The sequence below is a fragment of the Castanea sativa genome, chromosome 5 (genome assembly GCF_040712315.1).
Source record: "Castanea sativa cultivar Marrone di Chiusa Pesio chromosome 5, ASM4071231v1".
In the NCBI taxonomy this organism is placed as follows: Eukaryota; Viridiplantae; Streptophyta; class Magnoliopsida; order Fagales; family Fagaceae; genus Castanea; species Castanea sativa.
This window is the reverse complement of record NC_134017.1, coordinates 73326142-73398230: the sequence shown is the minus strand read 5'-3', so window position 1 is coordinate 73398230 and position 72089 is coordinate 73326142. Positions and strand designations below refer to the sequence as shown.

Here is a 72089-nt window from a genome sequence, read left to right as displayed (position 1 = left end):
AATTTGACTCTCTACAACCACTCTAAAAACTGGCCCATGTGGTATGATGTCAAAAGCCACAAAAGATTTGAGTGTCTTCTTCATCATCAATTGGTTTTGAGGTGGAATGAGGCAGCTCACGGTTTGACAAATGGTATCAGAGCCAAGGTCATGGGTTCGAGTCATGAGAGTGTCATTGTGAGGGAGGGATTGTTGGGGGAACCACAATTTGAATCTCTATAAACACTCTAAAAATAGGCCCACATGATATGATATCGAAAGCCATAAAAGATTTGAGTGTGTCTTCCTCATCATCAATTGGTTTTGAGGTGAAATGACACAGTTCACAATTCGACAATATCTCTTTGTTAAATAAGGTTTAGCAACTATAACAACACATATAGATGTAACATAGGTAATTCTTGCAACAGTCTTATGTTGATATAATAAATTTAAGCTACTATTACAACAAAAAACAATCTAGAAATGCAATACTACATATATTACCTTTATATATTTTTGTCGCAATAATACCTGTTATGACATGTTTTTCTTTGTGTAGTGTAATCATGGAAAAAGCTGGAGTTTTGGCCATTATAGAAGATGGAAATATAGAAATTTTTGATGGAAAGAAGAAAGAAATCTAGTCAACTAATATGGAGATTTCATTAGCTTTTCTTTCCAAATACTAAGATTTGGTTATGTACAACAACAACAACGAAGAATCAGTCTTGTGGCATAGCTTCTTTCATCCAACATATACATTTATGGCTTACATGAGTGTGAAAGTCAAAATGGGTGAGAATTGTGCTATCACTTCATGGAAGTCTCCCAATGATCCATCACCAGGAAATTACACCATGGGGATTGATAATCAAGCCTCATTATAGCTGGTGATATGGGAGGCAAAGCATATGAGGCTGGAGAAACAGGCATTGGGATGAAAATGCATTTACTAGTGCTCCAAGTTTGATACCTAACTATAAGTATCGATTTAGAATTACTCTACATAATGGAAAAAAATATTTTGTTTATACATAATTCAATGCATTGGAGATGTCCAAGTTTCGGATTAGTTGGGATGGGTATCTAAAGCACTAATGAGGAATCAATTTTGGAAATAAGTCTTTGCCAGCAGAAGAATGTGACATCTACAATAAGTGTGAAAAATTTTGATTTTGCAATTCATCCAACTCATCTATCTACCATTGCATGGATGGCTTTGTTCCAATAAACCTTGGCCAATGGTCTAAGGGCAACTGGGCAAGTTGGTGTCAAAGAAGAGTTGAACTAAATTTTCAAAGGAATTAATACCATAATTTGATACAAGAAATTAATCAAAATGATGTGTTTCTTGACTTAAGGGTGTGAACCTGCTCGATTTTGTGGAATTAAAGGTGGGTAAGTTACTGCATCAATAATAATTAGATCTGATAATCTTATTTTTATTTTTTATTGCAATATATGACTTATGACCTTACTGTACTAGAAAATTTTGTTACAATAACTCAAAACAAAGAAATCATTGTAATAAATTGATACTAATTATTTTTTGCAATTTATTGCCACAAAATTTTGAAGTGATAACCTATTGCAACAAAGATTTCATTGCAATAACCTAATAGCAATTTATTACAATGACAAACATGAAGCAATAAACAATTACAACATGGATATTATTGCAATAACTTGACTCAAATTATTTTTGTCAATTATTTGTAATATATTGCAATATTTTTTTGTTGATCAATAATATATTATATTATAATAAATATAATATAATCTATTGTAATAATAGATGTGAAACAATATCCTATTGTCACGAGATTACAAAATAATTGACAAAAGTATTTGCAATAGATTACAATTAGGCCTTATATATATATTTATTTATTTATTGATCTTTCCTTACGAAGTTTATCATAATCATTCCTTGAGAAATGTCAATGATGATATTGAAATTTGGAGATAGTGTTTTGACGTGATATATTTTGCATTTTGATTGGTTAGGAGTTCGTATTTAAATCTATATTTAAATCTATATCTATATCTATATCTATATAATAACTAATAGCCGAACCATTTGACTTTTTGTTGACCACTCCTCATTGTGCCACATGACTACATAAATTAATGTCACGCCTACCATTAAAAACACTGAACAATGTATCTTTTCAATTGGTGCTTATATAAACCATTTCAGTACAATTTTTTGCTATGTTGGTGTTCAGTTGCATTGTTCCAGCGGGTAGTTATAAATTTGACACATTTCCTAATAAATTTCAGTTTATATTTCTTGAGACAAAACTCAAAAACTTCAAGTTTAGTCTGATTCTTTAGCCTCTCTCTCTATGTATGGTGGAGAACCTTTGGTTTTCACAAATATTTTTTTGGCAGGTTTTAATGCTATATTCCATTCTAGGTTTCTTGGTTTCACTATTTGGGTTTTAAAATCTTCCTCCACAAACCCTAAAGGTAGGTGCTCCACAAACCCTAAACGCATGCAACATAATAATGTCCTCTCCTTTGTCTCCAATACACTTTCTTCTTCAGGGCAAAGGTCTATGATTTTGTGAAATAGTTCATCTCTCTCTATTTGAGATTCAATTTATAGTGTGTTCTTTTCTTTTTCCTCTTCAGAAGGTAGTGGCAGTGCAATTCTTAAGTCTCCAAGGATGTGCATCCCGGCTCCAACATCCACTACAAAACATGCGAGCTATAGCCGCGTTTGAAAAAATGCGGCTACAGGCGGGCTATAGCCACGTTTTTAGAAAATGCAGCTTAAAGTATTGAATAGTACCCTATAGTCGCGTTTAAGAAATGCGGTTAGAGTATGTCCTATAGCCGCGTTTATAAAAATGCGGCCATTGGTCCTGGCCTATAGCCGCATTTGTAAAAACATGGGCATTGGTCTTGGCCTATAGTCGCGTTTGTAAAAATGAGATTATAGACCCCTTAGGTCTATGGTTATAGGGTTTAGGCCACAGCTGGAAAAGCGGCTAAAAAAAAAAACGCAACTATAGGCCAAATTGTCCTATAGCCACATTTTTAGGAGCTATAGCCGCGTTTTAAAAACGCAGCTATATGATTTTTTTTTGTAGTGATCCTGAGCTCATTGGTACAATGTGTTAACAAGTCCCTTACATTTTTTATTTCAGTTATAGTTTTGTTTTGATTTTGGTTGTAAATTGGGATCAACTTGTTAGGTTTAGTGTTTTGTATGGACTATAATTTGTTAGTTTTCAGATCTTTTGATATCTTAGAAAATGTTAAATTGATTTTTCTTCTTCTTTTCTTTTTTCAATTGGGTTTCTATGCGTGGCATATGGGAGATACTTTGTAACCATTCTGATTGGATATTTTTATCGTAAAAAGTTAGATGGTGATAGGCTTAAATATGTGAATTTGACCTTATAAGAGAGGTTTGTATATTTCATGGTTTTCTGAAGTTCTATGGATTATATAATGTTTATTTTGTTTTAAATATTGTATGGAAAGGAAAGATGTTCCTTATAATACCTGAAAGAGGTCTTGAAAAAAAGTCTTCAACTCCTTGCTACAAGAAATACAAGCACGAAGATGATGCTATAAAAATTCGATTAGCCCTCTCTTTTGAAAATATTTTAATTTTTCCCTGTTTTTTCTATTTTGATGCTTCTTATAAGGTTTATAATTGTTTCTAATTTAATTTCTATTCTTATATATGTTTGAATCATATTATGAAGGTTTAGTGTAAATTGTTGTTGAGGATATTTTATGGTTCTTGGTACTCTTATTGGGGACACTGTTAACAAATCTTGTAAAGAAGATTTCAAAATTTTTTTTTTTTTTCATTTGTGTATTATGTTTTTGTAGCAAAGATTTGATTCTCAGCTGGACATTATAATTTGTGGACATTTAATGCTCTATTTGTCTACAAAAATTTTCAGTGCTATTCTATTAATTGAAATGCTACTTTCTTATGATGTAGGAATCATTCCCAGAGTAGAGTAACATACAAATAAAGTGGTGTTGTTGTTGTTGTGGACCAATTCACATGGTCCTATTCTTTGATCGGGTTTGCAATTGAGGTACACTGTTAACAAATCTTGTTTGTGGAAGATTTAAAATTTTTTTTTTCATTTGCATATCATGTTTTAGTAGGACTCCTAAGTTGAGCAAAGAAATATGTAGATACAACATTTTTGCTACTATTAAGGATTCAATTAATCACCCGTTAAAATTAAATTATACCCAACTTTTGATTGATGGGTAATTTTTCAATGCCGTATCAATTAAAACTTCCCAACATTCGTGGAATTAATTAGTAATGCCAATGAATTCTTACTCAAATTGTACTTCCTCCTTCCATATGAATGGTAGGTAAACCTACTATTTAAAACTAAGTGAAGTATTGAATCCATATATATTTTCACTATATTTATAACTACATTTTTTCTAGACAATGTCAAAGTTTTATATATATATATATATATATATATATATATATATATATATATATATGGCTATTTGATGTTGGATCTTAGGACAGGGGAAGTGATTGCTCATGATCTTAAAGGTGATATTGAAGATATAAATTGAGCAGTTGCTACTTGCTACTTAAAATTACATGTTTGGGATAATTATGCTAGAGACATTATGTTAATCATTATGTTATAAACATAAAATTGATTGATATTTCATAATGGCTTACTAAAAGTTGAAGCGTAACATTTAATGTTGCTACCATGGTTTTGAAAATTAGTATGGTGAAAGAAACGGAAAAGGAGCTAATGTTTGACTGATGGTCGAACCAGTAACGTCATAAATAATTAAATCATTATTTATTTAAATTATATAAATAATTAATAATTTTTAATATACTAAAACTAACAAACCAATAGTAATAAATATGCTTCCTTTAAAAAAAAAAATACAAGTATATAAGTATATAACATCTTTTTAAAGAATTTAACATAATAACATTACAAAACAATCATCCTTAACATAATAATTTTTAACAAACCCAAATAAATAAGTTCATTAGTCATAACATTTACATCCAAATGGCAAATAACAAATAAGTTCATTACATTCAAATAGCAAATAAGTTTTAAAGTTTTAAACAAACAACTACTAAGTTTTAAGACCCAAGCCTCGTTTGTTTTGAAGAAAATTGATATCAATATCATCATGTGAACCAAATGCTCCACCACTAGCATCATTATCATCATCCTCATCCTCATCCTCATCTTCAACATGAATAGGATGATTTTTATCTCTAAATCTGGGAGGAGCATCATCTTCATTACCAAATGATTTCAAATTGATGTCATCATCATTCTCAATCACTTCATTGTCCATATCTATACAAATTCCAAAACCAAAGAACAATAAATGAAATAACGATTCTAATAATCATTTCTCATAAATCATAAATAGTCTAATTAAAATATGCAACTAGGCAAAGAATTGTTATAAGCTAACCTCTTTGTACATGGTGAGAAGACCATTTTTCGATTGGATAGGCTCCCTCTTCATATAATGCATTCTCTATCTCCTCATGATCCAAAAATGGAGGTTCATCATCTTCCACTACCCAAAACTCAGTTTTATTGATACTTGCATAATCAATAGGATCAAAATTGAACTTCTTCCTTTTGACTCTATATCATAAAATGAACATAATGAATAATTGATAACCCAATCACTTATATTTCACAAGCACAAAGAACCCACTTGACCAAATCAGTGAATCACTTATATTTTCCCACAAAAACATTAAAACAAAGAGATTATATGATATATACCTTTCTTTCAATCGATAGTTATAATGAACATACATAAGATGATTAATTCTTTGATGCTCCAATCTATTTCTTCTTTTGGTATGTATTTGTTCAAAAACAATCCAATAAGGCAGCTATTTGGCCAAGGATCCAAACTTTTGTAAGGTTGGAGCACAAGATCCAAACAACTTCACCACTCATCTAAGTTCCATATACAACACAAAACAAAGATACAATGAATCAATAAACACAGCTATACTTATCCCAAAAATAAAAAAAGAGCTATGATCTTTAAAACATATTTTCATTTTATTATTAGCTAAAGTAAACAATATCTTACCCGGCTGAGATGTTTTGGCTGATTCTTGAGCAAGTTGGGTTCCAAAAGTTTGTTCACACTTTCGAAAATAGCCTTAATTCCTCTACTAACTTCAATCGACCAACTGAAACTTCTGATTTAAGAACATGTGTCACAACAGATTGTGTCTCTAGCTTCTTATTAAGAGTGGATGAGTCATATTGGAATGTAGGATTCAACCAATAAGCAAAAACATGAATATCTCAATAGAATTGATTATCCCAACGATCCTTAATAATATTAACATAAGGCTCCTATAGTCTCTTCCTGTCTTTGATTTTTTTTTTATTCCATCAATTACTCTATACATGCCTTCATATAAATAACCCATAGCTGGTTTTTCATCAGAATTAACAATGCATAATAAATGAATCAATGGTGACATAATATGCACAATTACATGACAATCATTCCCAAATTGATTGTCAAGAATGATTTTCACCACTGCCTTTGCTTTCTTATCTTTTGCATATCTTGATTCAACTTAAAATTTGCTAGTCACCAATGCTTGTTAGTCATGCTTATGTTCCTTAAGACTCCCTAAGGCAATGAAAGTAGTAGCAAACCTAGTTGGCCCTGGATGCATCCAATTTTTTCTAGTCCTCAACCAAGCTTGCAAAGCCACATGATTATAGATGAATACTGTGATCTTGGATGCACGCTTTGCAAGTTTAGCTACATGATCCATCTTTCCAATCTCCTTAAAAATAAGGTTTAGGCAATGTGCTGCACAAGGTGACCAACTAATATTCCTATATTTTCCATACAAAATTCTTCCAGCAGCTACATAATTTGCAGCATTGTCAGTGGCCAAATGTATTATATTTGCAGGACCAACCCAATTAACAATTTCATCAAATAAGTTACTCAAACTAATAGCATCCTTAACCAATTCAGAAGCATCTACAGAACGTATAAAAATAATTCCTTTAGGACAATAGGCAGGGAAATTAATCAATGTTCTATGCCTAGTATCAGTCCACCCATCAGCCATTATAGTACAAGCAGTGTCAGCCCAATATGAACGATGAGAATCAACAATCAATTGGACTTCTCTTTTTGCCTCTCTCAACAAATCCACTCGAAGGGCATGATAATTTGGGCCTATATATCCAGGACCATAAGAAGTTACAATATTGAACATAGGTTAATTATAACTAGAATTCATAGCATTAATTGGAATGCAAGTATCATACATCCATCTTGCTACAGCCATATCAACCCTCCACTTCTTTTCTTTGCTAGCAAACACACTTTTAATAGAAGGTTCAGTTCCCGGTGTTGTTCTAGGAGCGAAGTAATTACCAATGTCACCAACCTTTCTCTTGCCAAGATTGGATCTTGGTGGAAAACTACTAGGACTACTTCTATCTCCCCTATCTAACCCCCTACCTCTAGGAGTAATTTCTTGGACATCTTCAAATTCTGGTGAGTCCTCCAATGGCGAATAATTAGATGCTTCTTGATTATTTTTTGTTTTTTCTTTAGATTTAGAAATTTCCTTCAAATTCTCAACCATTTGAAACCTAACATCATAAGGTACACCTATACATGCAGCCACATCACCTTTAATTCCAGCTAGATGTCTTTTCATCCTATTGATGCCCCCTCCTTTATAAATTTTCCTACAATGTGTACATCTATAACTACTTTTTCCGTCTTTCAATTCTTCAATTACATGATTCCATGCGGAATCACATTTCGCTCTCATAGATGAAGAATTAGCATTAGACCCAGTTGTAGAAGCATGTTCATTAGATGGTATAGAGGTGAACTCCATTTCACTCAACGTCAACAATTTCAGACTGGCAGCAACCATTTTATCAACAAATAAATCCATCAACACAACATACACAAACAATAGTATAATACTCTGTAAACAATATTTCACAAACAATAATGCTCTGTAAATCAAATCCACAACATACACAAAATCCACAATATACTCTGTAAAATACTCTATAAATTATATTTTACAAACAATAATGCTTTGTAAATCAAATCCACAACATCCACAAAATCCACAACATATTCTGTAAACTAATAATTGAAAGATAGAAGTTACCACTTACCAGTGAAGTCACGGAGCGGAGAACCTGAGATGAAGTCGAGAACATGAATGGAGAATCTGAGATGAAGCCAAGAGAAATGAAAAAAAAAAAGATCTGAGAAAAGAAAATGATCAAAATCAAAAGAAAAGAATGTTACCTAATGAAGCCGAGAAGTAGAGAGCAGAGCACTTCAGAGGGCAAGAACGAGAAGGAAAAAGCAACAAAGAGGGCAGAGCACGATCACAACCATACCAAGTAAATTGCAACCTTTGGCTTTAAGGTCTAGAAATTTCTCCTACAAACAACAAAGAGAATTGAAGCACGGGGTTTCAATTGAAATTTCTCCTGTAAATTGAGCTTAAATTCAACACTTCATGCACGAATTGAAGCATGGAAATGAGAAATTGAAGTGAAAAAAGAAAAGAAAGGGAATACAATAATACCTTGATCGGGTGAAGAGATGATCGTGAGCGGAGTGAGAAGACATTGGCATCGTTATGCTTGAGGGTGTGATTGTGGGCGTGGCGTGTGTGCGTGGAGGCAGAGAGGCGTGACTCACGTGAGAGGGTGAGGCAGAGAGGTCGAGGCGTGCGACGGTGAGACTTAAGAGTTGAGAGGCATGAGAGAAGAGAACACTGAGAGTGAGACTGAGAAGTGAGAAGAACTAAGCTCAGATGAGAGTGTTAGGGTTAGTTTTTAGGGTTAACACTTAAACGACGTAGTTTTAGGTGGGAAAAGACAAACCGGTTAGTAACCAGTTCGACTACACTGGTTTTCGGTTCTTAGGTTGAACTAGTCGGTTTTTACTATTTACCGGTTTTTAGGCCATTTTCGATTTTATGCCATAACCAGACTGGATTAAAGACCGGTTTTCGGTTGAACTAGTCAGACCGGCCGGTCCAATTTTTAAAACTATGGTTGCTACGCTCACATTGAACCACATCAGCAGCCACGTCATAATTTTTTCTTTATATATTTTTTAAAAAGTTTTCTCATTTGTGGTGACTTAATTATTTAAAAGTTAAAATATCTTTTAACCATTATTTTTATTATTAATTTTCCAAAACTCTCATTTCCTTTTATCTCTTCATCTCCCCACTATTTTCTACCTTAATATCATTCTTTCTATACCTTTTTATCTTCCTTTATTTTGACTCTTCTTATTCTCAACATTTTACTATAAATTTGACATTTTGTTTTTCATTCTATGCATAGTTTTCTCACACAAAAAAGGTTACCTCTCTCTCTCTCTCTCTCTCTCTCTCTCTCTCTCAATTTGTTTTCATTTTTTGTTTGATTTTGATTTTTATTGCATCAATTCTTTAGGTTGATGAATTTTTGTGTTAATTAGAATTCTACTTTGGGTTGATGTAATTTAGTTTTGTGTTTTAAGTTGTTATCTTTTATATTCTCATTGATTAAATATTATCCTATTGCATTATACATTTAGTATATAATAATATAATGTTATTTTATTACATAGAATGACTTGGATAATTTGATATTTATTGCTATATATTTTATTTTTACTCTTTTTACCTCTCATATTATTTTATTCAACAATGAAATCCAATCAAATCCTCCATACTATTAAATTATGTAGCACAAATCAAGAAAATGGCTAGACACAAACCTACCTTCCTTTACCATACATTAGGGGAATCAAAATATTTGTGTGATAAAGGGTCATATAATTTATAATTTAGATAGCACCCTTTGAATGTGTCTAGGCCCATAGATTAAGCAATTTGTAGACTTAAAAAGCTATTGAGAATGAACTTTTTGAATCAAGTCTAAAAAAAATATGAACTACTATATATCATTTAGATTAAAACTTTTATCATAGATACATTAAAATTTTTTTGCCACAAATTTAAATCACGCAAACTTATATTATGTGTTAGCATCGTCTCTGCTTCTTCTCCTTCTTCTCAAAAATACTATGTATCATCTTTAAAGGATGCCAACAACATTGATTTTATGGGAAAAGTTACATAAAATATTGAGAAAAAAAATGTTTTATATTACAATCTACTAAAAAATGTTTTTGAAATATTTAACCTTTCTACTTTTTATATCACTGACATGTTTTACAACTACCACATCTGTTAACTTAAGTCTTTATATTCTTAAGTTGTTTTGGCAAAAAGAATAAAAAAGTTGTCACAAAAGAGGATTTCATGTAAAGTTTTTTGCAAAATGAAATATTTGTTTTGTAAGGCTACCAAACTTGATAATTTGCAAATGTGGACCCATTCGCTACAATATTTGCATAGTTATATAGTTCCAGCTAAAGCAATTGTGTATACTTTTAGTCTTAAAAAAACACACACATTTTTTGATGGTTAAATGTTCATCCTGGGTAGTTTTAACCTTTTATATAATTTTACCTTTACATATTCATCTGTTTTCATTTAGATTTTTTATTTAAAAAAAAAACTTTAATTTAGATATTTATAAGGAAACAATGAAATAATGATTCATGAATAAAAAAAAAAATTATCTATACATATTTATCTTGTGCGGTTGTAATTTTACATATAATTTTGCATTTATATATTCATTTACTTTAATTTATATGTTTATAACTTAATAACGAAATCTATAAACAAGGTAAGTAAAACAATCATATTTTTTACAATTTAAAAAGTCACATTTTTTTTTGACAAAGAACTTTTACATTTCCTTGGAATTAATTTAAATTTTTTTTTTTATAAAACCTTTGACATACCACTAACCTAACCACTTCATACATTAAAAATATTTAAGGGTCATTATTACTTCCGTTAATATATTATGGATATCTTAATTGATTGAGACCAAACTAGATAAATGCCTTTCATATTTCCTTGAAAATTCAAGAGGAAAAAAAAAACTTTAAAATACCACTAATGTAACTATATCTATAACTACATAAGCCATTCATGATATCTATTTTTTATTGATAACCATAAAATTTACAACTAGCAAGGGAACATACAAAGTAATAAAGAATAAATGAAGGAAGAAAAAAAAGAAATGAAATCAAACGTCAATTAATAACCGTTATTTGGAAAATAAAAATGTGGTCAAGAGAAATAAGAAATAAAATAGAGATGGCTATACGGAAGACCTTGAAAACTTTATAGTGCAATAAAATCAACCATTACATTCACTTAATTAAATCAATAACCAACAATTAAATATAATAATACAAAATTTAAACTTAAAACTAATCAAACTCTAACTAGGGAAATTATATATATATAATCATAATCTTCATACACAATGAATAGTTTTACCTCTCATTTAATGTCTATGTTATGCAAATCATCAACCAATAAATATATGATAATGAAAGAAATGTTATAGGCAAGATTATGAAAAATATGATAATTTTTTTTAACTCTTTATAAAGTTTAGGGACTAAGATAGTATTTTATCTAAAAAATTATCACGCACAATACGCGAATCTGCGACTAGTCGGAAATAAAAACCATGCCCATATTATTTTAAATGTGTTTTGATGCAACAAATTGGTGTCTATTTTAGTTGAAGTACCAAATGATGTCGTTTATTTTAGTAAGAAGAATTAAGAGAATAAAAAATGGCACCGTATTGCTTTAGTAGGAAGAATAAGAAACTAGAAGAAACAACACGGTATTGTTTAGTGGACACACAGACTCAACACGTGCAAGGCTTAGTGTTCTCCTGGTCACCAAAAATCTTAAGGGGGGATCACAATTAATCATTAAATTTTTTTCATTTAATCTTGTTTGTCTACCTATTTCATTTTGGAATGTCAAAATAAAAAAAATAAAAAAAACATGTATTGAAAATTTAATAGACAAATTTTTCTTCGATTGCAAGGGAAAAATGGCCGAGTAGTACTATTATAACAGGAATACAAATCCTCTGTAGTTTCTAGAAGTATAAATTGTGTCATGACTCTTGCCACTTCTCTGCATTTGTAATAAACAGAGCCATATGTTGTCTATTGCTTCTAGTCAATTCTACTTGTCAATGTGAACCAAAGGAAAGAAGCAAAACTCCTTACCCAACAAAGACCAGTTGAACAATATTGGGTTAAAGAATGATAATTTGGAACCAAATGTTCCCAGGAAGACATCACAAATAGGAAAGATGATTCAAGAGAAAGGCTAACAAGGAAAATGCAAAATAACATACTATGTATTGAGGAAAGGAGATTGAGATGAGAACACGCTATGTAATGAGGAAAATCAACTAGTAAGAAAATATTATCAAATCATGGAATTAAAATATGACATCTTTGAGGCCATCACTTAATAATTATGTAAAAACCATACAATTGCAGCTACATTTTTCATTCATGCTTTAGTTTGGTCACCCACAAAGACAAGGACTATATAACAACCTTGAACGCATGAGCTTTGATGACGTTTCTTATTTCTCTTGTGAATTCATTCTAGTTATGTGTCAGCCATAAAGAGCCATGGGACTCAATATTATGACAGAAGACTACAAAGATCCTCAAAGATTTAATTATGTAGCCCATTTGTAGAGTGATACAAAGCCTCAAAGTTTGATTTAGATGGCCAAAAAAATTTTAGTCTAATGTTCTGTCAGCATCATTGCTTGCTCAGCCAGTCAAACAAAAAATTAAACTCAGCGCCAGATATCTTTGGTCTCATAAATATTTTATAAGATAGGCTCCAACAAGTTTTCTGTTTAATGCGCCCCAGAAGTAAAATCCCTCATGTACACAAATGTCATGGAGAGAACTCCATTGGTCATAACCACTCCAAAGATTTATGAACCAATACTTAATAGTGTTCCCATTACTGCTAGAAGAAGGAACCCGTGTTCACCGACTGTACAAACCATTGACTTCAAGGTCAATACAGGCGGCTTGTGTTTACATAATGAGCTCCTCTCAACTTCTTTGTTTTTTTCCTCATAGAAAATTCTTAGATATATCAAGAAGACAGTTTTCTGAGCCATATCTGATTCCTGTTGTTTAACCAATTGATCAGACCTACAAAATCTTTGAGTAAAATTGTAATTGAGGTTTAGCCCATGAAGCTCTTTCTTTCCATTTTCGTCTGCTTCATTTCTATCTCCTTTTCCAAAACCTCCCTTGGATTAGACACCTTAGCTTCAAACCAAAATCTCAGAGACAACCAAACTCTGGTTTCCACAGGCGAAGCATTCATATTAGGCTTCTTTAGTCCAGGGAATTCCAGCAATCGTTATGTGGGAATATGGTACAACAATATCCAACAAACAGTTGTTTGGGTTGCCAACAAAAACAGCCCCATCATAGACTTTTCCGGTGTTATAACCCTCACCCCAACTGGAAACATAGTTATCGCCAACAATCAATCTGTTATTACCATCTGGTCATCGAATTCAATGGCAAATAATCCAGTCTTGCAGCTCTTAAACACAGGAAACCTTGTGCTTAAAGATAGTAATGATAAAAGCTATGCTTATGCATGGCAGAGCTTTGATTATCCATGTGATACATTGTTACCGGGCATGAAGCTTGGATGGAACCTAACGTCTAAACAAAACTGGTTCCTGACTTCATGGAAGAGTCTTCAAGATCCATCCACTGGGGACTTCACGTACAAAGTAGACCCTCGTGGGCTTCCACAGTTGGTTCTTCGCAAGGGTACTAAGATAGAATTTCGAAGCGGGCCTTGGGATGGTATTCGCTTTGGTGGGGATCCTCAGCTTGAAGGAACCCCGGTGCTTAATCAAATCTTTGTTTACAACACAAGCTATATGTACTATACCTTTGAAAACAGTGATAGTTCAATAATCTTAAGGTTTGTGGTGAATCAGTCCGGCTCTATAGATTTCCTCAAATGGAACCTGCAGCGTGGTGAGTGGTTGAATATATATACCATCCAGAGAGATGAATGTGATATGTATGGACACTGTGGTCCTAATGGCATTTGCGACATGAACAAGTCCCCAGTTTGCCAGTGCCCAACTGGGTTTACTCCAAAAACACAAGCAGATTGGAACTTGATGGAATGGTCTGGTGGGTGTATAAGAAAAATGCCTTTGAATTGTAGTACCAAAGTGGGGTTTAGGAAGTTTTCTGGGTTGAAGTTGCCCGATACTTCGGAGCTTTTTGTTAATAGTACGATGATGAGCTTGAAGGATTGTGAGGCAGCTTGTTTGAGGAACTGTTCGTGTACAGCTTTTGCCAACACTGAGGCTAGTGGTTGTGTGGCTTGGTTCGGGAACTTGCTTGATATTAGAGTGCACAATGGAGTCGGGGAAGATTTGTATATTCGAATGGCTGCTTCTGGACTTGGTAAGTCACTCTTTGCTATGAATCTAAGTACTTTGCTCTGGTGAAATGCAGAAATATGGCACATTTTTCTTCTTTCATTGGGCTAATGGCTAATGACAAAATACAAACAAGTAATCCAAAGATAAATCATCAACAAGATTACATAACAAGATCAAGTTTATTTAGATGAAAAAATAAGAAGAGATATAGCAATTCAAATGTGTAATTTTCACTCTATTTTCCTCTTTGGTTCAGCCCATGTACTTGTATTTGACATCAAACACTTAGGTGCTTACCTACATAATGATTTTAGCTTAATCACTTTGAATTTTTACAAACATTTTAGCATTCATTTTGAATTGAGTATAAGGTATTAGATTATTACAGCATGAGATTGAGATCATTATGATAATTACATTCGTTGAGATTTGTAGGCCCAGAGTGGATGAATCCCTGTATAGGCCTATAAAGTCCAACCCAAGGCTGTAGTCTTTGGACAACCCTTTAAAAAAATTTCAAGATTAAGACCACTAGGCTGACCTAGATCTCGAACGCTTCCCTTTGATTAGGATGATAAGCCATGACCAATCAAAGCCTAGAAGTGGCTGAACCTAAGACCAACCACTCCCTTTCAAGATTAAGAACGCACTAGAGGGAAGCAACCACTTCCTGTGGCTTGATGGTGGGAGTCTTCTCCTTACTTTACTTGGTGAGCAGTTTAAGTGATATATGTGCTTGTAGCTAATACTGTCATGTAACGTGAGATCAACGAGTCCATACCGACGATAATATTTCAACCTGTCAACAAAAAGAAGTACAGAGAAGCTTAAGAAAGGATTATTTGAGGAGACTAATGACAAAATAGATCATGTTTCATAGACAAAGAAACTAATTCTTCTCTCTCTTCTCCCTGTGATTTTATTTTTTGGGGGGAGAGTGGAGACATTGCACTAGGTCATTGTAAACTATATAAAATTACGGAAAATCTGGGACATTTATTTTCTTGGGGTATAGCTTACATACTGCTAGCTTTTAACTTTTTTTGACTTTGAGTTTTGACAGTGAACCATATTTGTCTCGTATGGGATACGCAATATGCATATTATAAATTCAGCCCCCTTGTTTTGTTTTTGTTGTGAGGGGGTGAGGCTGCTTGTCGTTGTAGCTTGAGTTTCTTAAAATAAAATTTTTTGGCCATCAAAAAAAAAGAAAAAGAGAGCATATTATTCACTATCTTATGGCTTTATTGTCAAAATCAAGTCCAGAAACGATCAATTTAGAAATTCTTGTTCTGCTATAAATGTTTAATCAATATCAAAAATATAAATTTATAATCAATAGTTTTGAATGGTATATGCACTGAACACATAGCTCAGCTTTCAGTTTTTATTGAAACTTAATTTGTATTGGAAGCATTATCACTTGACTGGGTTGCGTTGAATCTTGAATGCTTTTATATATTTAATTATTACCAAACCCCAAAGTCTAGAGAGAGTCCAAATTTTCTTTGCTGCTGATGTTCTTTCTATCAAAGTAAGGAGGCATTGTAAGGAAAGTCCTACACTCATGAGATTTAGAAATTGTTTAGGAATGGAGTGGGATTAGGTGTAGAAAATGGACTGCCTTTTCTCATTAATTTATTTGATTTATGAACAATTTTTTAAACTTTACATATTTTACAATTATATATTTCTAACTTAATTGTTAAGTCAAATAAATCTATGAAAATAAGTTATCTAAATCCAGTGGACACGTCTGGACAAGTATGCTAGCCCAATAAAAATACATTAATTAATTATTTAATGCTATTAAAAATTATTATTGTTTTATAATTTTGGTTTGTGGATGGTTATAGAATCGAAGAACAAGGACCAAAGAACCGTGGTGATCATATCAGTATCAGTAGTTTTTGGGGTTCTTCTGTTCGTATCAATCAGCTGGTTATTGATTTGGAAAAGAACCTTCCACAGAAGCAAAGGTAAGTACATGAACACTTCTTTTATTCTTTATGTCCTCTAATTGTTTAATAAAACATCTAGGTTTTTTTTTAAATTTTTTTTGGTGCTAATAAAATATCTAGTTATTTATTGATATTGTTTTTTTTTCTTATAATATTTATTTATATGGTTTAAAAAGTTTTTTGGTTGACAAAACTGATGGCATTTCACACCAACTACTATGGTTTTTTATTACTTTTATATGAATGTGCCACTATCATAGATAGATAGATAGACTTGAATTGTTCCATATTGCACCCAAACAAAAGTCATTCCAAAATTTTTGAACACCTTTTGGGTCCCTGCAATCATATTGGAAATGTTAGAAGAAAAGTTCTTTTTCTTTATCATGCTTCTTTGATTACTTTTTATAATTCGGTGAATCATTGGATTTCGAAAACAAGAGCTTTATTAAAGATTTAGGTAGCACTGAACTGGTGGGTAACATTTGTTATATTGTTATTTGATTCTGTCCCTGTCATGTGGTCCATCATGACCGTATAAATTTGCCGATCGAGAGAGATGCTCATACGATTCAAGGACAAAAGAATAGCATACACGCTAGTGACATTAGAGCATTCTCATCAAAGAGGGTAAATAATTTAGCATTTATACTTTCAAAACCTATATTTATAATATATAACACACCACTTTACCATACAACCTATATCAGAACTTCTATTTTTTTACAATTTCATTTAAATATTATTTTTTTATTATTTTTCAATAATTTTTTATTTGTCTTCTCTCTCTCCTCTATCTCTTTCTTTCTCACAGCTCTTAGGGTTGATCATAGAGTTTTTATTATTTTATGTCACTGTAATATGTAGCACCCTCTCAGTCTCTCACACAGTGTGGGTGTTACCTATCAATTATATTTATAAATATATATATATATATATATATAGAGAGAGAGAGAGAGAGAGAGAGAGAGAGAGAGAGAGAGAGTTACCATTTACCACCCTAAATTATACCCCATTTTACACTTACCACCGTAAACGAAGACAACCTAACACTTTGCACACCACTATCCATTTTCCAGTTAAGATAATGTTTGGATTCAAATGAACGCGTCCACGTTTTGTCAAAAAGTGTTTCAGTTTTTTTTTCCTGGACAGTGCGTCTTGCACTGTTCATTGTCCTTGAACAGTGCAAGAGGCTTATGAACAGTGTCAAGCTGGCGTTTCACGTCCCTCTTTTTTTTTTTAGCCATGATTGATGACTTTTTTGCACACCAGTGCATCCCATGCACTGTTTACGGAACCTACAAATCTCATTTTTCAACAACTTTTTCATTAAAAATGGGTCCTATGGCACTATTCACACATTAAAAATTATTTTGCTACAGTATTTTCATTTTCAGTTTTTAGCTGCATCCAAATGGACCTAAGTTTGACAGAAAACCAATTCAAAGACCAAAATACCCCTCTTTCAAAGACCAAAACACCCCTGTCGTTCTCAGTCAAACATGATGCTCGTTTGTCTCTCCCACTCTGTTTCACCGATTAAAAAAACATAAACCAGGTTTTGCCAAAACATGTTTCAGTTTTTTTTTTCTTGGACAGCGCCTCTTGCATTGTTCATTGTCCATGAACAATGCAAGAGGCTTATGAACAGTGCCAAGCTGGCCTTTCACGCCTCTTTTTTTTTTTTTTTTTAACCGGGATTGTTGACTTTTTTGCACATGAGTGGATCCCGTGCATTATTCATGGGACCTACAAACCTCACTTTTCAATAACTTTTTCATTAAAAATGGGTCTTATGACACTATTCACACATTTAAAAATTATTTTGCTATGGTGTTTTCATTTTCATTTTTAGTTTTTAGTTGTATCCAAATGGACCTAAATTTGACAGAAAACCAAGTCAAAGACCAAAATACCCCTTTTTCAAAGACCAAAACACCCCTGTCATTCTCAGTCAAACATGACGCTTTTTTGTCCCTCCCACTCTGTTTCACCAATTAAAAAAACAAAAACCAACTAAAGAAGATAAGAAAATCCAAACAAAAATTTGAAACAATCAAATCTTGTAAATAATTCAGAACCATTTGATGAGATGCATAGAATCTAAAAATTAGAGTCTAGCAAAAAATTTGCAAGGACCCACCATCTTCACCATTTCCTTAAGGTCCTATGGCACCAGAAAAAAAAAAAGAAAAAAAGAAAAGAAAACTTAAACCCATAAATTGAGATGAATAACAAACCCAGAAATTTACATGAAATCCAAAAAATGAAGTGAACATCAAACCCATAAATCAATATCAAACAACAAACCCAGAAAAATTACATCAAACTTGCAAATTTACAACCCAGAAATAAACATATAGAGAGAGATCAAGCAACAAACCCACTGAGATGAACAACCCAGAAACCATAAGCAGCTCCTTATTTTAGTCATCAACAAACCCAGACCCCACAATCTTTGCTTCGGTCATCCATTTCATCCATGGCCATATTTGAAACATCACACCGAGTTTAATCCCCCCCATTCTTTTAGACCCCTCCACTAGTGTTAATACCCTTTCTCTCACCACCTAGTCACTGAATTACAAGGCCAACAATGATGAGGCGATTGTGCATTCTCATAGTTTAGGGGGCAAGAGTGTATTTTCATAGTTTAAGGTCATAAGTGTAACATGAAGTATAGTTTATGTGGTAATATATATATGATTTTGTTAATGTGTGCGCTAAGGGCACACAATAATTAATTATTTTTGTAAATATTTTTTTGGGAATTGAAAAAGTATTGACAGCTTTTTCAATTCTCAAGAAAATGTTTCTAAAAATAAATGGCTTTGCTTAATATGTGCCAATATATATATATATATATATATATATATATAAACTGAAGCGTAACATTGATTGTTACTACGCTTTTGTTGATGAGCTACATCAACGCGGGCCACATCACCCATTTATTTCCATCAATTTCTCTCTTTTTTTCTTTTTTCTTTTTTTTTTTTAAATTCTTCTTCTTCTTATTAATTTTGTACTTTACTGTTACATTTCTTTATTCCTTTCACTTTTTTTTATTTTTCCATTACTGAACCTAATGTCGCTTTTTTTTTTTTATGCATTCCTCTTACTTTTATTTTGATTCTTCTTATCTTTATTCTCTTAATATATTTGAAACTTAAAAAGTGTAATCCTAAAAAATATTTAGGAAAAAATATAATGTATCATAACATAATTTAGAAAAATATAGACCACCTCAAAAAGGAATAATATTAATTAAACACACCCAAGATAATTAAAATAATATATTTGTAGAGATAGATAGATAAAAAATAATTTTAGAAAATTTTTAAGTTTTAGGAAGAACAAATTATCTTCCACAAAATTTAAATAAAAATTATACATTATATCACAATTACAAAGTGCGACTAGTTTTACTAAAATCGAAACACATATCAGCTCCCCTTATGGATTGTCAAGTCTTATTGGATTCATTAAGGCAGCTGGTGTGGCCGAAAAACACATTACGCATGTTCCATCTACTTTCCAGTAGGGACTAGAACTACAATGAATTTTAAACATAAACCATCGAGGGTCAAATATCTGATTTTTGGCATGGAATAATTAAACTTTTCCAAACATAAAGAAAACATTTTACCTTCGGCCCACTTACTCGTTTCTGTGTTGTGACAACTGACAAGGCACATAGCGCATTATGTACCAAAAAAAAAAAAAAAAAAAGCGCAGTCCAATTGCTTGTTCCTTGTTACAACATAATTCTGGAAAATAAAACTCAAAAGAGAAATCGCCACAACCTTTCTAGTTTGTGCAAAATAGGAGACAACAGCATCTAAACTTAAGGATGATGCATAAAGACTAAAGAGGTTGGTTCTTGTCTTGTCTTGTGTATTTAAGGCTCTCAATTCTCTGTCTTGTCTTGTATTTTCAATATATATATATATATATATATATATATATATTGAAAAAAGAATGGATGTCAAACTAAATAGGGGGAAAAAAAAAGACTGCTGATTTTGTTCGTTATCTTGTCAAACAAAATAAGGGAAAAAAAGACGGTTTATTTGTTTGTTATTTTGTCCTGCCTTATTTTGATGTATTTGTTTAGAAGATAGGGAAATAACTCTTATACACATTGTACACATAGGCTTGGTTTTAACTAAAATCATGATTCATGAAGTCACGATTTTAGTTAAAAATGAAGAAAAAACCTAACATTTCTGTAAGGTGTACTTTATACTATAGTCTCTTTTTATCATGTCAATAGGATAGACAAAATTTTAATTACAAGGTTTTTGCGCATGTGTTAGGCACATGGCATATTCACATGCATTGTGCTTTTTAACATGTTATCTACTGCTGAATTTGAACTAGACTGAAACTGTTAGTCCTAAGAATTTATTAATTTAATCGAGAAAGAGGAATGTGTTTACTTATGAAAGCCAATATGGTTGTTCTATGATGGAGATTTAGTTGATCTCTGTGCATAGTAACGGGCAATGTCAGATTCAAGGGTTGATTTCTGATGTAATTTAGTCAAGTTATAGGGTGTAAAAGCCTGTCAAAATGCTGCTATAAAAATCTGTAGACTAGCACATTTGCTCAAGCACAGTTAAAGATTGCTAGAAGGGGGATTCCTACTTTGTGCACGTATGTAAATCACATTTTGCATGACTTTTTGATCCAAGGAAAAGTGCCATACCAAAGCTAAACAACTCCAAATTTGATCCCTTCTTTCTCTTAATCCAAAGAGAAAATACCTTGATGTATCTACTCTTCTTGTGATCCTAAAGAGAGTTATAGTGTGATTTGTTTGAAACCACACAGATCTTGCCAATGGGTTCATTTCAGCAAATCTTTGAAGAGTTCCCTGCGGTGCCAGGAGTTTTAGTTCCTGTGAATAAGGTTCATTCGTGGAGAAGATCTATATATAGAAGGATTTCAGAGATTGCTCCAAGAGTTTTGTAAATATAGACTATTGTAACTATTCCTCTATAGTGGCTTTTCTTACAAGATTGGATCCGTGGTATTTTTTTGTTGTTGATTTTCCACTTTGTTATCAATTATGTGTGTTGTTAATTAGATTCGGCAGTATAACAGCTGTTGATATAATTGCTTGTGAGATCTGTGTGCAATCAATCCAATAAATCTGCTGTGTAAGTAGTTAGGGGTCTAAATAAGATTTTTCAGGCAACATAAAGAAACTTTTCCACGATATACTGCTGCTGTAATCTGATCAAATAAAACTGTTGCATGTGTAATCAAACATCTCATTTGGCTTGTCACCCTTGAACTTGTATGTGCTAGAGAACCTTTGTCTGCGTGTATTTTCGCTTAATGATTTCTTAATTTGACAGCTCGGAGGCAGAGAGTAAATAACCCAAATCAAGATGACAAGCCTAGTGTAGTTGAGGAAGAGGAAGACCTACAGCTTCCTCTATTTGACACTTATACTATTGCAACTGCTACCAACAACTTCTCTTTCTCAAATAAAATTGGTGAAGGTGGTTTTGGTCCTGTTTACAAGGTAATTTCACATTACATTTATGAACTCATTGTAAAAAAAAAAAGAAGCTACTCAATGCTTTCGAACTGTTCCTTTTAGTCATGATGAACTGCACATGTCTATCTCTTGTCAGCTAAAATATAGTATTGATTAACACAGGGTGAACTCCCAAGTGGAGAACAAATAGCAGTCAAGAGGCTCTCCAGATATTCAGGACAAGGCCTCAAAGAGTTCAAGAATGAGGTTATCTTGATTGCAAAACTTCAGCACCGAAATCTTGTAAAGCTATTGGGATGTTGTATTCATGCAGAAGATAGAATGCTGATATATGAGTTCATGTCTAACAGAAGTTTAGAGTTATATATATTCAGTAAGCCACCCACAACCTTTTAAAATCTGTTTTATCTCCTTCATTAACAATGCTATTTGTTTTACTTGATTCATATTGGCCCAGATCAAACAAGAGGTACTGCACTTGATTGGCAAAAGCGTTTTGACATCATAGTAGGGATCGCTCGAGGACTTCTTTATCTTCATCGAGATTCAAGATTGAGAATCATACATAGGGATCTTAAAGCTAGTAATATTCTCCTAGATGGTGAGATGAATCCCAAAATATCAGACTTTGGATTGGCAAGAACATTTGGAGGTGACCAAACTGAAGTGAATACGAGTAGGATCATTGGAACATAGTATGTATGACAATGGTGTCTCTCTCTCTCTCTCTCTCCTAATTGCATGTAGTCATATGCCACTGATGTATGTTTTTGTTCATTGCCTGTAGTGGTTATATGTCTCCGGAGTATGCAATAGATGGGCTCTTTTCTGTGAAGTCTGATGTCTTTAGCTTTGGTGTATTGGTTTTAGAGATAGTGAGTGGAAAGAAGAATAGAGGATTTTATCATCCTGATCATGATTTCAACCTTTTAGGACATGTGAGTTTGAATCAGAAGATTTTCTTTCTTTGGATTGTTAAACCAATTATTTTCTTGTATCTTTTTACCTTCTATATGTTACTGTTTTAATTAATTTGGAATTTTTTTAGGCATGGAAATTATGGAACGAAAACAGGGCCATGGAACTGATGGATGCTTTGATGGAAAAGCGGATACCAGAACCAGAAGTCTTACGATGTATACAAGTCAGTCTATTGTGTGTGCAACAACACCCTGAAGACAGGCCCCCAATCGCTTCTGTTCTTTTGATGTTGGATAGTGAGAATTCTTCACTACCTCAACCAAAACAGCCTGGATTTTACACAGAAAGGTCTATTACAGAGACTGATTCGTCATCATCAGGGAAAACCCCATATACTGCAACTGAATTAACCATTACAATGTTACAGGGTAGGTAGCATGGTGATTAGAACGCTGTATATGTTCTTCACAAAGAATATGTAGCTTTGTATATTCAATTTATTATATTCCAAAATCTAAAATGTACAAGGGTTAGGAAGATATATATTCTTTGGTTATTTCTATGTAATAGTTAAATCTTATTTTGTTAAAAATGAAGCAATTTGGGATTGATCACAATATACTTGTGAAGATGTGAACCACTACCAAGCCAGTCAAAGCCTCCAAATACACATTCTGTGATTAGTAGGCCTAGCACATCACTGACATAAAGAACAAAATCAAAGGAAAATTTCAATGCGACCTAACAGTTTTTATCTTTTCATATGAATTTGATTTTTTCCTCTGAAATTGCACCTTCAGTGCAGTAGTTTACCATAAAGGACAGTGAAGATAATGAAGCCTTTTCAACCTATTATTTTTCTGTGCAGATTGCAATATTCATTCCCACTGATCACAGAATAAGTATACAAAACTAAAAATCTTTAATTTCTTGTAACTCATATCTTTGACAAGAGCTATAGACATTGGCAGCTCTAGGAATTTTGTTCAAGGTGTTCCTTAAGAAACATAAATTACACAATCTTATTTCATTTTAGCCTTTAGGTAATTAAGTTTGATTCAATGTTATTAATTTCATTCCGTTGAATGATCGGAAATTACCATTCTGGTTAACAAACCAGAATAGTAACTCATCCTATTTCACTTTGAAAAAATTTCGGGTGTTTCAAGAAGTTTCGGTAAATATTGGCCGAAATTCAAGATTTGGCCGGCATGAATTTTGTGTTTAAAAAAAATTGTTTTTAAAACCAAAACAAATTTGCATTCTATACACCGAAAAACCTCAAAAGGAAAAAAAAAAAAAAATGAACAAAGGTACCTGTACAGCTAAAAAAAAATCGTATTGAGAACTTTGAAACTCAAAACTTGAGAAGAAACACTGCCGCACTGGTATTGATAGAAGACACAAAAGTTACGAATAAGGAGGAAGACAAAACATAAATGTACAAGTGTAAATGAAGATGTAATAAAATTTAAAATGTAGATGTAAAAGTGTCTGGGAACCGCTTATTTTGCTAAAATTGAAAATTTTTTACTAAAAATACTGTAGATAAAGGTAAATGTTAACTGAAATAGTACAATTGGGTCCATGAATAGTACTAAAAAGTACAGTAAGCTCATAAATAGTACAAAAAATAAGCTGAATAGTAAAATAAATTGGCTAAAAATAATATATTAAAACACACACGAAGTGTAGAAATCGAGGAGACAGAAGACAAGTGTGGTTAAGATAAACAAGAGAAAAAAATTAAAAATGACAAGTAATATATGTCTAGTGAGGAAAAATAATAATAAAAGATTAGAAATTGTGTTGTATTGGATAGTATGCTCAATCAAGGAATCAAGCTACTGCCCAATCTTTATTAGTTTTATTATTATTATTTTTTTCAAATTTTAGTCCAATATTTTTTTTTAGTTTTTCCTTTTTGCTTGAAAAACCCCAATATATTGCTAAGTTGCTCCAATTATGTACCAAAATTTAATTTTATTAGCTTAAAAAAAATTAGGGCTATCCCAAATTTTTTTTAAAAAATAAATAAATATAAAATTTTAAATTATTATATATAAGGTGGCGCTGCCACAGGTTATAGAAAGATCTAGTCAACCCGTGTTTCTTGTTTTGAGCAATTGTCAATTTTGTCACCTTGTAGTTTATTGTCAACAAGGTTGAAAACTCTGAAAGAAATTATAAGGATCATGTATCAAAAGTCGAAATTTGGTGATAAAGTATAAAGGTTTTTAAAGATTTAAACTCACATTTTAGAATGTCTGAATTCAAAATCTTAATCAAGTTTATTTAAAACACCACATTATGCATTTAAAATCAGGAAAGCAAGACTACACCTTTCTTTTTCCAAAGCCATGAAAGGAAAATAATATGACTTTAGGTCTCATCTATATCTATATATTACTAAAAGCTGAAGCATAGCATTTAATATTGCTATGCTCACGTTAAGCCAGGTCAATAGCCATGTCGTTATCAATTTTTTTTCCAATTTTTTATACAATTTTTAAACATTTAAAGTGAATTAAATACTCTATTATATTACAATCAAAATATCATATTTAATCTATCTTATTATTAACTATTCTTATTTATTATTAAATTTTCAATTCCATTTTAGCTTTTCGTATCTCCACTACTCTCTACCTTAACTTTCTTCAACTTTTCTCATTCCATTTTAACTTTTCATATCCCCACTACTCTCAATATTACTATTATTCTATCTTTCTATCTTCCTTTATTTTTGACTTTTCTTATTCTTATCCTCATACTATAAAATTGTCATTCCCTCTCTTATTCCATGCATAATTTCTATATTTCCACACACAAAAGCCTCTCTCTCTCTCTCTCTCTCTCTCTCTCTCTCTCTCTCTCTCTCTCTCTCTCTCTCTCTCTCTCTCTCTCTCTCTCTCTCTCTCTATATATATATATATATATATATATTTATATATATTCTTCAGTTTTGGGTATATATATATTTTTATTCTAGTGTAACAGGTTGACCATCAAAACATATTGATGCGATATTGAAAGCTTCACCAAATGGATCACAGAAATCAGCCTTAAACTACTAGAAGTTGGTCAGTTTGCTAAAATTGGAATTGACCGGTAATCCAGCTTGATACGATTTAGTTTTGTGTTTTATGTTATTATTTTTTTTATTCTCATTGGTTTTTAAATGTTATATTATTGCATTATAAAGATAGTATATAAAAAGATAATATTATTTTATTACATAGCATAACTAAAATGATATGGTGTTTATTGCTATACATTTCATTTCTACTATTTTTCTTCTCATCTTATTTTATTCAACATTTAACTTTAGCAACATCCTCCATATCATAATTATTTATAATCTGTCTCATTTTTTTTTTAAATTAAACATATACTATTTTTAAAAAATTCAATAAATAAAAATTGTTCTTATAATGTCTTCCCCTGAAATGTTACAATGCATCAATGGAAAAATGAAATACAAAACAAATATCAATTTAGAAACACTTAATTAAAAAAAATAGAATAAATTTTTTTCTTATAAAGTAGTCCCATAAAACCTTACAATGCATCGATAGAAAAAGAGAATACAAAACACATGCGGTTAGAAACTGAAAAAAGGATATGGATAGATACCTAAAGTGGGCATGTCCTTCTGTATACCCCATCCAAGAGTTATGGAGTAATGGTTTGGATTGTTACTCTACCCCACTAAGTCCACTATCCCACTCCATATTAATTGAGTGGTGTGTATATAAACACCAAGAGTGGTATCCGTTGTACATGAAAAACGAATTCTCCATTTCTCATAGTGTTTATAGAGTGTTGTGAGGCTCTTAGGTTGTGGGTTATGTTTGCATCACTCTAGTAGTGTGTAATACCGTCGAAGAAATGTTTTTTGTTCATGGGTTACACAAACTGGAATTGAAAACATGTTTGGATAGCTAGTCGGTGTGGAGGCTAACTCTAGACAGCATAGAATAATCTCAAAACTCCTGTGTGATCATCGGTTTAGGCCAAGAGAGGTATGCTAAAAAACTGATTACTTATATTCCGTTACAAATCTCTATTTCTTACATTGGTATTAGAGTCAGGTTGTTCTCAATGTCGTAGGCATATATGATTAGTTCTTAATGTGTTTTATGCTTCTGTGATATGCTATGAATTTCTATGCACCTTACATGGCCTTCAATGGCAAGTTTTGATTCTGAGCATTTCGTGCCTTGAAATTAATATATGTTTTTTATATTACATGTATTAATATCTTTCTTAAGTTTCGTAACAAATCTTTAAATGTGTCATGAGATATAGTTTAACAAAACTTAGAACACCGAAATTTTAAGAACAAAACTACTCTTATATGATTTCTGTTTACAAAATATGATTTCATATTGTGAATCTATATGTTATAAGCTTTAAATCGGCGTACGTTAAAAATGGATTTGAAATAAAGAAGATATGAAACTTTGAAATTCAGGTCTGAAACGTGTTATTTTTTTGCTAAAAGAAACTGAGAGGAACGGATGAAGGTAGAAGACAAGACGAAGGTAGAAGACAATTTTTTTTAGGCATCACGTGTCTGCCACTCTCCAAAAAGGGCTAGACAGCCACTGACATAATAATAAAAAATAAAAAATAAAAGGTCAAAAGGAGGAGGTCCCACAAATATTTTATTAGCATGACACGTGAATGGTGTTTGCTTACTTCTTAAACACCTCTTTTTTTTTTTTTTTTGCACATGTGCTCCATCCGTTTCACCATTATTTAAATAATAATAAATAATAAAAAAGGGTCCCACGAATAGTTTATTAGCATGACACGTGAATAGTGTTTAATATCATGACGACTCATTCTTCTGAAATTCAAAGGACTGTTACAATTCACTATTGTTGATACGGTTCTTTATTGGTGGTGTATATTTTCTTAAGAAATATTTAATGATATGGAACTGATTGACTCTTTTAATTATTTTCTGTTATTATTTCTTAACGAAATATGGTATTAAAAATATTTATACTGTGTTAAATATAATATTTAATGCGACAAATCAATAATTATTTCTTAGTGAAATAATGAGATGCCTATATGAATTGTTCTCATGAGTTTAAATTATGATAGCATGTTTGACTTAATAGTTAATTGATAAAATTGGTGAATTGTTTTTAATACATATTTTTTGTAAATATGAAATTGTGGGAGTATGGTTGAGTTGCATTGTCTTCCATACATAATTTTGCATGAATAGATTAAAATTAAGCTTAGTAATAAACACTAGTGACACAAGAGATGATTAAGAAGCTTAGCGAATTTTCGATCTTGCGACATGTGTTGATTATCCAAGTTTATTTTAGATTGAATGTCAAATTGTTTTGAAATGTGTGTGTAATGTCCCATTTGTGAAATTTTAGAGTGAAATGGCTTCCAAAGGTATAGTTGCTGATCTTAATAAGGGAGAGAAACTAGATGAAAATTACAATATTCGGCACCGCAAAATCCAATATGTGCTGAATAAGCAAGAAGTCCTAGAGACTCTAACTCATTCGTTGAGTAAACCCGATGAAGGAAGCACTGAGCAACACCAACGTGATCTTGCTGCCTATGAAAATTGGCGCAAAAAGGATTTGTGTGCGCGCTTTACAACGCTGAGCAGCATGCACAATGAGATGATTAAGAAGCTTAGCGAATTTTCGATCTTGCGACATGTGTTGATTATCCAAGTTTATTTAGATTGAACATCAAAATTTTTTGAAATGTGTGTGTAATGTCCCATTTGTGAAATTTTAGAGTGAAATGGCTTCCAAAGGTATAGTTGCTGATCTGAATAAGGGAGAGAAACTGGATGGTGAAAATTACAATATTTGGCACCGCAAAATCCAGTATGTGCTGAATGAGCAAGAAGTCCCAGAGACTCTAACTCATTCGTTGAGTAAACCCAATAAGGGACGCACTGAGCCACACCAACGTGATCTTGCTGCCTATGAAAATTGGCGCAAAAAGGATTTGTGCGCGCGCTTTACAACGCTGAGCAGCATGCACAATGACTTGATTGGTGAATTTGAGCAGTATACAACTGCACAAGACATGTGGAAAGCTTTAAAGCTAAGATATGGAAGGACATCAGCCACTAGACTGCGTGGCTTAACAATGAAATTTGATTCATATAAGATGCGCTCTGAACATACGATGAAGCAGCATCTTAGGGCAATGTCCTCCATGATTCGAGAGCTCAAATCAGCTGGAAACAATCTTACTGACGAACAACAAGTCCAGGCAGTGATTCAGTCACTACCAAGTTCATGGGAGATGATGTGTCAAAACTTGACACATAATGAGAAAATCAAAACATTTGATGATGTGGCTCGTCACTTGGAACTTGAAGCTGAGCGTCTTGAAGCAGTCAAGCCGATTAGTTTTGTGCACATGGCTAAGACTAGCTCGCGTAAGGCATCTAGGCCTAAACACAAGCAACCTGATTATGCTTCTGGACAAGAGAGACCTAATGGGCCACCGCCTAAGAAGGCTAAGTTTGTCAAGCGCAATGCTAGAGGAAAGCGTGCAAAGAAGGACAAGTCTAAATTGACTTGTTATGATTGCGGAAAGAAAGGAAATTTTGCTTGTGATTGCACTGAGCCAAAAAAGACTCAGTAGCAACAGAACATGTAGCGAGAGATAGAGTGGGATTTGTGGAGTACTGCCAGATTCCTGTTGGGAGTAAAGACATCAAAGTGGGAAACGGAGCTAGCGTGGAGGTACTTGGAATTGGTACTTACAAGCTAGAGTTGCGAGGTGGTTGCACTTTATTACTCCATGACGTATTGTATGCTCTAAAGATCCAGAGGAACTTACTTTCCGTAGTTACTTTGTTAAGACTTGGTTTTCGGTTTTTTATTTTTTAGAATAATTATGTTTTGTTGCATTTGGGAACAGTTTATTATGGTCGTGGTTTTATTTCAAATAGTTTTTTAATTTTGGATATTGAATATTATAATAATGATAGTTCAGTTTTTTTGACTTCATCTTATAATGCTTCTGATAATTCAATTATATGGCATGCTAGGCTTGGCCATATAGGGCAAGAGAGGATGACTAGGTTAGCTAGAGAAGGCCTTATGGGCAATCTTGCTAAGGTCACTTTGTCCACATGTGAACATTTTCTTATGGGAAAGTAAAAAAGAAAACTGTTTGGAAAAGCCACAAGGGCATCTTTTCCATTGCAACTAATCCACTCTAATATATGTGGTCCAATGAATGTGAGGACAAGGCATAGAGGTTTCTACTTCATCACATTTATAGATGACTATACACGTTACGGTCATGTCCATTTGATTTCTCATAAGTTTGAGGCTTTAGATTGCTTTAGACGATACATAAGATTGGTTGAAAATCAATTAGACAAGAGCATTAAGGCTCTTAGAACTGATCGTGGGCGTGAGTATCTATTTGAACAATTTAAGGAGCTTTGTGATGAAAAAGGAATTGAAAGGCAGTTAACGATGCCTTATACACCGTAACAAAATGCTATGGCAGAAAGGAGAAATCAAACACTGCTAGAGATGGTTAGGTCAATGATGGCGCAAGCAAACTTACCGATTTCGTATTGGGGGGATGCACTTTTGACTGCAGCCTGTATATTTAACCGAGTGCCCTCTAAATCAGTATCTTCCACACCTTATAAACTATGGACCAGCAAGAAGCCTGACTTGAATAACTTGTGGCCATGGAGTTCAACAGGTTATGTTCACAATACTTCTCATAGATATGGGAAGTTAGGGCCTAGAGGAAAGAAGTGTATCTTTATAAGATATTCTGAGCATTCCAAAGGCTATGTGTTGATAGGTGAACAACCTAATGAAAGTGTGACTGAATTAGAGTCACGTGATGTTGATTTCATTGAAAATGAATTCCCTAACATAGGTAAGGTTGAAAAGAACTTGATTTTTTATGAAATGATGGATCAAGAGGTAGGTGCCCCAAGTAGACTAGTAGAGGACAATGAAGAAATTCCTGAAACTCCTAGAGATAGTGGGAGGAACTCACAACCTAGTGGGAGCACACCACTAGAAGTTGATCCACAACAGCCACGTAGAAGCAACCGTGGAAATGTTTCTCGTCATCATTTTGAGATTGAGGGGGAAGCTTTCATGATTGCTTCACAGGATGATGATGAGCCAAAAACTGTGCAAGAGGCTCTCTCATCTTCTGTTAGTGATGAGTGGATGAAAGCAATGAATAATGAAATGGAGTCTATGAGGACTAATCAGGTTTGGGATCTAGTAGACCTACCGTTAGGGCGTAAAAGCAATTGGGAACAAATGGGTTCTTAAAATCAAACGCAAGGCGGATGGGTCAATAGAAAGGTATAAAGCTCGATTAGTGGCAAAAGGATACACTCAAAAGGAGGGTGTTGACTATGAGGAAACCTTTTCTCCGGTTGTGAGGTTTGCCTCGGTTCGACTCATTCTGGCCATTGTTGCAAACTTGAATTTGAAATTATACCAAATGAACATTAAGATAGCTTTTCTCAATGGAGAACTAGATGAAGAAATCTATATGGATCAACCTATTGGCTTTGTGACCAAAGGTCAAGAGCACAAAGTGTGCAAACTTAAGCGATCCATATATGGTTTAAAGCAGTCATCTAGACAATGGTATCTAAGATTTCATCGAGCCGTTCTATCGAATGGGTTTACGATGATTGAAGAAGATCACTGTGTCTACATAAAACGATCTAAGGGAAGTTTCATTATTTTTTCATTGTATGTCGATGACATATTATTTGCCGATAATGACATGGAGATGATTATCGCCACAAAAGGGTGGTTGTCCTCTAACTTTGAGATGAAGGACATGGGTGAGACAGATTATATTCTGGGGGTTAAAATCCTCAGGGATCGCTCAAAGAAACTTTTAGGTTTATCACAACAAACCTACATTAAGAAAGTTCTTGAGCGTTTCCAAATGCATAATTGCAAACCCATAGATACTCCAATTGCAAAGAATGAGAGCTTAAGCCTTGATATGTGTCCTAAGACTCAAGATGAAAAAGAAAAGATGGCTCGTGTTCCTTATGCTAATGCAGTTGGAAGCTTGATGTATGCAATGATGTGTACTCGGCTTGATATATGTTATGCTGTTGGATTAGTCAGTAGATTTGAGTCTAATCCAGGACTTGCTCATTGGAAAGTTGTCAAGAGGATATTGAGGTATCTTAAAGGGACAGCAGACTACATCCTTTGTTATTAGGGTTCAGATTTGCGTATGATTGGCTATAGTGATGCTGATTGGGGTAGTGACCTAGATGAACAAAAATCTACATTTGGATATGCTTTCTTGCTAAATAATGGTGCCATCACTTGGAGTAGCAAGAAACAACCCTGTGTAGCATTATCAACTATGGAAGCAGAGTATGTAGCATGTTCAGCAGCTGTTCAAGAAGCAGCTTGGTTGAGGATGTTCTTTCAGAATCTTGAGGTTGTCAAGGATGCCTCAGATCCCGTTACGGTACATTGTGATAGCATGACAGCACTTGTCTATGCTAAAGACTCTAAGTATCATGGTAGAACCAAACATATTGATATATGATATTACTACATTCGAGACATGGTACGTTGCTCACAATGAAGTGGTTCTAAAACACATTTCTACAAGCCTCATGATTGCTGATCCTCTTACAAAGCCTATAGGAAGGGATGTCTTTCAGGCTCATGTTAGGAGTTTAGGGCTACGTAGAATATGATGATATGTTGTTACCATTTATTGTACTCTTTTGGGATATTTTTGTTTTAAATGCATATGATGTTATTTAGTTAATAATATGTATGTTTACATGAGTTTTGTGGTATGAAAGGTATGTCGGCAGGCTTAGGTCGGCTCACTCACACGAGCGATCGCCTCTGGCACTTGAGTAGTGAGCAGAGATGAGACATTGTGTCATTTAATGCTTATTTAGCATATATAGATGGTTGACACAAACAGATATTGCCTTAGTTAGAACTAAGTTGAGGTCTATAATATATTTATCTTAATTAGACCGTACATGGATAGCCCATGATCCATGTAGCCTGTGGTTAACCAGATGCGAGACCTTATTTGATGCCTGAGTTGGCAAGCGAATGAAGGACTCGAATTAAGAGCTTGAGTAGCGACTAGACTAAGATTTGTACGGTGTATTGAGTTGAGACATACACTCTTACTTAAGAGAACTCCACCGTAGCATGTATTTCATACTACATGTGCTTACTCGGCCAAAAGCGGAGGTGAAAGAATAAATCCCTGCTTCTTCACCGTGTGAGTCCCATGGATCTTTCATTAAGATCCTACTTATGCCCTTGTTACTTTTGACTATGTCACGAAGCTGAGGTTTTGATGCCTGCTACTTTGGCATGTTACCTATGGCCATGTTAGATTCGGTCTAAAGAGACATTGCTGGGAAAGCGATTGGACCAAAGTTAAAGGACATGAGTGCAAAGGGAAGACTATTTTTGTAACACATCCTTATATTTGTACTCATTGTCGACAAGTTATAGCACTTATGGTAGCGAAATAATCGTGAGTACATCTAAATAGTTATGATGGATCAAGCATAAGTCTAAGTATTAAACTCAAGAGGGGTTAGAGATGCTTGATTTGATGTGTTAATATATGTCTAGGGCATAACGAGACACTTTAAGGATGTTGCTATGCTGGTCTTGGTATAAGATTTAGTATAGTGCTCCCAAATATGTTTTTCAAGTGTGCTCGACGGTCGCACAACCTATTTGCCAGTATGAATGCACTGAAAAATACATTGAGAGATGGATAATAGGGCCATGTCCACAGTGGATGAGTGGGAGATGTTAGAAACTGAAAAAGGATATGGATGAAGATCTAAAGTGGGCATGTCCTTCTATATACCCCATCCAAGAGTTATGGAGTAATGGTTTGTACCGTTACTCTACCCCACTAAGTCCACTATCCCACTCAATATTAATTGAGTGGTGTATATATAAACATCAAGAGTGGTATCCATTGTACATGAAAAACGAATTCTCTATTTCTCATAGTGTTTATAGAGTGTTGTGAGGCTCTTAGGTTGTGGGTTATGTTTGCATCACTATAGTAGTGTGCAACACCGTCGGAGGAACGTTTTTTGTTCGTGGGTTACACCAGTTGGAATTGAAAATGTGTTTGGATAGCTAGTCGGCGTGGAGGCTGGCTCTAGGTAGCGTAGAGCAATCTCAAAGCTCCTGTGTGATCATTGGTTTAGGCCAAGAGAGGTATGCTGAAAAACCGATTACTTATATTCCGCTGCAAATCTCTATTTCTTACACATGCTATTTTAGAAACACTAATTTTTATAATAATAATAATAATAATAATAATAATAATAATAATAATAATAATAATAATAATATCAAACCAAACATATCATAAAATAAACTAATAGTTATGGATATACTAACTTCATGGCAGCAAAATGGAATAAAATAAAAATAAAAATAAAAATAAACATTACAATATGCATATTTAGTACATTAGAATTATCATCAAATTTGGGAAATAATAGGATGTTAATGAAGAGAGAGAGAGAGAGAGAGAGAGAGAGAGAGAGAGAGATTAGCAAAAGAAATCAAACGTCAATTAAATAAATTAATTAGAAACCGTTAATTAGAAAACAAAGGGGCTAATGGCTAAAAGAGTAAAAAATTAATTAAAGATGAACTTATGAATGTTATTAAAAACTTTACAATGCAAATAAATAAATCTTTAAATTCACTTAATTAAATCATATAATCAAAAATTAATTACAATCGTACAAAATTTAAACTTGAAACTAATCAAATTCTAATCTAGAAAATCATATTTATTATCAAAACTAAAAGGAAGACGTTCTTCAGTAATAATAGAAATATATGAGAAATAAATATGAAAATTTTTGAATTCCTTTTTTTGACATTTCATTTAACATTATCTATAAATAATAAAATATTAAAAAAAATCCTTAAATGCTTATATTCTTCACACACCACAACTTTTTTTTTAATACAAGATAAAATTCTACTCTATCCTAATCTAAGTATATGTGTGTATGAAATGAGATCATGAAAAAACTAATTAGCCACTATTATTATGGAATAACTGTCTTTTTTTTGCATCTAAGAAAATGAAATGTATAGAGTTTACTTATTAAGGTATATGTAAAGATTCACGTTAAAAAAATTTTTAACGGTTTTTTTGAAAAAAAAAGTATATGTAAGGTTTTTATTAACTTAAAAGACAATGAAAAACCAAATTTAATTACTACACCGATCACTACTTTTTGAATTACACACAACACTATATTGAATTACATAAACTACAGAGTTAGGCTATTTTAGATATACCCTACCAGAATCAACTTATAAATTACAACCCAAATCAATCATAAAATTACACAATCAAAGCCTGAACATGTAACATGAATTACCTTCTAAATTATTGCTTGGAATTTTTACAATTATTGAAAGAAAATTGCCAAATTTAATTTTTAAAAAACATCAAGACAAGGTGAATTTTAATTTTTTTAACTTCCATAGAAAAAAAATATTACCCACATTATTTCAACTCTTATGGAAAAGAAGGTTTACATGTAGCATGGAAAATGTGTTTAATTGACTTAGAGATGTAAAAATTAGTCGATCGACTATGGTAGAATTAAGGTTTCAAATTTTAAATAAAACAATTCTACAGTAATAAAAAATTATCTTGTGATAAATATGATTATGAAATACATTACTTTTCATTAAATTAGTTCAAATTACATAATAATAATAATAATAATAATAATAATAATGAGACCACCTTAAAGAATAATCATGCGCAACGCGCAGGTCCGCGACTAGTATTACTAAAAGCTGAAGCGTGACATTTATTGCTACTGAGCTCTTGTTGAGCTCCTGTTGCACCACCTCACTACCACGACATTTACTACATAATTATTATTTATTATTTATTCCTATTTTTTTACAAATATATATATATAAATAGATTATTGGCTTTATATATTTATTTTTGTCGGTTTTAACATCTAAATATATTTCTTTTTTATTTTCAATTTTCCTATAATTTTTTTTTACATTCACTTATTTATTTTTTAAATATTTACACTTTCTTCCCTTATCTTTCAATCTCCCCACTACCCTCTACTTTAATATTACCATTCATCTTTACCTTCATATTCTTTTATTTGTCTCTTCTTATCCCTTTCCTTTTACTATAAATTTATCACTTTTTTTCATTTTTTGCATAGTTTTCTTTCACAAAAAAGTTCTCTCTCTCTCTCTCTCTCTCTCTCTCTCTCTCTCTCTCTCTCTCTCTCTCTCTCTCTCTCTCTCTCTCTCTCTCTCTCAATGTTTTGGCGGATTTATGTTTTTTATTGCATCTCCGCTTTAGGTTAACAATTTTTTGCGTTTCTAAAAACTCTAATTTAGGTTGATACGATTTAGTTTTGTGTTTTAAGTTATTATTATTATTATTATTATTATTATTATTATTATTATTTTGCTCTTTCACTGTTAAATTTTATTTGATTACATCATAAACAATTAAAGACAGTAGATAAAAATAAAATAGTATTCCATTACATAGCATAATTTGGATAATTTAGTTTTTATTGTTATATTTTTTTAATTTTTTTTTCTCTTCTATTTTACTCAATATTGAAATTCAACCACATCTTCCTTATTATTAAATTATTTTTATTTTCTCTCTCTTTTTGTTTTAAAAAATAAAAAAAATGTAATATTTTACTTAAATTCAAATAAAAGAAAATTGTGCTTATCAAATTGTACTCATTTTTTTTCACATTTACACTTTCTCCAACCTTTCTCATTCTCTTTACCTTTTCATCTCCCCAAACATTCTACCTAGATATCACTCTTCCTCTTTCCTTTTATCTTCCTTTATTTTGTTCCTTTTTATTATTATCCTCTTAGTATAAATTTGTCATTCACTCTTCCATTCTTTACATAATTTTCTCTCACAAAAAAGTGGTTATTTCCCACTCTTTCTCCCTCAATTTTTTGGTGGATTTTTATTTTATTTTCCATGCATCTCTATTTTAGCTTGATAAATTTTTGTATTCTTTAGAACTCTATTTTGGTTGATGGGATTTAGTTTTGTGTTTTAAGTTATTTTATTTTATTTTTTTTTCATAACAAATTTACGTTAACAAATTTTTGCGTTTCTAATAACTCTAATTTAGGTTGATACAATTTAATTTTGTGTTTTAAGTTCTTATTATTATTATTATTATTATTATTTTGCTCTTTGATTGTTAAATTTTATCTGATTACATTATTGTGGGGGGTAGAATGATTAAAATATGTATTTGGGCCTTGAGCTTGATTTGGTGGAGAAAGCCTGTTCAAGCATAGCCTTTGAGGTCCGTAAACTAGTTCATGCTATAAGGGTTGGAGAAGCTGTCCAAGGAGGAGTATCTCCTCGGATGGGTCAAGTAAAGGTCATAGGACATGCTAAGGTGTTTGGAGGGAGAGCTTCGGAAGATCTGTTGGGTAAAGACATGATCCACGCGGTTATTGGAAGTAAGACAGTATGATAAATATCAAAGGGAAAAAGGCTGCTGCTACCACATTAAAGACCCTGCACCTACCTCCCTGGCCACATTAATGGAGAAATAGAAATGATCTTTGAACAGTAATGTTCAGCCTTCTAGCTGGTGTTTGAAGACTTCAAGAAGGTGCCGGATGGGACAAGTATTTAAGGGGAAGATCTGTGTCACACGTGGAAGAAGAAAGGAAGAAGAAGATGGGTATAAGAGGTCAAGAGAGGCACCAGAGGGGGCGGGGGGGACAGAAAAAACTATAATTAGAACATTTTTCTTAAAGAAAAAAAGGTAATACAAGTAGTCATCGGCTTTCCTCCGAGGAGGGTTCCTTTGCTATTTTTGTCTATTGGATACGTGGTTAATGTCAATCTAGTTTGTTTACTTTCTGTCCAATATTCACAACCTAGATTTCAAGCACACACTCTACAAATTTCATTGTATAATGTTCTTTGGGCCTGAGTCCGCTTAGTGATTGGACCGGATACAAATTGTCCACTTAAACTATAAACAATTAAAGACAGTCGATAAAAATAAAATAGTATTTCATTATATAGCATAATTTGGATAATTTAGTCTTTATTGTTATATTTTTTAATTTTTTTTTATTCTCTTCTATTTTACTCAATATTGAAATTCAGCCACATCCTCCTTTTCATTAAATTATTTATATTTTCTCTCTCTTTTTGTTTTAGTAAATAAAAAATTGTAATATTTTACTTAAATTCAAATAAAAGAAAATTGTGCTCATCAAATTGTACTCATTTTTTTAAACATTTACACTTTCTCCTACCTTTCTCCTTCTCTTTACCTTTTCATCTCCCCAAACATTCTACCATGATATCACTCTTCCTCTTTCCTCTTGTCTTCCTTTATTTTGTTTCTTTTTATTATCATCCTCTTAGTATAAATTTGTCATTCACTCTTTCATTCTTTACATAATTTTCTCTCACAAAAAAGTGGTTATTTTCAACTCTTTCTCCCTCAATTTTTTGGTGGATTTTTATTTTTATTTTTCATGCATCTCTATTTTAGCTTGATAAATTTTTGTATTCTTTAAAACTCTATTGGTTGATGAGATTTAGTTTTGTGTTTTAAGTTTTTTTTTTTATGACTTTGATTATTAAATATTATCATATTGCATTATAAATAATTAAAAATAGTATATAAGAATGTACTATTATTATATTACATAGAATTTTTTGGATAAGTTAGTGTTTATTGTTTTGTATTTTTTTTTTCTCATTATCATTTTATTTAACATTTAAATTCAGCCACATCCCCCATATATATCATTAAATTAAATATATTTCCACTCCTTTTTTATTTAAAAAATTTTAAAATATAATATTTTTCCTAAATTAAATAAATAAAATTGTCCACATTAAGTGAAGTGATGCTAGGGAAACACTCATTCTCACACCCAACGCATCAAAGGAATAATGAAATACAAAACAAATCAAGTTAGAAACACTAGATTAAAAAAAAACAACTAATAATGCATATTTAATGTCATAGAATCATCATCAAATTTTGGAAAATGATAGGTTGCCATTGGAGAGAGAGAGAGAGAGAGAGAGAGAGAGAGATGGCATAGAAAAAAACCAATACAAAGTAATAAAGAGTAGATAAAAAAAAAAAAAACCAAACGTCAATTGGTAATCATTGATTGGAAAACAAAGAGGTTGTAAGGAGAAACAAAAAATCAAATAGAGATTAGCGTGTAAAGAACATTAAAAACTTTGCATTGTAGTAACATAAACCGTTAAATTCACTTAAAAAATTAAATCAACAATCAACAATTAAATAAAATCATAGTACTAAATTTAAATTTCAAACTAATCAAACTCTAACTATGGAAACCATACTAATCATAACTAAAAAAGAGATGTTCTTTGATAGAAGTAGAAATTACATAAGAAATAAAGTTAGAAAATTTAAAAATCCATTTTTTGACATTTCATTTAACCTTATTTATAATATATATATATATATATATATATATATATATATATATATATATATAAAACATTTTCATACACTATTACTTTCGAAAATCTAATGAACAATGCTTTCTCTCATTTATCGTATTTGTTATGCAAATCATCAGTTAGTAAATATATGATAATGGTAAGAAGCATTACAAATGAGATTACTAAAAAATATATATGAAATTAATTAGTCACTATCATTATGGAGTAGTAGTCTATAATTTTATGCATAAAATAATATGGAATATATAGAGTTTTCTTAAAGGTATGTGTAAAGATTCACTATATATATGCGTGTTTGTGTTTGTGTGTGTGTGTGTGTGAATAAAGGTTAAAAAAGTATATTTAAGGTTTTTATTAACTTAAAAACTAATGAAAAACTAATGGTTAATAATAAAAATTATAGTATTAATAAAATATTTAATGAGACCATTTTAAAAAAATTAGCACGCGCAATGTGCAAGTATGCGACTAGTATGTATAAGTTCCCTTACTTTTATTGCTGAACAAATCATGGCGGCTTGATGGCTTTCGGAAGGTGAGTCCAATGCTTAAAATCTAAACTTTCAGACGGCATAAAGTTAGAAGTCGAAACATGCAAAACCTTCATATCTTACTACTTTGCTATACTTTTCTATATTTTCTCTGCATAATCTCTTTTGCAGTTGACACCATAACCCCAAATCAGTCCATTGTGGATGGCCAAGAACTTGTTTCCTCTGGAGAAAGCTTTGTGCTTGGATTCTTCAGTCCAGGCAACTCCAAGAAGCGATACTTGGGAATCTGGTTCAAGAATATTAGTCCACTAACAATTGTTCGGGTTGCAAATAGAGAGAACCCACTGAATGACTCATATGGTCATCTAAGCATTGGTGCTGGTGGAAATATTGTACTACTTGATGGAGCAGAAAACACTATATGGTCTTCAAAATCATCAAGAGCAATAAAAGTGACAATTGCAAAGCTCTTAGATTCTGGAAACTTAGTTCTGATGGATGGAAGTGATGGTAATACTGACAGTTATATATGGCAGAGCTTTGAATATCCAGCTGATACATTGTTACCAGGTATGAAGCTGGGTTGGGATGTAAAAACTGGTTTGCATCTATTTCTGACTTCTTGGAAGAGTGCTGATGACCCTTCTCCTGGAAACTTCTCCTACGGCATTGGCCTTGGTGGATTACCTCAAATTGTCATTCTCGAGGGATCACTTATCAAATTCAGAAGTGGGATATGGAATGGTGTACATTTTAATTCCCAAAATTGGAATCCTTCTACAGCCTTCAAAGCAAACTTCATCGTAAACATTGATAGCGTGTCTTATATGTATGAAAATGGAAAAAACATAACAATCACTAGACTCCTCTTGGATCAAAATGGTTTAGTTCAACGCAATGTATGGAATGATCAAACTCATCGGTGGTATGCCACATATGAAGCAAGGAAAGATCTCTGTGACAATTATGGGTTCTGTGGGCCTAACAGTATTTGTAAAATTAATGGCATGCCTAGTTTATGTGAGTGTATAACAGTCTTCATTCCTAAGTCACAGCAAAACTGGGATGCGTTTGATTGGGCTAGTGGGTGCATTAGGAAGACACAGCTAAACTGTACTGAAGGAGATGGGTTTCTGGAACTTAAGGGTGTGAAATTGCCCAATTTGTTGCAGTTTTGGATTAATAAGAACATGAATCTTAATGAATGTGAAGTAGAGTGCTTGAAGAATTGTTCTTGTGCAGCTTATGCAAATTCGAATGTCAGTGGAGGGGCCCATGGGTGCCGGGTTTGGTTTGGGGACTTGGTTGATATCAGGATTCCTATTAATGAAGTTGGTGGTAATGAAGTCCAAAATCTCTTTGTCAGGTTAGCAGCATCAGAAATAGGTACGTTTTAGGTTCTGCTTCAGTGCTTGTTCGATACCACCCTTGACATGTTTTTTGCTTTGAGTCCAGAAGCATCAATGATTACTAATATGGTTGTCATATTTAATCATCATTAACAAATTGGGATGGTATAGGCTTCTTATTCATCAAGCTAGGAACCTCTTTTATGTGATCGGTTCACTCCTCAGAAAATGCAAAATGCAAAATTACTTGCCTACCATTTCGCTCTACAGCCTTCTTGGCAGCATTTTATTTTATTGCTAATTTATAATTTTGTGGATGATTTATACAAAGACTATCTTTATTTGATGCTTGTTAAGAGTCAATTTCTGGGCGCCGTAGTTAAAAGAGAGAGCTATTCATAATGGTACTGATGATATCAGTAGGTTCGGGGATACTTCTCTTGGGTTCCATTATCTGTTTTGTCATAAAAAAAGAGAAAAATCAGGAGACTTCACTGGCAGGTACAGAGTTTCAATTTGTTCTTTGGAGTAAGATTTTCTTCCCTTGCACTTGATGGAACTAGAAAACTAATAATCCTGAAATATATATATATATATATATATATTCACATGTGGCACAACTATTCATCTTCATGCAACAACAAACAACAGGGTTGATTTGTTCTTAGGTCATGCCCACCAACAGGGTCAGTATTGATTGAAGCCAGTAAACATCTTTGTAACTTGTCTCTTGGTTCTTTCCAAGTGGGAGATTTGTTGGGCTTTGTGGAGCTTAGTGTATGTTTGATCCAGTTGACGACTTTACCCGACCCGAATAATGTTGCGTGGTTTTTTAATAGGAGATTTTCTGAGGTATAGTTCATGGAGCGGAGGCTTGGGCCGACAAGTCCAAGCCGGAGCGCTCATGAAAAATTTTGGCCCCTTTTTGTAGCCCATTCACAGGATGTAGAATAGGGTTTTTTGGTCGGTTGTTGCTATTGTCGTTCTTGAGAGAGAACATAGTCTGTAGCCGCAAATTGTATTTTTTCCTGATAATAGTGAAATTCTTGCAACTCCGTGGACGTAGGCAAATTGCTGAACCACGTAAATACTGTCTTGTGCGTGTGATTATTTTTCTTTGGCGTGTGTTTTCTCTATTTTTTTGTTTCTCACAAGTTTAGGATTTTGTGAAAATTCCCTACACTTTTTAATGGAGATATTTTGTCAAAAAATTATTTTATTAAAAAGATATAAGTGACTGGGGACTACTTGTTATTTCATCTTTGACTTAAAGTTGTCAAACTTACTATTACCAGTAGCATCTCGTACAAATTGATTCATTTTGTCTGCAAATTTAGTTACAATAGCTTAAGACTCTGGGTTTAAGCTTTCATTTTGCTTTTGTTATTTTGTGTAGCAGGTAGTTGTAACCAGAATGTAGACCCAGAGTTGCCTCTGTTTGATTTAGTTACTGTCATAGCCGCAACAGACAACTTCTCTAGTGAAAATAAAATTGGGGAAGGGGGATTTGGCCCTGTCTACAAGGTAATGTCTCATCTAGTTGCAGTTTCAATGATCTCTCTCTCACTCAGTATTGTACACATAAACATACATGTGTATGTATGTGCACACGCTTTCTTGTACTAATTTGTGTAGTGTATATGATATAACACAGGGCAAGTTAGCAGAGGGACAAGAAATAGCTGTGAAAAGGCTATCAAAAACTTCTAAACAAGGCACTTCTGAGTTTAAGAATGAAGTCATATTGGTTGCAAAACTTCAACATCGTAACCTTGTAAGAGTCTTGGGAGGTTGCATTCAAGGAGAGGAAAGGATGTTGATTTATGAATACATGTCTAACAAAAGCTTGGATCATTTCATCTTTGGTAAGTTTAAGCTTACTCAGGACTCACTTAGACTTGTTATGCTTACTAGATTTTTGCTGATACATGCCAAGCTCATGAAGTCGTCTTCTTTTTATATTGTACGATATTGAGAGAGCCTGGTTTGACTTATAAATAATGTCTTTTTAGATCCAAGACAAAGCAAATTTCTTAATTGGAGGAAACGCCTTAAAATTATTATGGGGATTGCTCGAGGATTACTTTATCTTTATCAAGATTCCAGAGTGACGATTATTCATAGAGATTTGAAAACTAGCAATATTCTATTAGACAGTGAAATGAACCCTAAAATTGCAGACTTTGGCATGGCCCATATTTTTGAAGGAGATCAGTTTGAAGCAAAAACAAAACAAATTGCCGGGACATAGTAAGTTATATAATAAACAACCTAGTCATTTTCTCTCATCACATAATTCATACTTTGTCCATTGATAACATGCAGTGATTATATGTCTCCTGAGTATGCAATCAATGGATGCTTTTACGTGAAATCAGATGTTTTTAGCCTTGGAGTAATTGTGATAGAGATATTGAGTGGCTTGAAAATCAGAAAATTTTGCCATCCAGACTGCCACCATAACCTGTTAGGGCACGTAAGTTTGCAATCTATTACTCATACTTTGTTTATTTTATACCCATGTCTCATTGCTCGAATGCTACTATGTAGTTTAATGAGAATTACTTAATTTGATCCTATCAGGCATGGATACTATGGAAAGATGGCAGGCCTCTGGAACTTATGGATGTTAATTTGGATCCTTCATATGTTTCATCAGAACTACTGAGGTGCATGCAAGTTGGTCTCTTGTGTGCGCAAAAAGCCCCTGAAGATAGACCAACAATGTCATCTGTTTTTTATGTTGGGTAATGAAGGTGTGACACTGCCCCAGCCAAAGGAGCCTGGGCTCTTCACAGAAGAATCTTCTAATCATTGTACTGTGGAAGTGCATTGTTGTAGTAATGCTGTGACTTTTACATCAATGGAAGCTAGATAATAACACTCTCTTAGAATTAATTTTTTGCTAAACTGTTAATAAGATAGATAAATAACATGTCTAATGCTTATGCTCATGTCATGACAGAGCAGCCTTTTATTGTTTTCTTCTGGATTTTGTTTGTACTCATTTGGGATGTTGCTGCACACCAGTAACTCAAAATAACTGGTCTGGCAGTACAAATTTTAAAATCACTGAAATAACCAGGTGATTTAAATTATTTTTTAGCTAAACTAGTCATATAGTTAAACTGTATTTTCTTTGAATATGATATCTGGAACAAAAATTCTGGTAGGTGTGAAAACAGAAAAATTTGTCAAATGTTCCTAAAGATTGTGCTTACAACCAAAAGATTGGGGACAGACAGGTTGACAGTGTTTTTTTTATTATCTTATACTCTTATTTGCTCTACACTCAAGAATAACACATATACTTGCCAATACATTTAAGTAAAAATTTCAACTGAAAGTATTGATTATAATAAGAATAATGTCATCTACGCATTTGCAAATGAAAGTAGATGGGTGGTCTGTCCTAATCATCTTTTAAAAGAAATTTCAAAAATCGCAGTACAAGTGGTGGACTTGATAGATGATTATGACCTTTAAAAAATAATATATTACCGCTAGTCATTGCGTTAAGAAAGTTCTTCATCACTTATTCAAAAAATAAAAAATAAAAAACCAAGAAGGTTCTTTATATTAAATAATGGACAAAGACCTGTGAGTTTAAAGTCATGGGATAATAAAAAATCAACAGGTTCACACTGGCAAACTTGGTTCCCTCTCTGCTCCTTCCAGTTTTCCCAGTATGTACCTCCTAAAAATGATGTTAATCACAGATAAACCCCTGTTCAGCTGTCACTTTACTATGAACTTTCCATTCCAACATGGCAACACCAATGGTCTGAGTTTATATAAGTCAATTTTAGTTTTAATATAAGCACATTTATCAATCTTTCAGGCGTATAAAATTCGCATATTTCCTATTGAATTATTGAAGTGACTCAGGAATTTTTATTAACAAATTATTATTATATGTAGACTTTGGTGTTTTCTAATTGATCTTCTTGGCAATTGAGATTATTATATGGAAGACTGGATCCATGGCATACATACAACTATTCTGCACTTGACAAAGTCTTTGCATTCTTTAGCAGGTCTATTACGTGCCTTAAAAGTATTCAACTTTACACTTTGAAACAGAAGAAAAAGTTGTGAGGCATGAGATTTATTTGAGCAAGTAAAATGAAAGATCGGGAAACTGATGGAGAAGCAGAAAGACAGCCTCTTGTTTCTCACTATTTCTTTCACTTTGATATCCTTGTTTCCAAAAAGTTCAATTGCAGCTGACAGCATAACTGCAACACAGTCCATGAATGATAGCCAAACGTTGGTTTCATCAGGCCAAAAATTTGAACTTGGCTTCTTCAGTGCTGGAGGTTTTGGTGATCTATATTTAGGAATATGGTACAAGAATATCCCAAATAAGACTATAGTTTGGGTTGCAAACAGAGACAGCCCGCTTCAGAATTCTTCTGGTTTCTTAACATTCAACAATGATGGAAACCTTGTTCTTCTCAATCAATCAAGAAGCATTGTTTGGTCTTCAAATATTTCACAAGCAGCAAGAAGTCCAGTTGTACAGCTTTTAGACTCTGGAAATCTTGTTCTGAAAGATATGGATGACAACAGCTCTGAGTACTACTTATGGCAGAGCTTTGATCATCCATGTGATACTTTGTTGCCTACCATGAAGCTTGGGTGGAACTTGACAAGTGGGTTGAATCGATCTTTGAGGTCATGGAAAAGCTCAGATGATCCTTCTCCTGGAGACTACACTTACAGTGTGGATCCCCGTGGGCTTCCTCAACTTGTTCTTCGTCAAGGATCAAAGAAGCTATTCCGAAGTGGGCCTTGGTATGGGGAACAATTTAGTGGCAATCAAATTCTGGTGGCAAACACAGTTTTCAAACCCATATTTGTCTCTAATGCTGAAGAAGTTTATTATATATATGAAACTATAGACAATATCACTTCAAGATTTGTGTTGGGTCAATCAGGTCTCGTTCAGCATTTCTCATGGAATGATAAAGACTCTAGTTGGAATCTCTTGTTCACCGTTCAAGAAGACCGCTGTGACAGTTATGGTTATTGTGGTAATTATGGTAGTTGTAAAGTTAACAATACACTTAATTGTGAGTGTTTAAGGGGTTTTAAACCCAAATCACCCCAAGACTGGAAATTGCTTGATTGGTTAGATGGATGTGTTCGAAATGATCCTCATATTTGCAGAAATGGAGAGGGATTCATCAAGTTAACAGGATTGAAACTGCCAGATGCATCACAATTTAGCGTAAATGTCAGTATGAGTATTAAAGATTGTGAGGCAGAGTGCTTGGAGAATTGCTCTTGTACGGCTTATGCTAAACTGGACATCAGTGGCAGTGGCAATGGCTGTGTGACCTGGTTTGGAGATCTGCTTGATATCAGAGAGGTTGCTAATTATGGGCAAGATCTCTATGTGAGAGTGGCAGCTTCAGAATTAGGTAAGAATTCTTGAGTCTGTGACCTTTACCTCTCAGTTTTCAGCTGTAATTTATTTAGGGAACTCAAAACTTGGGACTAAGGCTTTGTTGTTGTTATAATCTTGAGATCTCTACTTTGCTGTTATAGGCAATGAACATGCTTGTCTCACCACATATGCTGTCATGATAGACTCTTAAACCAAGCATTGTGTTTGCTCAAGAAAGGCTCGAAACAGCCCAGCTCTGGCCTAACATGGAGCTGGGATGGAAATGTTGTCTTATGAGTATTTGTATTTTTAACTTAATTAGTCAACTATTGCCTATTTTATTCTATAATTATTGAAACAACTAATATATTGTATTATTTTTTGCTTATGGTTGTTAGAGGCAAATGCTGATAGAAGTAAGAAGCAGAGTCGAATAATAATTGCGGTGACACTTTCTGTGGCTTCAGCAGTGATCATATTGGCTTCAATCAGCTGGTTCATTATTTGGAAAATGAGAAGAAACAAATGTAAATTTACCACAAAATTTTGATAGTTCCATTGTAGCATTTCATGGAAGTTTCAATCCTATCATTTTTATTAAGTTGTCTGTGTTCTTGTAAATAGCCAGTAGGCCAGATAATCAAGCAAACATTAGTGGAGTTGAAGGAGAAAGGGATGACCTTGAGCTCCCATTATTCGATATGGTTACCATTGAAGCTGCCACAAACAACTTCTCTGCTGCCAATAAGATGGGAGCAGGTGGATTTGGCCCAGTGTACAAGGTAAAATATAACAGTTTCACTGGCTGGTTCTCATTCAAACACTTTCAAAATCCTAAAATGGCCCTACAAGCTGCAATTTTATTTATATGCACTTTCTTGTTATGATTGTAGGGTGAGCTACTATCAGGGCAAGAAATAGCAGTAAAGAGGCTTGCAGAAAATTCTGGACAAGGCCTGCAGGAGTTTAAGAATGAGGTCATCTTGATCTCCCAACTTCAACATCGGAACCTTGTAAAGCTTCTAGGTTGTTGCATTCAAGGAGAAGAAAGAATGTTAATCTATGAGTACATGCCAAACAGAAGCTTAGACTCCTTAATCTTTGGTTGGTATCTCTCTCTCTCTCTCTCTCTCTTTCTCTCTCACACACACACACACACACACAAACATATGTATGTTTGAATTTAGTGCAGCATATTGGTCATTTGGTCTCTCTTATTGATTTTCTAGTCCTATGAGTTATATTTACAAATTGGCTAAAATGCCATAGTTTCAAACCATTGGAAGTCAACTTGTATACAATGTAATGATTGGGCAGATGAAGCAAGGCGTTGTTCACTCAACTGGCAAAAGAGATTAGACATTGTTATTGGAATAGCTCGAGGACTTCTTTATCTTCATAGAGATTCAAGACTCAGAGTAATCCATAGGGATTTAAAAGTCAGCAATATTCTGTTAGACAGTGAAATGAATCCCAAAATTTCAGATTTTGGAATGGCAAAAGTATTTGGTGGAAATCAAACTGAATCAAAGACAAAAAGAGTTGTTGGAACTTAGTAAGTAAACACGTGCTTGCCTTATATATATTATTTTGGTATTTTGCTACTAAAATCTCTCTTTTTGTGTTGGATGCAGTGGCTATATGTCTCCAGAGTATGCAATAGATGGAGTTTTTTCTTTCAAATCTGATATTTTTAGCTTTGGTGTTATACTGTTAGAGATACTCAGTGGCAAGAAGAACAGGCTGTTTTTTCATCCAGACCACAAACTAAATCTCCTTGGTCATGTGAGTAAAATAAATATGATCCAATCCAAATTGTTGAAAATAATTTTTACTTAACAGGGAAATTTTATTTTTGTGCTTTGATATAACTTGTCATTATTTTAGGCATGGAAACTTTGGCAAGAAGGAAACGCCTTGGACCTAATGGATGTGTTGCTTGAGAATCACTTCCCTGCTTCTGAAGCACTAAGATGTATTCAAGTGGGTCTTTTGTGCGTCCAACAGCGCCCGGAAGAGAGGCCAACAATGCCATCTGTGCTTTTGATGTTGGATAGTGAAAGCGTGTTGTTAGCTCAGCCTGGACGACCCGGGTTTTATGCAGAAAGGTGCCTTCCAGAGACATATACATCATTAAATGATAGAATGAATTCCAGTTCAAATGAGATAACTGATACATTGTTAGAGGGTCGTTAGGATATGGTTTGTGCTACTCACTGTCCTAGAAGATGGAAATAATTATTTTATCTGAATTAGCATTGCAACAGTCAGCAGATATACCATACCAAGCTTGATTTGAAACATGTAGATCCACTTATGTACATTGTGGTTATGAGATCCTTAGAAAGCTACTCAAATTTGACCAAAGAAAAAGGAAAAGGAAGAGAGAGAGAGAGAGAGAGAGAGAATTATAGGATTTAATCGGTAGGGTATTCCTGTATTCTCTATTGTTGCTCCATTCCTTTTGGGGAACATACTCACCTATCTATTTGTAGCTCATGAATGATTAAAAATTTGATCGATTTTGGACAAGAAATAAGTGTGATATGAATTTTTTTTATAAGTTGAACCTATTGTGCAACTAGAGAAGTTCAGAATCTCTTAAATTGACTCAGTTCATTTCTCACAAATTTAGCTAACCTTAAGCTTCTAAAGTCTTTGGAAGATTTATCTCAACCTTCCAAAATATTTTTTTGGATTATTTGGAGAATTGTGAAGTCCTAATTTTTCCTACAAAACTATGCTTTCTTATAATCAAAAGGGAAACCTGTAGAGAGAAAAATTCTCATATTATTTTAAGAAACCCCAATCTTGGTGAAGGTGAGCCTTCAAAACTTTAGAATTTTTTTTATAAGTTGAACCTATTGTGCAACTAGAGAAGTTCAGAATCTCTTAAATTGACTCAGTTCATTTCTCACAAATTTAGCTAACCTTAAGCTTCTAAAGTCTTTGGAAGATTTATCTCAACCTTCCAAAATATTTTTTTGGATTATTTGGACAATTGTGAAGTCCTAATCTTTCCTACAAAACTATGCTTTCTTATAATCAAAAGGGAAACCTGTAGAGAGAAAAATTCTCATATTATTTTAAGAAACCCCAATCTTGGTGAAGGTGAGCCTTCAAAACTTTAGAGTTTTTGATGACCTGGTTTTCTGGGTTAACTCATACCATACCACTAAGGTCTTGATTTCTATCAAGATATTTACTGAAACCAGATATTTGGTATCTAATCACCATCAAAATTTTGAGAAAAAAAAATGTTGAGAAGGGTGCAAGATCCATTTTTAGGAGCCAAAAGAAAATCAAGAAACCAATCAAGGTAAGAAATTCTATTGATAGTAGGATTTGTTTAGGTCACTATTTTATAATTTTATTTTCCAAGATTTTTATGGATTGATCCAAGATGTATTAGTATTAGTTAAGGGACATACAATAATTGAGGAGCAATATAATTTAGCAAAACATAACGGATGAAATTAATTAAAATCAAAAAAGAGATCAAGTTTGAAAATTGAGAAATGCTATTTCCACAACATTTTTCACAATAAATATTAAGTGAAAAGTTATTATTGACTATTACGGGTGGATAAAAAAATAATTTAAGTGGTAGATTCAAATTAGAACAAGACAGTAACACTTACCACTTATAATTTGTTGTAAAAATATTGTGAATGTAGCACTTTTCTTGAAAAATTGACAAAATTTACCTTTTTGATTTTTACCTAATGTATCACTAGCTAGGAATTGAATTTCTCATTGAATTTTGGTTATTTAGAGCTTATATATTGAACTTTGATTTGAAATATTTTTCCCATAGTCATTAAGAGGGGTTTAAGTATTCGTGAACATGGATGAGTATAGTTGCTAGAATTTTAGCTTTAGGGACTATTTTGGAACTTCAACTTGGCTATGCCTCTCTTCAACACATTTGGAAAACTTTTTTGTTGGTCAACATTTTAATGTGAATGTCACGTGGGCATTCAATCTGCTTCTAGTTTAAAATAAGGGTTCTTCTATGTGTTGGCTTTATTTCGTGCCAAATTTGCTTGTAATTTAGCATTTAGAAACTTTGTATTTAGGTGAGAATAATGTAAGGGAGTGTGAAAATTTGATCAAGTGTGTCCAACAAATTGTGTTTCATGACTAGAACTCGCGACTGAGTTGCAAGTGGTGACTCGCCAAACTGTAGCACTCGTGTGAAGCATGGAGGAAGTTGAAGGGTCACGACAGCTAGATCACTATAAGATAAAAAGTATAGTCCGACTAGTCTGGTAACTGGCGACTGAAACTCGTGACTCATCCTAGTCACGAGTGACTCGCCAGTGCACCCTGTTTTGCTGAAAACTGATTTTTCATATTCCATCTCACACCCTACTATAAATACCCTTATACCCACGAAATGTAGAGAGCTTCTAGAGAGAATTTTGAGCGAGAAACCCTAGAGATAAACAAGATTGATTCATTCACATTCTTATACATTTGATTCTCTAAATTCCTCTACTCTTAACCTCTCCATTGTCATACCCATGAGAGGATTATAAACCAAATCTTTACCTCACCAAATTAAGTGTGGTGAGAAGATTCTTAGTGTTTGGGAAGCAGTTTAGGAGAGAACCAATTCATATTGGTTGATGCAATGGGCTAATTGCGGGATCCAGTAAGTTAGAGAAGATACGGTTCGGCATAACCTTGTTAGAGCAAGAAGCTTGGAGGGCTTAGGTGCATCGGGTAGATTAGGCTTAGAGGGTATATTGCTATTCATGTATCCTAACTGATTTTCTAGTGGATAATTTATCGCTTGAAGGGTGGTGAAGAGGTTTTTCCCTGAGTTCTTCGGTTTCCTCTTCAATAACACATGCAGAAGCTATCTTGTATTTGCATATCTCTTTCCCTTACTCTTTGCTTTTAATTACTGCTGTGTTGTGATTAAAATATGGCTTAAAGTAGTTTGCTTATTTGTGTATTGCTTATATTTCATATTCTGCACGTATATTGTTTGAATATAAGCTTCTATTGAAAAATTTTAATTTGGGGATCTAAACAATCACTTATGTTTATACACTAAGTGAGCTTTCAATTAGTATCAGAGCTGGTACACTTTGACGGATTTTTATATCCTTAGTGTGATCCTTGACCCCTAGGATGGATAGGTCTCAATCCCTCAACGCATCTCCTGTCTTTGATGGGAGTAATTATGCATTTTGAAAAGTACGTATTCGTGCATTTTTGTGCTTCATTGATGAGTGTGTGGGATGTTGTAGAAATTGGTTGGATAAGGCCAAAGGCTGCCAAATCTACTTGGGGTAAGGCAGCTCTCGCAACGGCTAATGCTAATAGCAAAACACTTAATGCTATATTTTGTGCTATCTTATCGGATGAATTTCACAGGATATCTCATCTGTCAATTGCCAAAGAGGCATGGGAAATTTTATAGACTACCTAAGAAGGCACTAGGAAGGTGAAGGATACCAAGCTTCAAATGCTTACCACTAGGTTTGAAGAATTGAAGATGAGCAATGATGAATCATTCGACTCATTCTATGGAAAGTTGAATGAAGTGGTAATCGGGAAATTGAACTTGGGTGAGAAGATGGAAGACTTCAAAGTAGTAAGAAAGATTCTTATATCATTGCCGGAGAGCTTCCGAGCCAATGTGATCGCCATTGAGGAGAGCAAGGATCTTGATGAGATAAAGGTCCAAGAACTCATTGGCTCTCTTCAAACATATGAGCTCTCTCTACCATCTCAAAGGAAGAACAAATCCCTTGAGACCCTTCTTCTTCTCAAGTAATCACTTGTTATGAGTGCAATAGGCATGACCATTTGAAGAAAGAATGCCCCACATATTTGAAGGCAAAGGGTAGAGCTCTTGCTACAACCTTTAGTGATTCGGATAGCTCAAACTTCAATTCTGAAGAAAGCTTTGATGGGGGAAGGAAACTGCCCCGCTTTCATGGCCATTGCACTGGTAGATTCTTTTGAAGATTTAAGCAATCTAGTGGAAGAACCTGGTGAGCATACCAAAGTGGAATCTATTGGTGTTGGAGATGAATCTGATGATGATGAAGAAGTGGAATCTATTGCAAGAATCCTACAACATATTTCTTGAAAAGAATGGAGAATATGCAAGAGTGGCTAAGGTAGCCATTAGAAAGATGAAGAAAGCCGAAGAGGATTATAAAAGCATCCTCATGCGGTACAAAGAGACCAAGTGTGAAGTTGAAGGGTTAAATGAAGAACTAATCAATGCTTATTCCAAGAAAAAGTTTCTTGATCTTGAAGTTGTTCAAGCAAACGCCAAAGTGGAGCATGTTGCTTCCAAGAAACTTGATGAAGTGCTTGCTTATCAAAAGCCCTTTTCGGATAGAAGTGACTTAAGGTATACCGGAGAAAGTAGCTCAAGCTTTAAAGTGTCTAAGAAAATGAAGTTTGTCAAGGCTAAAGAACCATAAACTCCTCTTGTTGACAGTGTAAAATCTAAAAAGAAACCAAATGTGGTGAATCAAATGGTTTTGATGAAGTCTCCCAAGCCAATTGTCACTAAGCCTGAGGCAAGAGGAAATTCTCTTCCTAAGACACAAAGAGGTCCACAAACTCAACACTATTGCCATTATTATGGAATCCGAGGGCACACTAAACCAAATTGCTACAAGCTCCAAGCACTGAAGAATGTGGATATTCAAAAGCCAAAAAGACAAGGAAAAGGCAATGGGAAACCTAAGCAAGCAAAAGGGCAAGAAGGAGAACCCGTTATGAGTGATGTGATGAAGATGATTGACACCATCACCTCATGTTTGGCCAACTTCACCTTAAGGTTTGAGAATCATGACTCAAGCACCCAATCCTCAAAGGATATCATCCCAAATGCACATACCGTGTGGGTGAAGAAGGGTACTCATGCATAAGCATTATAACATGTCTATGCATTAATTCTTTCTATATAATGTGACATTGTTGGTTGTTTGGTTATTTTACATTTTAACATGTTTTTATTGTTTTTGATTATTAAAAGATTTGGTTGTTTGTTGTTTGTTTTTTATTATTCTTTACTTGCTTTGTGTCAAAAATCCAAAAATACATAAAAAGTATAAAATCCAAAAAGTTTGATCGGTGGTGTTGTGCATTGTTTCATGCATGTTTAGCCTTGTACCTCCTTACTAATGGCTTTGTGCATTAATGAGTTTAGTTTTTTCTCTATGCACTTGTATCTTTGTGGGATATATTTTGACATCTATATGATTGTTGTAAATAGATATTTAAACTTGTCATGAATAATTAGTCAATGATTTTGTTGATCTTGAGACATGCATAGACTTGTGCTTGTGTCTCTTCCCACTCATTTGTTTTTTGTTTAAAAGCCCAACCAAAGTCAAATCTCGAAAAGAGATAAAGAGCCGAAAAATCTGTTGCACAAACTAGTATTTGACTAGGAAAAAGAAAAAGGAACATGTATTCAAAATGTATAGTGCCAAAGGCCAAATGCATACTCGTCAAATTGAAATATCAAAAATGAAAGTTTAAATAGTGTGTCAAACACCAATGAACGTTTATACCCCCAATTCACAAATTACCAACATAAGTTTATAATCAAACAATGTATGTGCGGAATATAAAAATAAGCTAAAACAGAATTGATAAAACAATCTAAACCAAAATTAATTACAACTGTAACAGTAATTAAAAGGCAAAGATTGAGGGAAGAGAGATGCAAACACAAAGACAACACAACAATGTGTTATCGAAGAGGAAACCAAAGTCCTTGGTGAAAAACCTTTCCGCCGCTCTCTAAGCGGTCAATAATTCACTAGAGAATAAAGTTGGGATATATGAATAGCAAAAGACCCTCAAAGCCTAATCTACTTAGTACACCTAAGCCCTTCAAGCTTTTTGCTCCAACAGGGTTACGTCAAACCTTGTCTTCTCTAGCTTACCGGATCTCGCAATAGCCCATTGCATCAACCAAAATTAATTGGTCCCTTCCGAACTTCTTCCTAAGTACCAAAATGTCTTCTCACAGATATGAGTATGATGAGATAAGGATTTGACTAATGTACCTCTCAAGGATGTAACAATGGAGAGGGTGAAAGTAGAGGAATTTGGAGAATCAAAAGATAAAGATTGTGGATGAGTCAATCTTGTTTTTCTTTAGGGTTTCTCTCTTCAAGCTCTCTATATTTCGTGGGTATAAGAGTATTTATATTAGGGTGTGTGTGAAATGTAAAGAGTCAGTTACAACTAAACAAGGTATTCTGGCGACTCGAGCTCCCGACTGGAATGAGTCGCAAGTTTGAGTCGCAAGTTTGAGTCACGAGCTAACTGCTTGGCTAGCTGGAGGTTTTGTCCTGTAGTGCAACATTTGGCATGACCCTTTAGCTTCTTTTGCATACTTCACACGTGTGCCACCTTTGGCGACTCGCCAGTCGCGAGATCTAGTTGCGAGACTTTTCTTGAGCGCACACTCTTGAGCTTTTTCTTCACACTTTTTCACACACTACCCTTACATGATTTCCACCTAAATACAGGGTTTCTAAATACTGAATTACAAGCAAATTTGGTATGGAATAAAGTCAACAAAATGATTGAATAAATTCAACCTCACAATCTTCCTCTTTTTTTTAATTCCGTGACAAAACCCTAAAACAAACTCTAAACTTAACATGTGAGTTGGGAACAATTGAACAAAACTCACTCACACCTAACTCTAGAATTTGTGAAGCTCTTGAACCATATGGACAAGTATTTCTAGAAAACAACAACACAATACGATCATTGTAAACAGAAAACTTGAAATGCATATGGAGCAAGCACAATGTGATCAAGCAATAAAGAATAACAACAGCAAAGCATGGCTTGGCCAAAAACGAACAATCACTATAAATAGTGACCACAAGTACTAAAAAAACAACTTAAATATATATACCAAAAGCTTTAAACAGTAGCACAATAAATATCAACAAGTTATAAAAGCTATAAAAAACAAGACAAAAGTATGTGTGCATGTATCAGTATTCTCCTTTTGAGCTCACACAACTTCCCATTCCTGTGTTGCTCTCCCCCTTATTGTATGCCATCATCCAAACTATGCAATGAACAATGAGTTTGCTCTCCCCCTTTTTGGCACGAATAAAGCCAACAAAATGATTGAATAATTTCAACCTTAAAAAAAATTTCAAGCAACAATCTCAAAAAGAGATGTAAAGATTAAAAGAAAAGCAGCCAAATGAAAAGCTTCTAACTCAATGTAATCAAGTTTATGTGGGAGGTCATATATGTTCATTTCTACAATTGAGATAGGTCACTCTACTTAGTACTAGTTGTATATGACATGGTTGAATCAATCATTGAAGCTTCACATTAGACTAAGGACTATCTCATGTGTGATACCCACTCAAATCACACATGTCTATGTTCAATGGAGAGAGAGAGAGAGAGAGAGAGAGAGAGAGTTTGTGAGGGAAAACTATGCAAAGAATGGAATAGAGAATGCCAAATTTATAGTAAAAGGGTGTGAATAAGAAGAGACAATATAAGGGAAGATGAAGAGTAATATTAAAGTAAAAGGTAGTGGGAAGATGAAAAGCTAAGGGATGGAGAACAGTTGGAAAAAATGTACATATTTTAAAAAATGAGTAAATGTTAAAAAATATTATAGAAAAATTGGAAAGAGCTGACGTGGCTTAACTCGAGTGTAGTAATTATAAATGTTACACTTTAGCTTTTATATATATATATATATATATATAGACATAGATTATAATTTTTAAGGCTAAAATGCAAATTGAACTGTTTAAAAAAATTGTGGCTTTTTGTCTAATTCCGTTTTAAAAAAATACCATTAAGTATGCAATTAATTAATGAAAAAAAAATTCACATAAAAAATCAATAAAAAAATTTTTTATAGATTTTTTTCATGTGAATATAATTTTTTTAGTGGCAAATTTTTAATGAAATTGGACAGAAGTCCTCAATTGAATAAATTTAAAATTTAGAAAACCCAATGGAAAGAAAGTAGAGTCAAAGGAGTGAAATGCCTAATTTGGGATTTTCATATTAGCCTTTTTTTTTTTTTCTATTATTATTATTTTTTATTTATGTACATTTATGTTGCTTCTATTGGGCTAAAACCACGTTGTCTTGGTCTTCTTGTTTAACACCTTTGACCCTCCACACCATTCGAAAATTTTTTTTCTCTTCTGGTATCGGGGTCAAAATAGAAATGGGAAAATGGGAGTCGCCGTTATTTAAAATTTAAAAAGTATTAGATTTCACATGAAAGTCAGGTACTCAACGCGTGATTCTAAGTTCAACTCATGTTTTTCTCTATTGTTGTCCCACACTTTTCTTTGTGTGTTGTATTTTATTTGTGTGCATGTGATTTATTTATTTATTTGTTTTTGTTCAGTATTCGTGTGTTGGGTGTGTTTTAGATTGATAGTAAATTGAGTTGGAGAAGAAACTATGCGGCCAAAGATATACATGTTTTGTCTAAAATCTCAAACTCACATTTTTACATTTTAAACAATTTTACACACACGTTTTCATCTACACAAATTTCAAAAAATTACGAAAATCTCTTCTCAAACTACTCTACCAAACATCCTCATAAAATTCGGGGGTTTAGGACTAGTCCTTTTAGTCTTATCACTTATGCTAAAGGGTGTGAAGGAGGTTGCTGATGCTGTCAAAATCACCATGGGTCCTAAGCGCTAAGAAATTCTATGGCTACCTAATCGCACCATTCTTTACTTAATATTTCAAACTATTGCTATCTATGCAATTCATATCTTGAAAATAAGTTTGATTAGCATTGGTGTTTCTACTCACTTTGGGGCCAAAAATGAATCATTTGTTATATGATAGATATATGTCAAATTGCTTATTGCTTGAGTACTGAAGATATTTGTGATTTTACTTTCACTGGTCAATAAAAGAAATCACAAAATCCATGTGCTTTAGTTATGCAATAAAGGATACCTTATCCACTACCTTGTAGGCTTGTACTTAAGGTTTACATGCCAGATAGAATATTCTTTGATCTCATATGCTTGGTTGGGAATCCAGATAGTCTTTTAAATTTTAAAATTGTGCTTCCAATTGGCTGTATTATTTTTTCCCTATTTGTCTAATTTTTTTTCCCCTTTTAGGACGTGATTTTCTTACTTTTCTTTTTGGATACAATCAAAGCATTTAGTAGATTGCGTAGTGTGTACTAGATTGTAAAGACTATAATCAACTGGTAGTAGGTTGATTCATGAAAGCCATTGAGATTTTCCGAAATGAGGTTAGCCCAAGAACAGCAGAAAGCTCTGGCATGATGCTAAATTTCCAATTACCAGCTCAGGCATCAAGATAGTTAGCTCTGACTTGATAACTCTTTAGATCCCAACATGCCAATCTCAGAAAATTTTCTTTCAACATAAATGACATCCTTATCACACTATCAATTACTCACTCAAGTATGCGCTAAAAGTCAATGAAATTTTAACGTGTTATTCAATCCATCCATTAAATTGCACTAAAACTAAGCAGAACGATATTTAAGATTAGGTATTGGGACATTTAATTTGATAGTCATTTTCAGGTAGAAAAAAAAGCCTTCACCGAAAATTGATACTTTAATTTGATATTTAAGATTATTGACTTGATGCAATATCCATTTTGATACGCTAGTTTTTTGTTTGAAAAAAATGTGCTTCTATTAACCATATAAAAAGAGGCAACGCCTCTATGGTGCCATTTTGGTTTAGTTAGTCACTTTTACTTTGACTTTTGCTTTTTTTTTTCCCCTAAGTTTTGAACAGTAGCTACAATACCAAGCAGCACTATAGCTACAGTTTTTTTTCTTCAGTCTTCTATTTGTACTTTTTTTACTTATATATATTGTTATACTGACATAACAAATTTCACAATATTTTCACAATTATTGAGATGTCAATTTCATATAAGTCAAAATAAAATAATAAAATATGAAACTGTAACCAACCACAACTGAAAATAAATGTTTTGTGAAAATGTTGTGACACTTGTTAGGCGAATTTGTAAAAGCTAAAGTACTTTTGGTTTGTTCAATATGTACTTTTTTTTTTTTTTTTTTCAGTCATCGATTTGTGCTCTTTTTTCTACTAACTATATAAAAAGAGGTAATGCCTCTACAGTGCCCCTTTTGATGTAGTGAACCATTTTTTTCCCTCAAAGTTTTGAACAGTTGCTACAGTGCCACTTTGGTTTGTTCAAGTGGCACTGTATCTACAGTAGCTACAACGTTTTTGTCTTTTTAGTCTTCCATTTGTACTTTTTTCTTTTAAATATTTATAAGAACCCGCATATATATTTTTATACTAACACAATAAATTTCATAATATTTTTCACAATTATTGAGGTGTCAATTTCTTATAAGTCAAAATAAAATAATAAAATATGAAATTGTGACCAACTACAACTGAAAATAAATGTTTTGTGAAAATATTGTGACACTTGTTGGGTGACTGTGTAAAAGCTATAGTACTTTTAGTTTGTTCAATATGTACTGTTCATCATTTTTTTTTTTTCCAGTCATCAATTTGTGCTCTTTATATATATATAAAGAGTGAATAGGCTCATAAATAGTATTATGAACAATATTTTTGGTTTAGTGACTTGCCTTTTTCCCCCTTTCTTTCCTTCAAGTTCACCAACTTGGTTTGAGCTTTTTTTTTTTTTTTTTTTTTCTTTTCTTTTAAAGGATCTTTATATGTTTACTTTCTACTTGTAATGTAAGTTTACATTGTATACACACAAAAAGTGGCAAATATTATATACATTTGAAAAAAAAAAAATTGTACAAATTTTGCAAATGTGTACAACATTTACCAATCTTTTCGTGTTTATAATATAAATTTACATTGTAAGTGAAATGTATATTTCTATATATATATATATATATATTATATAAAAGAGTAAATGGGAAAAGTTATAGTAATTTCACTACAATAGTTTTGGTTTGTATAACTTTCACTCTTTTGCTGGCTTTTTTTTTTTTCTTTTGTGTGAATGCATAAAGTTGTAGTATATTTGCTATAGTATTTTTAGTTTGTCCACAATAATTTTCACAACACTTTTATAACAAATCAAAGATGGTAAATTGTTATTGTTTCTAATTTAAATTTACTTGCCATGAAACTACTTTTTTGCCCACCAATAACAACTTGTAGTAACCTACTACTTATGATTTGTTGTGAAAATGTTATGAACATAACATTTTTTTGTGTGAAAAATGTTAAGACATATTGATGTTGTCACAATATTTTCAAAATTGCTGGGCTATCAATTCTTTACAAGTTAAAATAAAATATAACAAAATTATAAAGTATTATGAAAATGTTGCGTCATTCTGTTGTGTTTTTAGAAATTTTTTGTTGGTTTAATCAACTTTGTTGAGACAAAATTTACTATTTCACATACAATTTTCTTCGGTTGACTTTTTGTATATTTTTTTCTTTACACACTATTTTAAGTAAAAACACATGGTTTTGCACCCAAAAAAAAAAATTAGGAAAAAAACATTTTTTATCCTTTATGATTGGGATATTTAATTTGATAGTAATTTTCAGGAAGAAAAAAAGTCTTGACTGAAATATTGATGCTTGAATGCCTCCGGTCCCTAGACGCAATTCTGGTTGACTTGTGATGCTTGGCTTATTGACTGAAGCAAAAGCCTTTTTGATAGGCTGCTTCTTTCTTTGAAAAAGAGAGGTGTGTAGTCCTCAAAGAAACAATTAGTCAGAGATAGGGATCAGAAAGAGAAGACTTAATAATTCTCCCTCTCTCCCCCCTTTCATGTAGGAAGACTTCATGCCCACCCACCACCCCTCTCCAAAAAAACTCAAACATGGATGCTAAAAAACTAGTCACGTCCATGTTTCTGATAATTCTTTTCTTCCCATTATGCATATCCCTTGACAGCTTCACATCAGACACATCCATGAAGGATGGCCAATCTTTGATTTCCAAAGAAAACAATTTTATCTTAGGCTTCTTCAGCCCCGGCAACTCTAGCTATCGGTATCTTGGTATTTGGTATGTCAAAGTGACAAAAAAAACTGTGGTGTGGGTTGCAAACAGAAATGATCCTATCAATGATTCCACTGGAGTTCTCTCCATCAAACAATCTGGCAACCTTGTTCTCCATGACAGTCACAACCGTCTTCTTTGGTCTACAAATGTGTCAGTCCAAGGGACAACCTCCTGTGTTGCTCAACTTCAAGATTCAGGAAACTTGATGTTGGTCCAGGACAAAAGCAAAATGTTGTTATGGCAAAGCTTTGACTATCCTACAGATACTCTTCTTCCAGAAATGAAGATTGGGTTGAACAGGATAACTGGGCTCAACAGTTTCTTGACATCTTGGAAGTCACAAGATGACCCTGGAACTGGGGACTACTTCTATAAGATGAATCTTACTGGCTTTCCACAATTGCTATTGTATGAGGTTTCAACCCCACATTTTCGAGCAGATCCATGGCCATGGAACAGACCAGCATTCAAACCCTCATTAGGTTTTAACTTAAATTTTGTTAACAATGAAGATGAGGTATCTTACTTTATCTCTCTTGATGACCCCTCCATCATTACAAGATTTGTGGTGGACAGCTCTGGACTTCTCCAACAACTTACGTGGAATGACGGTGATAGTCAATGGAAGCACGTATGGTCAACACCTAGATCATGTGATAACTATGGAAGCTGTGGTGCGTACGGTATATGTATTCTTGACGGCGTTGACAGGTTTGGGTGTACCTGCTTGCCAGGGTATGAACCCAAGTCTCTCAGAGATGGTTCTGAGGGATGTGTGAGAAAGAAATTGGGGATGTCTATCTGTGGAAATGGAGAAGGGTTTGTGAAGGTGGCACATTTGAAGATTCCTGATGCATTTGATGCTGTTTGGATGGAGATGAGTATGAGTAGCTTAGAGTGCGAGCAAGCATGCTTGTGGAATTGTTCCTGCACAGCTTTTATCAATTACAATACTAATGGTAAGGGATTTGGTTGCTTATCATTTTACGGTGAACTGATTGACATTTTAGAGTATACAGATGATGGGTGGGATCTAAATGTTCGTGTGGATGCGATTGAGTTAGGTAGTCTTCTTCTCTAGCTCTCATTTTCCTAAATATTAATTTCTGTCTTTTTCACTCTATGGATTACACTTATTCTAATTCCCTGCAGCTAAGTATACAGGGAAGTCCAAAGGTTTTCTTGGAAAGAAGAGGAAACTAGCTATTACAATATTGTCTGTTGCTGTGCCATTGTTTTTGGTATCCTTGCTAGCGTATATGTGGCTAATGAAGAAGAGGAAAACGAAAGGTAACAAAATCACTTGCTTTGTATTATTCACATGATGGGAGGTATATAACCTCTCCATGGGGAAATTATAGTGAGCAATGTCTTTCTAAATGTTAGGACAGTGACGAGAAAATTGCATAATCCATCATTAAATTTTACAGGTACCAAAGACTATTTGGAGGGAAATGAGCTCGAGGACAGTAACAGACATCCAGATTTATCGATTTTTGATCTAAGCTGCATAGCTGCTGCCACTGACAATTTCTCTCCGACCAACAAACTTGGGCAAGGTGGTTTTGGTTCTGTTTTTAAGGTATATTTACAATTCATAACGATGTCGTTGAATGTTGATATCTTACCTATATTCCTTTTTGTTTCATATTCCATTATTGTGAATGCACGGTAAATGAGTTTTATAAGCCAAGATGTAAGTGATTGAAGAATTAGATTGTGGCATTGAACTAGATGTTATGACTAAGCTTAATTTCGGATCATGAATTCAGGGTCAATTATCTAATGGCCAACAAATAGCTGTAAAAAGGCTATCCAAAAGTTCAGGGCAAGGAATAGAAGAATTCAAAAATGAAGTTATGTTGATTGCAAAACTTCAACATAGGAATCTTGTCAAAATTTTTGGTTGTTGCATTCCAGACGAAGAAAAGATGTTGATTTATGAGTACATGCCAAACAAAAGCTTGGACTCCTTCATTTTTGGTATATCTTCTTTCCAAAAATTTATTGCATGCATATGTTTTACTTTCTTCTGTTATATATGTTGAAAGAATATATTTTAAGTGCATAAAACCGCATATTTCAACTCTATATATATCACATTTTGAATACACTGAAGCGAATTATTGTTGTAGATCATACAAGAAGTTCATTGCTAAATTGGAGGAAACGTTTTGAAATCATAATTGGGATTGCTCGTGGGATTTTGTATCTTCATCAAGACTCGAGATTAAGAATTATTCATAGGGATCTTAAAACTAGCAATGTTCTTCTTGATGGTGAGATGAATCCCAAAATTTCGGATTTTGGCATAGCACGTATAATCAAAGGGGACCAAATTCAAGACATGACAACTAGAGTTGTCGGAACATAGTAAGTATCACTCAAACACATGCACACATGTGCACATTGAGACTTGCACACTTGCCATACATACAGCAAATAAAGGCCTATGCAAACTTTAACATTATCTTTAATATTGTTCACATACAGTGGTTATATGTCACCGGAGTATGTAATATTTGGGAAATACTCCACCAAATCCGATGTCTTTAGTTTTGGTGTCATATTGTTGGAGATTGTGAGTGGCAAGAAGAATAACGACTCTTATCAGAACCACCCTTCCCTAACTTTAATAGGGCATGTAAGTTACAGCAAACAACAATTTTTACTATTTGCATTTATAATATAGCCCCTTATTGATAATGCTATGACTCACACAGGTTTGGGAACTTTGGAGAGTAGATAGAGCCTTGGATATAGTTGATTCATCAATAAATGAGTCATTTGTTTCCCTTGAAGTCTTGAGATGCATTCAAATTGGGCTCTTATGTGTGCAAGAAAATGCAATGGACCGACCAACAATGTTGGCAGTTTTTCTCATGCTGAGTAGTGAAATAACTATTCCTTCTCCAAAACAACCTGCTTTCATTTTCAGAAGAGCTACTAATGAATTTGAATCAATCACAGGAGGGGAGCTCTATTCTATAAATGACATGACAATAACCGAGTTTGAAGCTCGCTAAAGGCAAAGATTCTAGTTAAGCTGCATCTAATTTGCTCCTATAAGGATTCTAGTTAGCTGCATCTAGATTGCTTCTATAGGGATTTGTAGGAAAAATTAACATTATACTCTTTTTTGTATTTAAGAACAAACATGATTTATTATTCTTATTCTATCTCTTTTTGGTATTGCTGGCGAAGCTTGAGACTATGATGTCTGGCTTGGGTTGCTAGCTGCTTGCGTGGTTTTGGCTTCAAAAATTGAAAATGATTCTCTCAATACAACTTTAAATATATAATATTTAATTCAAATTATGAAATAAATACATTTCAAATAGAAAGAAGAAGTTATTTAAGCTAATTTGTGGCCTGGTAAATTATTCGTATAGGTTTTTTTTTAGAAAAAGGTATACCCCTTTTTTTTTTAGAGAGATACCTACCTTTTGGTTTTTTGGGTAAATAAAGGATTGATCATTTAACATAGGTTCTATTACATTAAGAACAATGTTAAAGGTATTACAAATTTTACTACATAAAGTGATAAAACTTACAAACCGATATTCCAATTAAATTGATTAGGCTTATCCCTCCTCATATATAAATATTTGAATTGTCTCTTTATAATTAGTGGGACATTATTTTTATAAGCTCAATTTAGTAAAATTTGTAAATGTCTGTATAGTACGATACTACCCAACTCCATTGTTGAAGAAAAATGCAAGCCTGTTGAGACTTGAGAGTGTACTGTTTGTGCTTGCATTATGGCATTGTTGAGAAAGAAGGATGGGTCACTAAGAACAGCACCCAACAGTAGGTGAGAGAATCAATCAGTGGTTGTAGGATTATCTAAGTTAGTTAATGTTTGTAATGACCCCCCTCTCTATGTCTTGTGTTTTTTTTTTGTGTATGTGTGTGATTTAGATTGGTAATAGATTGAGTTGGAGAAGAAACTTTGCAGCCAAAGATATAAAATTTGGAGTTTCGACCTGGACTCTTTGTCTTATGCTAAAGTGTGTGGAGGAAATTGCTGTTGCTGTCAAAGTCACCATGGGTCCTAAGGTATTTTTTAGCTACCTAATCACACCATTCCTTAATTCATATTTCTGACCATTCTTTAATAATGTCTCAATAATCAGTTTGACTAGCATTGGTCTTTTTACTCACTTTAGACCCAAAAATCAATTATTTATTGAAGTTTTCCATATCTGCTTTCTTCATATGGCACATTTTGTAATGGATGCGAGATATGGTACAATAAGTGAGATGAATATTATGTTACACTATTAAAGAGTGAATAAAAAGACTTTATTAAGTCCATGTGTTTTGGTCGTGAGATAGTTACAACTTACAACATATCATTAACCTCACAGCTTTGAGCTCATTAAGTCTATCTAGCCCATTTTCTACCCCCTCATTTGCCAACCTATTCAAACTATCAGTTACTCACTAAAGTAGGGAATAAATGCCAAAAGTTATCATGTCACTCTAGCCATCATTAAGCTTCTCTAAAACCTAAGAAAAATATATTTAAGATAAGTATTGTGATATTTAAGCTGCTAGTCAGCAAAAATTGATGCCTAGAATGCCTCCAGTCCCTTGACGCAATTCTGGACTTGTGATGCTTAGTGACTGTGTAAGCTGACTTATTGACTTGACCCAACATCCATTTTGATACGCGCTACTCTTTGGATTGAAAGAAGGGATACCCAGTCCTAAAATAAAAATATTCGTAGACAGAGATAAGAGAAATGAAACTTCATAATTCTCTCCGTCTTATCACATTTTGAGTATACTGGAGTTCAATTTTATTGTAGATCATACAAGAAGTTCATTGCTTAATTGGGGGAAACTCTTTGAAATCATCATTGGGATCGCTCGTGGGATTTTGTATCTTCATCAAGACTCAAGATTAATAATAATACATAGGAATCTTAAAACTAGCAATGTTCTCTTAGATGGTGAGATGAATCCTAAAATTTCAGATTTCGGAATAGCTCATATATTCAATGGGGACCAAATTCAAGCATGTTTGAATGCCTTTTTTGGGATTGCCGATTCCTAAGACTAGCTAGGAAAAGAAACCATTTGAATGCCATTTTTGAAAATTCATTGGATTTAAAAAAAAAAATGAAAAGGGAATGGATAAAATTATAATAGTAATGTTTCTAGATTTAGATAAAGTGGAATCATTAACTTGTGCAATAAGGTGGAGAGAAAGCCATTGTTGAGTTGATTCATAATAGTGCATTTTCATGTTATTTGTATCATTGTGATCTAGCATTATATAGCATTATTGAGTATTGACAGTATTCCTTTGTCGGGCTTTTTTCTAGGATCATTTGTATGAGCCATTTAGACATTGATCTATCCCATCGGGGGGACCATGAACACCTCATCACCTTCAATTCATAACACCAATAACTCTTATTTCACTTGTTGCAGAGATAACAACTTGGGGAGTGGCCAATTAAGTTTTATTTATTTATTTATTTATTAACTACAATTCATTAAGCTTAAGGAGAAAAATAGGGGGGGGGGGGCATCTTCCTTACAAAATTAAAGAGCTTCCAATTGAGTGGTTAATATAATGTATAGGGACACTATTTGACCAAAAAGACTTAAGCCTATGTAGATTCAACTATGTTCTATTAACCACTATATGACATTCTTATTTAATGTGGGACTTCATTCATACATGCATACTCAACATATTGAACTCTATTTCAAGCATGTTCCTATTGCCTTTTTTTTTTTGTGAATAATCTACTGTACATTTTTCTAATTTGCACATTCTTGATCACTTTTTGATCAACCGAAATTTTTTTTTGGAAGTTTTTATTTTTCAGATCACGTTGATCAACTCTCAATTGATCAAAAAACTCATAGGGACTTTCTATTTTTAGACCGACTCTTGATTGACCTTTGATCGATCAAAACTTATCATCATAGTAGCATTGTCCCAAAATCGATTGAAATTCTGGATTCTTATTTTAAATCCCCTCATCTTTCGTTGTAGATCTCTCTCTCTCTCTCTCTCTCTCTCTCTCTCTCTCTCTCTCTCTCTCTCTCTCTCTCTCTCTCTCTCTCTCTCTCTCTCTCTCTCTCTCTCTCTCTCTCTCTCTCTCTATAGTGTGGCTTGACCCCTTTTTCTCTCTTTCCCAAATCAGTTAAGTTGGACTCCAAATCCTTTAGGGCTCCACATTCCTATCTTCTTGGACCATCCTCATGGCACATCGTGCACAGTGCTATTCTTTAGCTTTAGGAGGCAATTGCCCCCCCCCCCCCCCCTTCCCCCACAAATTGTTTTAAAAAAATTATTATTAGTATAAACATATAGGGAATACAAATCTACTATACCACCTTTTTAGTTCCATTTTATGTTCCATCAATTACAACTTGCCATGTACTTATTTATTTTTTATTTTTCTATTTTAAACTTTGGCTATTTTCTAAGGAAAGGCAAATAAAGGTATGATAATTTGTAATTAATGGAACATAAAATGGAACACAAAAAATGGTACAGGAGATTTGTATTCTATGTATAGGTACTAATTTAGCAATTTAGTTCAATAAAATTACAGTTAAACCCCTTAAAAATAGCAAACTCCAAAATAATAAGCCCAATAATAAAGGTTCTTCTATTTTTTGAGTAAATTTTAATAATTTGCATCAATTATAATTTAAAATTACTTCATTTTCCAATTACAAAAAATTCCTAGGGGTGTGAAGAATATTTTGCATTTGTGTTTGTGAGAAGTCCAACCACTAAGGTTTTTTTTTTTTTGGTAGTGGATAAAGAGTGTTATTTCAACTGGGGTTTTTATTTTTATGAATGTGGGGAGTGTTTTGGTGTACTGGGGGTGTTTTTCTTCTTTTTTTATAGAACTTTTTTTTTTTCAATAGGAACGTGGGTAGATATTTGATGGTGTGTGTCTCTTATTTATTAGGTTTTTTTTTTTTTGTTTTACTTGAAATTCTAAAGGTTTCGCAGGGAATAGTTTTTTTTTGTTTTTTTTTTTATTTTATAAACTATTGGGAAGAGTTTGTATTTGTGAGAAGTTACGTACGTGGGTAGATAATTGATAGAGCATTATTTGAATGTGGGGTGTTAACATATATAGTGTTGTGGGCTTTAGGCCCAACTAGTTTACTTGTATAACACTCTTACTTGTACTACACTCATATTTACTTGTACTGCACTCATATGTCTACTATATAAAGGCACTCATGTATATTCTTTCAGTGAGAAATACAATACTATTCAATTCAGTATTTCTAACATGGTATCAGAGCCACTACTCTGACCTTTTCTTAGCAGTCTTGTCTTTATTGGTGGTACTCTATTCTCAACATCGCTTCCGCCATCACAGCAGCTGACGCAGTTTTTCGCCATAGAACCTCTGACGTCTTCCAGTCGTTGTCCTTGGGTTCCGGACCTGCAGCCGCCATTGTTGAGGAGTACCGCACCACACAGACCACTACACTTACTATCTCCGTTGTGCATCTTGCTCCAATAAATATTTTTCAGTCCAGGTGCTCCTTACCCAGTTTTTCACGTAGATTTCATTTTTGCAATCCATTTTTGCATATTTTACTTCTAAATGAAGAATAAGGACAGATCTTCTTCCTTTTGCAAAAATCGTCGCCGACAATCCAGCAAACGTTTTTGCAATTTTTGCAAACGTTTTGGCCATAATATTGAGACTTTCTTTCAGCGCAATAAATCAGCTATTTCAATTTCTGCTGCCATTATTGCTAACATTGAGAGTGTCCAACCAATGGCTCCCGTCTCTGCACAGTCTAAGTCTTCAGGTCGCACTTTCACCATGACCACAGATGACCTTAATAACATCATCGCCAATGTCATTCGTATGGTTGGTAATGCATCTTATTCCTCTTCTCTCTTAGCTTTATCCGATATGTCTCATTCCTCTTGGCTTATGGATTTTGCTTGTTGCAATCACATGACACCTCACTCGTCCTTACTTTTTGAACTTAAACTTGCACCACACCCTCTTACTATTCGCACAGCAAATGGTTCCACAATGTCTGGTCATAATATAGGTTCTGTTTCAACCTCTAACCTCTCCATTTCTAGGGTCTTTAATGTTCCTGACCTTTCTTACAATTTGTTTTCTGTGGGACAATTAGCTGAGTTGGGTTATCGAATTATATTTGATTATTCTAGGTGTATTGTGCAGGATCCAAGGACGGGACAGGAGCTAGGAACTGGTCCCAAAGTTGGACGTATGTTTGCCGTGGACAACCTTCGTCTTCCACTTATTGCTCCTGTTTCTATTGCCGCAGCTGCTGCAGTTTCTTCTATTCCTTCTTTTGCTCTTTGGCATGCTTGACTTGGTCACGCATCTTCTTCCCGTGTACAAAAATTGGCTTCTAGAGGTTTGTTAAGTTCAGTGTCTGCAGAAAATTTTGATTGTGTTTCATATCAATTAGGAAAACAACCAGCTTTGCCTTTCAATTCTAGTGAATCTATATCCACTGATATCTTTGACCTTATTCATTTTGATGTTTGGGGACCTTCCTCTGTCTCTAGTATTGGTGGATCTCGATATTTAGTTGTCTTTGTTGATGATTACTCTCGCTATAGCTGGATCTTTAATATGAAACATCATTCTGAGTTATTGCAAGTGTATTCTAATTTTGCAAAAATGGTTGAAACTCAATTTTCTAAACGTATCAAAATTTTTCGATCTGATAATGCTCTTGAGTACACTCAATATACTTTCCAAGCTGTTTTGCATTCCTATGGCACTGTTCATTAACTAACTTGTCCAGGTACCTCTTAGCAAAATGGTAGAGCCAAACGAAAACTTCGTCATATTCTTGACACTTTTCGTGCTCTTCTTCTCTCTGCCAAAGTTCTTGCTCCTTTTTGGGGCAAAGCTACTCTTCATGCTGTTCATGCTATTAATCGCATTCCCAGTCCTGTCATCCAAAATCAAATTCCATATGAGCGCCTTTTTAGGTCACCTCCAGTCTATCACCACCTACGCTCATTCGGCTCTGCTTGTTTCATTCTTCTTCAGCCACATGAGCATAACAAACTTGAGCCTAGGTCAAGACTTTGTTGTTTTCTTGGCTATGGCGAAACTCAAAAGGGGTATCGGTGTTATGATCCTATTTCTCATCGTCTTCATATCTCCCGCAATGTTGTCTTTTGGGAACATCGCCTCTTTGTCGAGCTCTCTCACTTCCGTGCTTCTCTATCTTCCTCTTCTGTCTTAGATCTATTTCCAGATGAGACACAAATTCCTTCTGTAGCTGCTCTTGACCCTCCTATAGCTGATCCTGATCCTCCTGTAGCTGCTCCTGATTCTCCTATTGACTTCTTTGTCCAACTACCAGAAATCCTTGATCCCTTTCCTAGTTCCCCCTTTAATGAACAGGTGGAAAATGAACAGGTCGAAGACGAGCTACCCAACCTTGATCTTGGTTCCCCTGCTCCTGCTCCGCCTGAAGATCATGCACAAGACATTCTACCTCGTCACTCAACTCGGGTATGGTCCATTCCTGCACATTTACTTGACTATCATTGTTACACTGCCCTTGCTACACTGCACGAGCCTCACACCTATCGTGAGACTTCCACTGACCCTTTATGGCAGATTGCAATGAAAGAGGAACTTGATGCATTGTCTAAAAGCCATACTTGGGACTTGGTCAGTCTCCCCCTTGGGAAATCTGTGGTTGGTTGTAAGTAGATCTACAAGATTAAGACTCGCTCTGATGGGTCCATTGAGCGCTACAAAGCTCGTCTTGTTGCAAAATGTTTTACACAGGAGTATGGGATTGATTATGAAGAGACCTTTACTCCGATTGCTCGTATCTCATCTGTTCGTGCCCTCTTGGCTGTTGCTGCTGCTAGTAAATGGGATCTTTTCCAGATGGATGTCAAAAATGAATTCCTTAATAGGGATTTAAGTGAAGAAGTTTATATGCAACCTCCTTCTGGTCTCTCTGTTGAATCAAATAAGGTTTGTCACTTTCGACGTGCACTTTATGGCCTTAAACAAGCTCCACGTGCTTGGTTTGCCAAATTCAGCTCTACCATCTCTCGTTTGGGTTACATGGCCAGTCATTATGATTCTGCCTTACTTTTTCGTCGCATTGACAAAGGCACTATTTTACTTCTCCTGTATGTGGATGATATGATCATAACTGGTGATGACCTCAGTGGCATTCAAGAACTCAAGGATTTTCTCAGTCAGCAGTTTAAAATGAAAGATCTTGGACATCTTAGCTACTTCTTAGGTCTTGAAATCACTCATTCTACAGATGAACCTTACATTACTCAAGCCAAGTATGCCTTTGAACTCTTGTCTAGAGCTGGACTCACTGATAGCAAGACTGTTGACACTCCAGTCGAGCTTAATGCGCATCTGACTCCCTTAGGGGGGAAACCATTGTCTAATCCCTCTCTTTACAAACGCTTAGTTGGCAGCCTAGTTTATCTCACTATTACTCGTGCAGACATTTCCTATGCTATTCACCAGGTGAGCCAATATCTGTCTGCTCCACGATCGACTCACTATGCTGCTGTTCTGCGTATTCTTCGGTACCTAAAGGGCACTCTCTTCCATGGTCTTTTCTACTCTGCTCAGTCTCCTCTTGTTCTCCGTGCATTTTCTTATGCTGATTGGGCAGGAGATCCCACTGATCGCAGGTCCACCACTGGTTATTGCTTTCTTCTTGGTTCTTCTCTGATTTCTTGGCGAAGCAAGAAACAAACTCATGTGGCCCGTTCTAGTATTGAAGCAGAATTTCGTGCCCTTGCAGTCACATCCTAAGGGACGCCTTCGTACTTTGGTTGACAACCTCAAGTTAGTCTCACATCCACCTTGAGTTTAAGGGGGGCTGTTAATATATATAGTGTTGTGGGCTTTAGGCCCAACTAGTTTACTTGTATAGCACTCTTACTTGTACTGCACTCATATGTCTACTATATAAAGGTACTCATGTATATTCTTTCAATAAAAAATACAATACTGTTTAATTCAGTATTTCTAACATGGGGAGTTTTTTTTTTTTTTTGGTTGATAAATGTGGGGAGTGTTTTGGTGTACTTGGAGTGTTTTTTTTTGGTGGCCGAGTAGTTTTTTTTTTTTTTTTTTTTTTTAAAGAACGTGGGAAATGTAAAAGTAGGAGTAGTGTTTCAATGTGGGTAGAAATTTATTTAGGATTTTATTTATTATTATAACCCCATTTTGATTAGTTTAGATTAATAAAATTAAGGATATATTTTACAGTAAAAAAAGTAATAACTAACTTTCTGAATTTAATATATATAGATAAAAAAAACCCAGCCCTTAAAAATATTTGAAACAAAACTAATCTAAATTTAAATTTTCGGTCCTTCTATCAAATTCCCCCCCCCCCCCCGCCC

The 72089-nt window shown here is 33.7% G+C and overlaps 3 protein-coding genes and 1 pseudogene across 6 annotated transcripts; all 4 read left to right on the top strand.

Annotated features, from left to right (window-relative positions):
• Nucleotides 1-12862: 12862 nt before the first annotated feature.
• On the top strand, nt 12863-23437 carry LOC142633491 (G-type lectin S-receptor-like serine/threonine-protein kinase SD1-1). 3 transcript variants are annotated; one of them, XM_075807729.1, is made up of 7 exons: nt 12909-14445; nt 16280-16402; nt 21754-21923; nt 22062-22272; nt 22357-22594; nt 22687-22837; nt 22948-23437. In XM_075807729.1, the coding sequence occupies exons 1-7, from the start codon at nt 13194-13196 to the stop codon at nt 23254-23256; spliced, it is 2454 nt and encodes an 817-aa protein (XP_075663844.1). In that variant the 5' UTR covers nt 12909-13193; the 3' UTR covers nt 23257-23437. The 3 variants fall into 3 exon arrangements, with proteins under 3 accessions (XP_075663845.1, XP_075663844.1, XP_075663846.1); XM_075807730.1 differs by lacking the exon at nt 22948-23437 and having other exon boundaries at nt 12863-14445; nt 22357-22598; nt 22687-22826; XM_075807731.1 differs by lacking the exons at nt 12909-14445; nt 16280-16402; nt 21754-21923; nt 22062-22272 and having other exon boundaries at nt 22306-22598.
• A 16550-nt stretch (nt 23438-39987) lies between these two features.
• Nucleotides 39988-44116, top strand: LOC142635766 (G-type lectin S-receptor-like serine/threonine-protein kinase At4g27290; annotated as a pseudogene).
• A 1199-nt stretch (nt 44117-45315) lies between these two features.
• On the top strand, nt 45316-49182 carry LOC142636629 (G-type lectin S-receptor-like serine/threonine-protein kinase At4g27290). Its single transcript, XM_075810903.1, has 7 exons — nt 45316-46664; nt 47029-47157; nt 47255-47412; nt 47524-47734; nt 47948-48185; nt 48265-48415; nt 48518-49182. The coding sequence occupies exons 1-7, from the start codon at nt 45383-45385 to the stop codon at nt 48824-48826; spliced, it is 2478 nt and encodes an 825-aa protein (XP_075667018.1). The 5' UTR covers nt 45316-45382; the 3' UTR covers nt 48827-49182.
• Nucleotides 49183-60402: 11220 nt separating this feature from the next.
• LOC142634230 (G-type lectin S-receptor-like serine/threonine-protein kinase RKS1) lies at nt 60403-63954 on the top strand. Of its 2 annotated transcripts, none has more exons than XM_075808520.1 (7): nt 60403-61746; nt 61847-61972; nt 62113-62264; nt 62455-62665; nt 62818-63055; nt 63176-63326; nt 63406-63954. In XM_075808520.1, the coding sequence occupies exons 1-7, from the start codon at nt 60498-60500 to the stop codon at nt 63706-63708; spliced, it is 2430 nt and encodes an 809-aa protein (XP_075664635.1). In that variant the 5' UTR covers nt 60403-60497; the 3' UTR covers nt 63709-63954. The 2 variants fall into 2 exon arrangements, with proteins under 2 accessions (XP_075664635.1, XP_075664634.1); XM_075808519.1 differs by having other exon boundaries at nt 61835-61972; nt 63406-63952.
• The last annotated feature ends 8135 nt before the right edge of the window (nt 63955-72089 follow it).

Bases quoted from the DNA above. Each gene is read 5' to 3' on its own strand.
- LOC142633491 (XM_075807729.1), top strand. From the start codon at position 13,194: ATGAAGCTCTTTCTTTCCATTTTCGTCTGCTTCATTTCTATCTCCTTT. The intron at 16,403-21,753 runs GTAAGTACATGA...TTAATTTGACAG, and splicing joins AACCTTCCACAGAAGCAAAG to CTCGGAGGCAGAGAGTAAAT. The intron at 22,838-22,947 runs GTGAGTTTGAAT...GAATTTTTTTAG, and splicing joins ATTTCAACCTTTTAGGACAT to GCATGGAAATTATGGAACGA.
- LOC142634230 (XM_075808519.1), top strand. From the start codon at position 60,498: ATGGATGCTAAAAAACTAGTCACGTCCATGTTTCTGATAATTCTTTTC. The intron at 62,265-62,454 runs GTATATTTACAA...TCATGAATTCAG, and splicing joins GTTTTGGTTCTGTTTTTAAG to GGTCAATTATCTAATGGCCA. The intron at 62,666-62,817 runs GTATATCTTCTT...TTATTGTTGTAG, and splicing joins CTTGGACTCCTTCATTTTTG to ATCATACAAGAAGTTCATTG.
- LOC142636629 (XM_075810903.1), top strand. From the start codon at position 45,383: ATGGAGAAGCAGAAAGACAGCCTCTTGTTTCTCACTATTTCTTTCACT. The intron at 47,413-47,523 runs GTAAAATATAAC...TTATGATTGTAG, and splicing joins GATTTGGCCCAGTGTACAAG to GGTGAGCTACTATCAGGGCA. The intron at 48,186-48,264 runs GTAAGTAAACAC...TGTTGGATGCAG, and splicing joins AAAAGAGTTGTTGGAACTTA to TGGCTATATGTCTCCAGAGT.